This window comes from Gigantopelta aegis, chromosome 3, assembly GCF_016097555.1.
Source record: "Gigantopelta aegis isolate Gae_Host chromosome 3, Gae_host_genome, whole genome shotgun sequence".
NCBI lineage: Eukaryota > Metazoa > Mollusca > Gastropoda > Neomphalida > Peltospiridae > Gigantopelta > Gigantopelta aegis.
The window spans coordinates 91,291,874-91,354,755 of NC_054701.1; the positions used below are offsets into that span (position 1 = coordinate 91,291,874).

Consider the following 62,882-nt stretch of genomic DNA (forward strand, 5'->3'; position numbering starts at 1 on the left):
TCCAACTAGATATGGTAACAAGAAACAAATATTAGAAGAGAAAATTACACCAGGTTTGTTACGTGTTGATCATTTGTTTTTACACTAATAGTTTATATATGTTATATAAGTAAATTGTGTTTTACAGTTGAATGCATCAGATGACAGGGGTATTGGAATTGTTCGGAATCAAATTCTCAGCTTCGCTAGTACAAGAACTATATTTAAGTGGGTATATTTCTCATGTAGATTGATGTATTAGTCCCCTACAGGTCCAACCAGAGGGGACTATAGGGTTTACCATCACCTGTCTGTCTGTCTTTGTATCTGTCCCACATATACATTTTATAATATTCTTCTTCTTTTTTCACAATGCCAGAAGATTTTGAGCTGACATTTTGTATTGCTTTAAATATCATGTCCTGTTTCATGGCAATTTACTCATTTTTCAAAGCGTTATGGCCCTTGAACTTAGGAGATATGAAATGGTTTTGGGCCCAGTAGGGGACAGATAATTGCTTTAGCAGTACTCCTGGAATGCTTGTTTATCTGGAAATGTACAACTGTACGTACACACACGTCTGGTTGTCTGTCTGTCTTGCAGCTAATTAATGCCAGTGTCAATTTGTGTAAATGTTTCCCACTTTCATGATCGTAAGTGATCTTTTGTAGTAATAATTTGGGTATTTTTAATCTGAACTCATTAAACATTGGAGATCTCTTTAACGTAACAGATGTGTTTTACTTTTATTGTAAGTTATTGCTTATATGGCGTGGTAATTTGTGTGTTGTATTACAAACATCACAGATGTGTTTTATTTTTATTGTAAGTTATTGCTTATATGGCGTGGTAATTTGTGTGTTGTATTACAAACATCACAGATGTGTTTTATTTTTATTGCAAGTTATTGCTTATATGGCGTGGTAATTTGTGTGTTGTATTACAAACATCACAGATGTGTTTTATTTTTATTGTAAGTTATTGCTTATATGGCGTGGTAATTTGTGTGTTGTATTACAAACATCACAGACTGTTAGACAGGTTTATTTTTATTGTAAGTTATTGCTTATATGGCGTGGTAATGTGTGTGTTGTATTACAAACATCACATACTGTTAGACAGGTTTATTTCTCAGTATATTTATTCCAACTGGGTGGGTTTGTTTTGTGTTTCAGGTCTGGTTTCAAGATCGTGATACTCGATGAGGCTGATGCGATGACGCGCGATGCACAAAATGCTCTTCGCAGAGGTACACCTCTCTCTCTCCCTTCATCTTCCTCTCTCTCTTCTCTCTCACTGTTTCTCTCTCTTCTCTCCTTCCCTCCCTAGCTCTCTCTCTCTCTCCCTCTCCCTCTCCTTCTCCTTCTCTCTGTGTGTGTGTGCATTAGTAAATGATGTGATGATATGGTATGGTGAGATTATGGGTTTATAACAGTAGTAGTTGTACTTTGTCTTCAGAGTAAATGTTGTTATAATATTAGTGTTTCCCTATCTGTTTTAGCCTCAATAGTCTAGCACCATCTTGCCTTAATCAGCACCATACTGCCCTGATATTAAACAAACCTTTTTCAGTAATTAATTCCAAAATTGCCTTTATAAAACACAAAAAAGGTATTATTAATTAATAAAATATGCATTTTATATCTTGCCATTCATTTATTAAAGCAAGCACATAAATTACATTAATGTTTATTTCAGTTCATTTTTGTGTATTTTTAATGAAAAACAAGTGCCCTGAAAATGGTGAAAATGCCCCAAATTTTTGGTCTACCATGCCTTGCCTAATTTCTAGGAAAATCACTAAATATGGTGAAGTGAGACAATGGATTTATTAAAACTGTAATATTGTTTGTATTAGTGCAATTGTTTGAGTAAATATGGAGAATTGAGCATGGGACTTCAATATGATCAGTATTTGTATTTTTCAGTGATTGAAAAGTTTACCGAAAACACAAGATTTTGCATTATATGTAACTACCTCTCTAAGATCATCCCTGCCTTGCAGTCGAGGTGCACACGTTTCCGATTCGGACCGCTGGGAACAGAACAGATGGTACCGCGACTAGAATATGTTATACAGCAGGAGGGGTGTGTGGTAGTTTGTATTTTAATTGATCCTTTTTTTAAATACATTTTTCTGTTTAAAATTAGAAACTGTATGCTTTTAAAATTAATTTTCAAACCTTGCTATGAAAAATAATTGAGAAGAGCTATTAATTGCTCCTTTAATTTAGATTATTGTGAGTCTGTTAAGATATTCCCATATTGAGTATTAATATTTAATAATTTTGTGGTAGGGGGGTGGGTTTTTTTTTTTGGTGGGGGGGGTCAAGTTTAATGAGCTAAAATTACTCCTTGAACTAGGGAGTGATGGTCTGAACAGCAAGGTCTGAATTTTGAGTTTCTATCGGGTAACATTTATTTACAGAAGGCCGTAAGACTGTGACATAGAAGTCTAGGAAGTTCTGTTTGGGTTAGGGGATTTTCTTTTACCATTTTAAACCGATCTTGTACTATTATTGATACGTTAATATACACAGCTTCATGTGATCATTGTGCTACACTTTCCAAGTGGATCTCATACAAATTTGTCTTGCTAATTTTTGCAGGGTGAAGGTCACACCCGATGGAATGACAGCCTTAGTAACTCTTGCTTGTGGAGATATGAGGAAAGCTCTCAACATTCTACAGGTGCAGTCTTTAATGCACCTTCTTTTTTTTCTTCAGAAAAAACCATTGTTTATTGTAAATACCATTTTAGTTCAGGAGTCTATTTATTATGGTTAACTTTATAATTTAGTTACAGTGGACTCTGTCTATACCGGACTCACTTCGTACCGTCGAAATAGTCCGGTTTACATAGAGGACCGGTTCATCCAGAGTTATGGTTCTTGAATGATCAACAATGACATTTGAATCCATGGATGCTTGGAAAACACAGTCATACAAGCCAAACTTGCAATCGATTATTTCACAGACATAAAAAAAATATACTTAAAGGGACATTCCTGAGTTTGTTGCAATTTTTAAGATGTCATCGACTAACAGAGACATTTTAACTATTGTAATTAATATATTTTTCTGCATAAAATATTAGTGGCAGAACTTTAAACGTGTTTCTGGTCGTTCTAATATTTGTACTAGGTTAAATTTCATTTTATTTCCTAAAACATTGTTTATTCGTACGTACGAATTAAAAAATTTGGGCTAAATCTTTCTGTTTTTACTATGGATTTGAATCAAATTCTTGTATTAATTTGACTTTAGCTCCACCATTATAAATGAAATAAGACAACATAAAATACACACACACACACGAGTGCGATTACATTTTGTATTTGATCTTGCGACGGTGTCCTGTTTACTTGGCTATTGACTATCATTGTTCAACTAATTAAGCAGCCTGTCGTTCAGTCAAATCCCAATCCGGTGTAGACGGAGGTAATTAATATATGAATGGTTCTTTCATTCTTGATTTTTGATCCGGAGTCCGGAGTAGACAGAATACGGATTAGGCAGAGATTTATACCTAAGAGATAAACGGTAGTTGGACGGGGCTTTGGAAATGGACTGGTTTACGCAGAGATCCGGTTTAGACAGAGTCCACTGTACATCTTTTTCCCAGTTTGTGTAACAAAAATAGAATGACATGTTTACGTCCTAGTTCTATGCAGTCATAGTATTTACTCATTAAACTTAATTATTCAGGGCTAGCTATGCCACTCGTCAAATTCGCCAATTGCAAATTTTTACAAGAATTGGCAAATTTTATTTTAATTTGGCAAAAAAATATTTTGTTATAATTTATATTTTGTTGGAAAACAGCTCTAGGTTTTGCATTTTTTAGATAATTTGGTGAAATTTTCTGATTACCCAGAGCTAGCCCTGTTATTACTGCTGTCTGTTTAAAACAAATCTTTACAGACTGGGTTACCAACACATAGCGGACCACTGAAATGCCATATGCCATGACAGTATAATCCCAGTTGGAATCAGTTAAATATTAGCTTCACAGTGTTTGTTATTGCCTATGGCAGGGGTAATCTGTTGTTCGCCAAAAACAAAATTAAGTTGAATTTGCAAATATATTTCATTAACAATTTACCAAAAAGCTAATTAAATAAACATGGTTGTTTTTGTGTGGGGGGGGGCTTGTCGCACCTTTACAAAGTAAAAAGGTAAAATATAGGTATTATTTCTTCAACACCAGCAGCCACAATGATGTCAAATTTTGCATTAAAGTTTCGTCACACACCTGCCATTTCCCCATCGGCTTTAGCAGTGGGCTCAGTCTGACCACTTTAGAGAGGGTTCAGTAGTTACTTCTGGTATTGTTAAGATTTGTTGAAGATAAAGTTGATATATTTGCGCTGTGACTGGTTTAGTTCAGTAAGGAAAACACTGAGAGATGGATCTAGTAAATATTGGTGGGAGGTAGAGGTTAATGGGAAAAGGACATATGGACTAACTTGTCAAAAAGGCTTCCCAGTGGGAAACAAAATTAAGAGGAAAGAAAGGGGCACTTGATTATTTTTAGGGTTGGTCCCCTGGTTTTCCACCCCCCTCCCCCCTTGAATCTGTCTGGTATTTAGTTGTATTAATGCAATGACCTAGTTAAATTCTCCAATGCCCTGGAAATTAAACAGTGTCATGGCCAAACTGGCCCTGTCTTATTTTGCGTGTTAGTAATTTGTCATCATACATCAACACAATTCCTGAAAGTTGTTTTATTCCATAAATATGAATTAAATCGGTGCTGAAGATTGTGCTATATTAGTCCATGGCCCAGATACCGAAACCCTTTCCCCCCAGTGATTTTTGGAGACAAGTATTTTTAGATACCTCATTATATATGAATGTAATATCTGCTTGTCTGCAGCAAAAATGTTGGTGGATTAAAAAAAATATCGCCATTTGATTGGGGGTACCGTTGCACATTTTGTGTCCCAAAAACACTATATTGAAAAATTAAATATAGTGATAAAGTTGTCATCCATATAAATGTTTAACTGATATAAGGCCAAAATGAATGCTATTCATCCTATACTAGATGTTAAACCAAACCAAATAACAAGGCAATATGTGGTATGAATAATGTTATACTCATCGGCAAAAGTTAAGCAATGCCTGAAATGCATTATTTTCTATATTTACACATAATTTGTGCTGCTTGAACCTTTTACTATTAAAAACTGCACTGTATTTAATATATTGAGGCAGCATTATTCAAATATGGTTCAGTATATCTGCCTATACTATACTCAACAAAATTAATTAAGATCCAATAGATATTTTAGCATTTTCCTTTAAATATGGGGGAAAATACAACTTCTTCCGTTGAAAGTTGTCAGCATTGTGGCATGTTCTTAAACTTAATGACTTAAATAACAATTTTGAGGGAACACAATGACAAAAAACATTCTGAACAAATGTGTAACAAATATTTGCCTAATGCTCATTTCAATATTGCCTAATGCTCATATCAGTATGTGAAATCCCAGTGTTTTTTGCATGTATAACCAGTAAATGTTTACTGAAACAATGTATAGAAGCCATATATATGACCAAAACATGCTAAAATAATATGACAGTAACAAAGAATTATATTATAATATAAGAAAGTTTACTAGCCCTTAATTAATTTTGTTGAGTATACATGTATGTGCATCAATATTATGAATATGTCCCTCTTTACTAAACACCAGTGTTAAAAATTTAAAGCATCAGTTTTGTGTACCTACCATAATTTCTTTTGCATTACATGTACAAGTCATCTATCTCACAGATGTTCATCTTATACTAGTCTGTGTTTGTAATATTTTTAGATTTGCCTTTATATTTACATTGTGCTTAACTTATGCTCAAGTGTATAAATCCAATATTGTCTAGGAAAGTTTTGACTTCCTTTCATATTCCTTTGCATTTTCATGCAATTAAAATATGTCTGTCATGTTCACAATTTCTGGCATTCTCTTCTCCAGGCTCTGCTCTGGTTCCCCCATCAGTATGTCCATCAGCTCTCATGGTATCATATCACTATTTCATCTCTAGTGTGCCTTCTAAAATTTCTCAGCCATATGACCATTTGATTGGGGAATAGCCTGGTATGCGTGGCATGACTGATACCAAATGACAACTTGGCAATTTGTTCTCTTTATGTGCATTCTCAGAGCATTCTCAGTGAATACATACATGTAGAGTGGAGAAGGCTGATTTATACTCTACCGTAGTTCAATATTATCATCCTTGGTTTGGCAACAAACATTTCCAGATATTTCTCAAGTCATGATGTTTTTGTATGTTATTTGCACCTGCACTCCCATAGAGAAGGTATATGAAATGATCTGCTTCTTAAATATATGAATATCAATTTTTGCTGAACTTCCATGAGCTAACAACATTTCAAGGAAGTCTTGGTGTTGCTTGAGAATGTTCAAAACCTCCAGTTTTCCATTCTGCATAAAAGTACTGTTGGTATCATAGCCAATAATGGCAAGCACAGCTGGTATTGCTAGTTGGTGTCTTCCCTGCATCCTTAATGATGCTGTGCACATCTATAAGATGCCTCTTGTTGCCAAATTGAGTGTATACAAATGTCCGTATCTGGGATGGTGAACTGGCAGTAATGTACAGACATTGAAGTATAATCTTTGTTTCGGCATTTTCTTGTGCACTTTACAACACCCTCAGACATGGTTTGCGTTTGAAACATGTACTTTGTCTCACAAATAGAACCCTCTTCCCAAGAAGCTGAGGGCAGAGTTTTCTTTTTTTCATTTAAATGGTCTTCTAGTCTCTTAAGACTTTTGTAGGGATTCCTTATATCAAGTGTGGCTTGGAAGAACCCATTTCACATGAGAAATTTAGTGCCAAACCACGAATGCTGTTATTATGCTACTGTGGATTAGTTGCAAACCTTCCATCCAGTAGATATTCCCTGAAAATATGCTGTACCAAGAGAGCAAATTGCCATGGTCTCATATGGTATTAGTCATATCACGAAGTCCAGGGTATTCCTCAACCACATAGAAATGGCTGAGAAATGTCCAAAGAAATACTGAAGCTGAATTGGATGGTTTGTGATCTGATAACAAGAGCTGTTGACATACTGAGGGAGGAACAAGAGCAAAGGCCTAGAGGACAAAATAAGAAATTACAGATATTGTGAACATAATAGACATTATATTTGAGTCAGATGATAAGACTGAAATAAAAAGAAAGTCAAGTACTAGATATGCCTGATGACTATATCCGATGTCAATTATATAAACCAAAGCATAAATTAAGTACAATTTAAATACAAATATGTTTTTAAAAATAGTACAAGCTTCTGTGAGATAGATGAATTGTAAATATTTTAACACACATGCCGAGGAAAGGTACTTATAATTGGTTGGTACTAAGAACAGAGGGACATATTCATAAATTTGTGAACATAGTATATAAACTCCATATACTTAACCATATTTGAATAATGAAGCCTCAATATGCTATAGAAAAAAGCCAGGTCAATTTGTTTTTTTAATAATAAAAGCTTCAGGCAATCCTAAGTATGTGTATACATAGAAATTAATACATTTCTGGCATTGCTTACTAGTAACTTATTTTGAGAAGTATATAATTATTCATACCTCATATTATATTGTTTTGTAATTGTTATTAACATCTACTTAATAGAATAAAAGGAAGGATGTAGAAATAGAAAATTGTAAACTTCACATATATCATATTTGGGTCACATAAAATGATTGAGAATTGGGAATGAAAGTTAGATTTTTATAGTGCTAGATATTTGCCTGATGACAATATTCTATGTAGATATAAAATATATACAGCAAAACGTAAATTAAGCATAATATAAATAGAACTGCAATTCTAAAATATTACAAAAAGCAACAAAAAACCTAGCTATTGTAAGATGAACTGTTGTGAGACAGATAAATTGTATATGTAATGCAGACTTGCCTAGAATGGTATGTAAATTCACTTTTTATGTTTGTAAGACTTGTGTGTAATATAAAAATATTCAAAATATCCATGTAAATGGTTTATACAGCATGTACTGCACCATATTTAAGTAATGCTGCCTTCAGATATTAAATACAATACAATAATAAAAGGATCAGAATGTTTTAGGTACGGTATGTATATATACACATGTACATAGAGAATTACGTATATCTGGAACTGTGTAACTTTTGCTGGTGAGTATACCCCCGGTACTATATCCATACTGTATATTGCATTGCTTTGTGGTTTGTTGTTATGAAGATGTAATTTAGCATGAATAGCATTCATAATTTGGTCTTAAACCTGTTCAGAATATGTCTGGATGTTAACTTGAACATTGCCATGCAGTTTTTTCATATACTATGTTTGTAATACTCAGGACATTTCAAATTCTTTGACTCACTATGCTTAGTCAGATGCCAAAAATGTATTATTTTTTGGTGGAATACATTCACCAGTAACCCAGCTTTAAAGTAAAAGCAGTGATATAGTCCAGAATTATTTTCAAATATTTTTGAAAATTATGTGGAACATTCATTCACCTTGATCAGAAATTTGCCCTGTTAAAAATAAATAGGGTGCCTACACTCTAAAGTGCCCTACAGGCACACCCACCAACAGATAGCCTGCAGACAAGCTGATTTGAATATGTCTATGGATAGGCTTCAAAGATATACTCATCTTGAAAAATCCCTAGGGGAGGGGGGCAGGGGGTGTTATAGTGGGCCCACGGTCTATATTAAGATACTTGCTGGTGTCTATATTAAGATACTTGCTGGTGTCGTCTTGCATGGCTCCAATTTAAGAATTTGTCTCCCACAGCAATTTTAAAAGTGACATTTGCCGCGAATAAACACGACTGAATGGTTATTTTGCTGTATGGAGACATATTTCAAACATGCAAATATGTTAAATATTGGCAGATAATGTACACCTGGTTATTACATTTTGTCATTGTTGATGAGCTTTACTGACGGCACAAAAGTGATGCTCTCTTCCTACAGCAATTCCGAGCCCTACATCTTGCACTGCTGTGAATTATGATCTAAAAATCTTGTTTCATAAACTGTAAGACCAAATGTTTAACATGTTTTGTCTTTACTTGTGTTACTGTTTTGTGTAGAGCTTTTTTAAGTGTTTTGTTTTTCCCCAACAGAGTACAAGTATGGCATATGACCAAGTGAATGAGGAAAATGTGTACACATGTGTTGGTCACCCGCTGAGTCGAGACATCGAGAACATCGTCAACTGGGTCCTAAACGACAGCTTCTCAACGTCTTACAACAGTATCCTTACAGACAGGGTGCGAGAATTACACCCCGAATGTTTAAAAGATTAATTTTATAACACACATTCAGTACTTATCGTTTGATATGACAGTGTGATAGAATTAATTTTATACCACCTTATGGTTTGGTATCTGTAATTACTCTCATTCGTGTGCTTGTGCAAAACTATTTCCGTGTGAATGAAACACTGATTCCGTCATATGCCAGTGTTACTAATTTATTTTACTAAACTTACTGTGAATTTGTACACTGAGAGCAATTATCCTACATCATTATAGAAGGCAAGTTTCTAGCTCATCAGCAATTTTTAAACCATAAACACTGCCTAGTGCTATTTGCTAATATGGTGTTTCATTGTTGTTTTTCAATTCTTAATTGATTGGCTTAGCATAAGTTACAGTGCAGCCATTGACTATTCAGAATTTTTTTTGAAATACACAATTGCAAATTTAATATAAAATGGCAGGAATATTTGAAGTTTCTTGTTAATTAATTTTTGATACAAAGATATATATTAAGCTGAAATATTGGAATCTTTACTGCATGAAGCATGTCTTCTAGAATGGAGGTTTCCTTGACAACAAAGATATAATGCACCTGAAGTCTGCCAAGGGTTTAGCACTACAGGACATACTTACTGAGGTTCACCAGTTCGTCCACAGAGGTATGCAACAGAGAATCACATAGTTCAATAGCATAACGCACCCTACAGTAATAACGGCTCAGGCATAAAATAAATAAAGAATGTACATCAAAAGTGTTATATTTTTTGTTTATATAATAATTTTTATGTTGACATTATTTGCAGAATAAAAAACTATTTTATTATCTACCTTTAACAATAGATTTAATAACATAGCTATTCACACAGTTCCAACTATAATCCTTCACACAGGGAACGCTTGTTTATCATACCAGGGAATTTACTACAAGATACTTATTTAATAACATAGCTATTCACACAGTTCCAACTATAATCCTTCACACAGGGAACGCTTGTTTATCATACCAGGGAATTTACTACAAGATAGTTATTTAATAACATAGCTATTCACACAGTTCCAACTATAATCCTTCATACAGGGAACGCTTGTTTATCATACCAGGGAATTTACTACAAGATACTTATTTAATAACATAGCTATTCACACAGTTCCAACTATAATCCTTCATACAGGGAATGCTTGTTTATCATACCAGGGAATTTACTACAAGATAGTTATTTAATAACATAACTATTCACACAGTTCCAACTATAATCCTTCACACAGGGAACGCTTGTTTATCATACCAGGTAATTTACTACAAGATAATTATTTCTAAGCTGATTGTTTTCTAAATTCCACACAAAAATAGTTGGGGTTTTTTATATTTTCTTTCCATATAAAATTTAATTTTTCTTCTTAGTCTAGTCTAACCAAACCAAACATTTTTGTAGGAGGATGGGACGGATATATTTTTAATGTGTTCACAATAGAACATTTGGATATACCATTTGTCTTCATAACTTGCCCTGACTTTAAACGGTGCATTTCTTCCTTTCTTCCACTCCTATTTCAATGTTCCTTCTTTCTCTTTTTTTGTTGTTGGTTTGGGTGCATTTTGTTATTTCCAAATTGTATCGAAACCAATCTTGTTGGTGGCACTGCTGTCACTGTTGGTATGTAAGAACTTCAGCATTGTACAAAGCAATTTTTCACTGGATTCTAGACTTGGACAATAGCATCGCACAATGTGACATGGCAACAACCTATAAATTGTTCACTTTTGAGGAACTAATTTGTGAAGCCTTCCTGTTATTTAGGCTAGTTAGTACAGCACCAATTCAAGTTTGAACCAGGTACATTCCAGGATCACTGACTATTTGCAAAGATCTTGTCTTGAGCTGTAATCACCAAAAGCAATGGAGTGGATGACCAACCCTGATGTCTTCATGTCTGGATACTGTGCAGAAAAGAGAAAGCATAACCCTTTTTTCTTGATTGTTAACATTTATTAAAAAATGAATATTTGTGTTCACTCTGCATTTCTTTGTTTTCAGTGGATCTGCCAGTTCATGTGCGTATTCACTTACTGGAGAAGTTGGCAGATGTTGAGTAAGTGGGGGTTTAATCTATTAATCTATCAGAGTTGTACACAAAATAATTGTAATTTTTCTTTTTTCCAATATGATTAACATTTAACTTTTTGATAATTAGGTTACATTACTAATTATTTTATCACAATTTTTTAATAGCAGAGTGCTCTATTAAAATACATCTTGTACATTTTTTTATTTTTTTTAAATATATATAAATATGACAGTAACCTAGCTAGTCGTACATATGTTTAAGATTTTGACTGCCAAATATTTGTTTTATACCATGCACCAATGTGGTGTTATTTTTAATTATAAGGAAAATATTTGTTTTCGTTACCTATACTGACTGATGCAGTATTATTTTCAGATACCGTTTAGCGTCAGGTACGAGTGAGAAAATACAGCTGAGTTCAATGATTGCTGCATTTCAGCTAGCGAGGAACCTTATTACCAAGGAGTGATATGACATGTGTCACAGGACATAAATTGATAAAGTTAATATTGTGACAGGAATTCACAGATTAAGCTGGTCCTCCATGTGTATATACAGGCTTACAGCCTTACTTACAAATTAACAACTGAACTCGGACAGACCAGCTCGTCCTCCATGTGTATATACAGGCTTATGGCCTTACTTACAAATTAACAACTGAACTCGGGACAGACCAGTCAGGTCAACACTGGGAGTTGAACGACTTGTGTCATTACAACCAACAGTCAGGACAGGTTGAAATTAAAGCTTCTGGAGACCAATCAAACCATTTTCTGTGGATACCTTTGGTCAAATGCTGATGGAAATGAACAAAAACCATTTGCAACCTAAGAACATGGCATGGCATGTAGTATGTTCTGATGATCATGTTTGTTGAGCGTTGCTTGCTTGACAAAGTAATTTATTCAAGCTTCCAAGTTGAGTATAATATGGAGTTACTTCCCTTCCAGTTCCTTGATGTATGTATTAACTGTTGAATCCAATTACGTTTATTTGTTCAAAGGTTGGTATTCTGTCACAGACCAAAACACTGGCTATCCAGAGACCTGGCCTGCGACAGACATGCCCGAAACCGTAGTGATATAGGGGCATGTTAAAGGTGCGCTCGCTCTCTCTCTCTCTCTCTCTCTCTCTCTCTCTCTCTCTCTCTCTCTCTCAAAGGTTGGCCATGGTATATGCATTTCATGTCCAACTGATAGTGATACATCCTACATGTGTATTTAAGTAGAAAGCCACTTTTAATACAGTCGGCAACTATTACACTTTGATCAAGTAAATTGTATCTTGGTATCCAACTTACCAATGGATCTGGGAACATCTGTGAGAGTCTTATTTACTATATTTGTCAGAAAAGATTCATTGTAAACTCATAAAAATATTCCCAGTTCAAAACGTCTGAAGCAAGTTGAACCTCCATGTGTCTGGATGACAGCCTCTACCCTTCTCATCCCCCAGTGAGTTGTCCGATACATCAAGAGGTAACAGCTGACACTATCGATGTAATGCGGCTTCTAAAGCTGCCAGAACATTCTCTAGATGGACGGCCTTTCCAGGGATAAATCAAATAAAAACTTGCATTTATATCAAATGGTTAATTGGTGTTCTTTATTATTTCAGGGGTACAGGCTCCTATTTTTGTAGGTGGGCAGGCTGGCTCTTGCCCGAATTAAACAAAAATGCCCGAATCTGCATTACAACGTTTAATCATATTAGCATTACTACCAAACAGCTATATAGAGTTGCAAACAAATCTCTACGCATTTTCACATGGACTACAGCTAATTTGGAAGGTACAATGATGCAAATGCATGTTAAAAAGGTCTCCGGTTACCACATTTTACCAAACGGCAATATATGGTTGCAAACAAATCTTTACACATCTAGTCCATGGGCCAGAGTGACGATCGGTACCATCTGAGGTGGCAAATTTCAAGCCACATCACCTTGTTCGTATAGTTGTGGAGATATTATTTTGAGGTGATAACCTTTCCAAATGAGTAGCTTAATCAAGGTAGATGCAAATCCAAGATGGCCACCACAAAACCAATAAATATAATATCCCACATCTTTTTGACACATGCTAGTGTTATTCGAATGAGATTGGGGAATTATTTAACTCAATTGGTTGAATGCTCGCCTAGGAGCTTGGGTCACAGGATCGATCCTCATTGGTGGATTTTCGAATACTGGATTTTCCCCAACCTACTCGTGAGTGGTATGGTGTATTATATGGTCCTTAACAAAATGTCCAGCAGTAATATAACTAATTTTTTGGTGTCCGTTGAAGATGTTTCATATAATTTTAGCCTTCCAAATGTATCTAACTCTCTTTTGCTTCTTAGATATGTTTTAAAACCACTTGTTATAAGATAATATTAATCCACGTCTTTACCACATTGGTTTGGGATAAAATAGACAGACTTGGAGAAACATTAAGTGGGGGTGGCACGTCACACTGCATAAATGGTATTGCCATCCAGCCAGAGTTTATTGGTCCACAGTTACCAGTCTGCAGACATCAAATTTCTAAGACCAGGAAAAGACCTATCAATGTTCAGGAAGTGCACCGGGCATGGTATAATTCTGGAGAGTGGGTAGGTCCTCCACAGATATCAACATTAAATGTAGACACCAGAACTGCAGCAGACGTTGCTAGTAAAAACAAATCGCATTTGGATGGTTTGTCGTCTGCCTGACAGGACTGTTCCCAGTTGGACTGGTTTTAACATTCGTACTCGAGATAACATTACCATCAGACCAGATACTGTAGCATACTGTATTTACCAAGCATCAATGCCCCAGCCACTGAGATGTCAACTGTTTTTCAAGTACTCTGTGAGTCTGTAAAGATAATGCAACAGTTGCAGTTACCATGTATCGTCTGTGTGTTAGATCAAGCTTTGTATGCAAAAGCAGCTGAGATCATGTGGAAACGCACATCTACATTTCAAGGTAATGTTCTTAGAATGGGAGATTTCCACACACTAATGAATTTTCTATCCATTGTCGGCAAACACTTCCAGGATGCTGGTCTGAGACAACTGGCTGTAGAATCTTTTGTCATTGCCGAAGGATCTGTTCAAGCTGTTATGGAAGGACGACAGTATAATCGTGCAGTTAGACTGCACAAGTTAGTGTATGAGTCACTTTTTCGGTTGACGTAGAAGTTCATTCCATGGCTTAAAGTTACCCACCCAGAATACTTTGCGTGTTTGGAAGAAGCAATCCAGTGCATCAATACTGCATGTGAAAACTTCAGCAAAGCAAAGCTTAAATTCAGTATTGGAGAACCAAGTCGACAATTAGGTTCTAATACATTTTGAGATGTTCCTCAATAATCTACGAGCTGGTAGCAACGGTGATTTGGCCCTGTTCTGGATATCGTATGTGGACATGGTTGATATCATGTTAGGACTTTTGTGAGCTTCCAGGGAAGGAGACTGGATGTTGCACCTTAATTCGATTCATGCCATTGCCATGCTTTCTTGGGTCTTTGCACATGACAAGATCAATTATGCCCGCTATCTCCCTGTCTACTATGCACAGATGTCACAAATGGCCACCAACCTACCAACTGCTCGTGCCCATTTTCTAGACAGTGGCTTTTCAGTACAACGCAAGTCCCAAAATCCATTTGGTAAGATTTTGTCTGATCAAGCAATAGAGAAAACTATAAATAAGGATACACAAACATCTGGTGGTACGAACGGGTTCAGTCTAAAGCCTGCAACCATCATGCGGTACTATCGCACTGCTGAACATCGAAGTATGTGTCTGCGGCAATTGAGAGACGTAGTGCACCAAACCAGAAGTAAATTAACTCCTACTGATCTCCAGCAGAATTGAAAGGGATCATAGAGATATTGAGTCGTTAATTGGCATTCTTGAGTATGGGTTGATAAATCCAACGAGTGGAGATCAACCTGATCTTGTAAGCATCTCCACTGGGAGACTATCCCCACCCAGTGTTGCAAAAGATATCTAAATGGCACATGATGTAGGACAGAAAGCATACCAGGAGGTCATGAAAAATCGTCTGGACAGCAGTCTACCCGTAGTCAAATTCTTTGACAAGATTGCCAGGCTTGGCCTAAAAACATTTTCAGCAATGACAAAGAAGAAACAATTGGGGGAAAGCATCTGGTACTGAGATAATTCTACAAGCAGATAGAAACCTATTTGGTCATATGATACTGGCTGCTGAAAGCCGAAAACTGGACCTCAAGGATGTGATAGCACACCCACTTGGCCCTATTCCTTCCGCTTTGGCAACACCAGATGGATCTCTGCGAAAAAACAACAAAGCCAAGTTTGGAAAAGCAGTCATTCAAAAAGTACGTGCAGCAGAATTTGTCTCTACACCCTCTGCCTGTATCATCGATAACAGCAAATGAGAGGGGACATTTGCTGAACTTGCACGATATGCACTGTCGTTCGCTCTTCATGAAGGTGCAGACGGTCAAAGAATCGATATTGTTTTTGACGTATATTGAGAATTATCTATCAAGACTGCAGAGCGGTATAATCGAGGAGCATCACAGGGCCTGAAATTCAAGAATATCGTCACAGGTCACAAAATCCACCAATGGAGGAAGTTTCTATGCAATCCATTCAACAAAACCACTCATCAAATTTCTAGAAAAAGAATGGAAGAAGCCAAAATATAGAGACATGCTGGGTGAAAAGATTATATTCACGACATGTGAAGATAGTGCTACCTGATCACCAAAGACAACTGGGAACAAATTGCTGAGCTCAGGGCAACACAAAAGGAAGCTGACACACGTGTATTGTTGCATGCGGCTCATGCGACAAAAAAAAAAAACAAGTTACAAAGCTGTTATCATCATGGCTGAAGATCCAGACATCACTGTGCTTGCTCTTGCATTTAACCATATTATTCCGTGTTCATTGTATCAGAAGGCTGGTACACGGAATCGACAGACGTACATTGATATCCAATCTAATTAAAAAAAATAGCTCCACTATTACATGTGGATCTAACAGCAGCCCGTTGGAGCTCATGTCCAGTTGACTTTTCATTCGACCAATCAAAACCTTACTTGCAAAATCATGCCAGTGATTTAAAAAGAATTTGAAAACATTCGGGATTATGCCGAGGGTATACGAAGTGACCCAGTAGAGCTAATTTTAATGAGATTGATTGATATCAATAAAGTAGCAAGCAAAATTGGAAAAAATGTGTTCACAGTTCTAATTGGTCTCCATGCATTTACAAGATGTGGCACGGTCAGTGCTTTTGCTGGAAAAGGGAAGATAGGAGCCCTGAACATTACGATGAAGGACAATGCACACAGTGTTTCAGTAATCTTGGCCAAACATGGAACCTTTCTCTAAATCTTTAGAAGCTCCAGTCTTTCACCTGTGCTATGTATGTACCCAGGGGTTCAGTGGATGATATCAATGTATGTCACTATGAGATATTCTGTGCCAACAGGGGTGAAGTTAACTCGTCACAATTGCCTCCATGTTTGGATTGCTTGACTCAACATGCTTTGCGTACTAACTATCAAGCTGCGATATGACGAATCTGATATACCAAGTCCCACTGACCATGACTGGATTGTTGATGAAGAAGGAAATCTGTGAATCCGGTGGATGACTGGATCACCAGCTTCCACAGCTGTGTTGGAACTTATGAAATGCAATTGCTCACGTTCATGTGATATGAAAAGTTGTCCATGCATCGTCAGTGGTCTGAAATGTACTCGGATGTGTCGGCTTCAAATTTGCCTTAATCAGATGACTGAAACGGAAACTGATGATATGCAACCTGAGTTCGATACTGACGATGATAAAGATGACAATCAACTAAATGAGTTGGATGATACGGTGTTTCATACTGATGGTATTGACCGAATTTAAATTTAATTAATCACAATGGGATATTAATTTGCTAGTTAGCCAAAACATTGGTAGCACTTTTGAAGGATTTTTATTTTTTATTTTAATTTATATTAGAAATATTTATCAGCCAATCGAGTTACAAATATGTGTAAATCAGAAATGTATTCATGACTGCTGATTATGATTAATTAAGATTTTAAAATGAAGCCCAGTTAGTTTATGATTTATGATTTTTTAAGGCAATAACTCTTTATGAGATGTTATAACTGTGTACTGAATGACATTTTGCGTTTTTAGTGTTTTCTCAGAAAGTGTGTTAAAACTACACTTAAGCTACCCATCTGGAAATGTTATCACATATGAATAACATCTACATACATGTACCTCTTCAAAAGACATAACTAGAATTTGCCACCCCAGATGGTACCGGTTGGTCAAATTTTGGGTCCGGGCCCACGGACTAATATTTACATGGACTACAACTAATTTTAAGGGTACAATGATGGAAATAAACTTACATGTTAAAAAGGTGTCAGGTTACCACATAGAAAAAAAAAGAGATTTGACAGTAAAGGTGGTTGTTTGGTGACCTTGATTGACCTTTTAGACACGCTAACCGTAGAGTTACTGCTGAAATAACTTGTAGGCCTATGTATGGATTCCAAATTTTACTCTGCTCGGTCTTGGGATTGACTGCCCTTGGTGAATCTGTTATATATGCCGTCTTGCATGTTGGGGAGTGCATGAAAAAGATGGTACGAATAGCAAACATGGTACTGGGCTTATGGAATTTTTATAAAATTCACTAGCCATGGGATTAGTGTTTTCAAAAATGTACTAGCCACGATTAAAAGTTCACTCGCCCAACTTTACTTTAAAGTCGCCTAAAGAGGGAGATAGAACTTTAAAATACTAACACTGGGGGTCGGTGCAGAATATTCATATCTACAAAATAGACAATTGCAACATTTGACCCAAATATTTCACCAGCCGTCGGGCATGGCAATATTAGTTACTTACTAGCCCAACACTGATTATCACTAACTATGGGAGTTTGGTTGCCATAATCTAGAAGCCCTGATGGTAGCATATTTCCTCACCGTTTGGACCCAGTTTAACAACCATTTTGCTAGTGTCTTGTTAAACCAACCTAGTTCCAATCATAAACGGGGTATAGCTATTTAAAAATTTACCTGCGTATTTTATAATCGGCAATCAAAACGTTTGTAGAACTAGGTACTTGAAGCATGGACGGACCAAATGTTTGTATATTACTTTTCAGTATAATCATACTTGATGCCAGTGCATTTCGCTTCATTATTCTTCGAGCTACTGATGCCACCCACATATAACGCCAGGCCCATCGACCACCGTTTTTACAGACTACTTCTTCTTCTGCGTTCCCAAGGCCACGCTCAAACTTCCAGTTCCGTTCTCACCAGGAAGTCCGCTGTCCGTCGAAGGGACGACGTCTGTCCCCAAAGTTTCTCTTTTAGGTCCACCGAATACGGCCAGGCTTCTTGCATCAGACTTAGATATATAATATATATTCCGAGTACAAGTATTACGAAAATCGCCAGCAGTACACATCTATATTTACCAAAAACAGTTTGCTTTGATTAATGATTCCACTAGAGCACATTGATTTCTTAATCATCGGCTATTGGATGTCAAACATTTGGTAATTTTGACATGTAGTTTTAGAAATCCCGCTACAGGGTATTTTATATTCACCATCCCACAGACAGGATAGCACATACCACGGCCTTTGATATACCAGTTGTGGTGCATTGGCTGGAACGAGAAATCACCCACCGAAGGGGATCGATATACCCAGACCAACCCCGCATCACGGGAGTGCTTTGCAGTTTATTTTTATCAGCAGCGCGTGTATGGTTCTCCCAGTCACCCTGGCTGAAGGAAATTTTCATGGGTTTTTTTTTTTTTTTTTTTTTTTTTTTTTTTTTTTTTTTTTTGCATGTATATGTGTGTATATATATATATATATATATATATATATATATATATATATATATATATATGTTTTTGGCGGAGAGCATGACTACTCACCTATAAACCTCACTCGCCGCAGTCTAGATACACCCTCGCATACATTAATGCACACGCGCTTGTTTATTCAAGATAAAAGTATATTTTAATTATTTTACCGAATTAGTCATTATAGGCCTATAGGAACCTGGGGGGGGGGGGGGGGGGGGGGGGGCTCCCAACCCCCATGGCGAAAATGTACATTTTAAAATTGTCCAACTCTTTATAAATAAAGTTAAAGATATGGCTTATGCCCTCACTATGGAGCCTGTGTCCCGCCCAAGAGGTTGTGCCCCGTCCCCACTTCGCCACACAATTTCATAATGAAAGATCGTGGTTTGTGTTATCCTGTTTGTGAAGAAAAATACATGTGAATTTAATGAAGATCTCTTTCTGCTATTTGTACCGAGGTGTATATTTACTGTTATGTTAGACACTCGGAGGCCACGAATTAACCAATGAGCTTGGTGTATGTAAATGCTGAATTCGTAGTGTTGGGATGCTTCATTTGAACGATAAGCTTGGTTTTACAAACACACACACACACACACACACACACACACACACACACACACACACGCCTTAAAAGGTGAACTGTAAAAAAAACTATGTCTTGGTACCATACACGGTGAGTCCACAATAAAATTGTGGAAAATTCGACGTGTTGCTTCAGAAATAGATGAGCAAAACTCGTCTTGCGCTATTTAGGCCTATCGAACTTGCACAGGAAGACATCTTGTGAATGAGTAGTTAACACTGGTTACCTGGGAGTGTTATCAATCATGCATGGATCCTGAAAGGTCAAACATGGATTATTTGGGTGTCATGGTTGCAACTGTGACTTCATCGCCGTGACACTTGTGAACAAGTGTCATTTGACATCTCTGTGTGCTTGTGAATAAGTGTTCAGGTTTGTACATTGCTTGTTATAATATATATAATATATATATATATATATATATATATATACTACTCAAAAGAATTTAAGGGTCAGACGATATTTTCGACATTATTTTCTGAATGTCAATTATATTAGCTAGACCATAATGTCACGCATGGTATTGTTCCATTTTGACGAAAGTGGGTCTAAGCAACCCATAAATGAATTAAAATCCACTGTTATTGACACTGTCCACTAGTTCTAATGGCGAAAACATGCTTACATTTGCACGTAAATTAGGGCGAAAGCGAAAGGTCTGCTAAGTGCCCATAACTTGCTTTTTCACAAAGCGCTTCATTTGCACGCTTTGCACGTGTATTCCATGTTCCCAATGCTGAATTTCCGTATAATTGGAGCTTGCGTTCGTGTACGGTGCACACTCCAAATTCGACAATGGTTCGACTTCAACTGACTATCGAAGATCGAGGAAGGGCTATTGCTTGGCTTCAGGATGGCAATACGCAAAGAAATGTTGCTCTGAGACTTGGTGTCAGTCAGAGTGTCGTTGGCCGACTGTGGCAACGGTACCAAGCAACGAATTGTGTTCGAAATCGTCCACGTTCGGGAAGACCCCGAAGCACTACAAATAGAGAGGACCGCTACATCACCAATATGGCTCTACGTCAACGCACAACCACTGCACGCCGATTACGTGACAATCTGCTGACTGCGACTGGAACTCGAATGTCTGATCAAACCATACGCAATCGTCTGAGAGCCAATAATCTACGCTGCCGTCGCCAGGCTGTTCGACCACCACTCCTACCACGTCACAGAACGGCCAGACGTCACTGGTGCACGCTTCATCTGCGGTGGCAACGTGTTCAGTGGGGTCGAGTGATGTTCACTGATGAGTCCAGGTTTAGTCTCCAGTTCAACGACGGTCGGGTTCGTGTCTACAGACGTCCTGGGGAGCGCTTCGCTGACGTTAACGTTAGACAACGTCACCGGTTCGGTGGTGGCAGCGTCATGGTGTGGGGCGGCATCTCTATCCACCACAGGACCCCACTCTATGTGGTGGATGGCAATCTGAATGGAATCCGCTATCTGAATGAGATTATCCTGCCGTTGGTTCTCCCAGGCCTTCAGCAGATTGGCGGCGGGGCAGTTCTGCAGGATGACAATGCCAGATCCCACCGCGCCAGGGTGGTAACGGACTTTCTCAGACAACAAGGTATCGCCAGGATGGATTGGCCAGCATATTCGCCTGACTTGGCCCCAATAGAGCCCCAATAGAGCACGCCTGGGACGAATTAGGTAGGAGAGTTCGGGATAACCATGCCCCTCCGGCCAACCTTCATGATCTGGGTCAACTTCTTATGGCAGAGTGGCAGGCCATTCCCCAAGAGTTCTTCAGACGTCTGATCAACAGCATGAGGCAACGATGTGTCGAGTGTATTCGCGCCAGGGGTGGATTCACACACTATTAAACGAATGTTCTAATGTGTAAAATCCATGTTTGACAACCTTCAACTTTGACAGCATGTCATGTGACTTTCTTGTATACAGTGACGTTTATTTGTGGGTTTTTGTAAATATGGAACAATAAAAATAAAAATTCGTGTAGTTTACATCATCAATCTAATACACTCTGAAACTTATTTGGTTATAAATTTTTGACCCTTAAATTCTTTTGAGTAGTATATATATATATATATATATATATATATATATATATATATATATATATATATATATATATATATGTGTGTGTGGGGGGGGGGGAATGATTAATAAATCTGTGCATATGATATGTTGTTTTTAAATATTACATTAGTGGCCGTTGAATATCATTTATCTTACGAGTTTTAAAACGTATCTAACGAGCGGCACCTGATCATCTCTTAGAAAAAGGAAGAATAATATGTTTTATTCAGCACTCAGCACGTTTAAATTATGATTATATTGCGTCGGTAAATGTTAAAATACCAAAATACATCTACAATATTTATATCATAGCACATGGCTATTAATGATCGCCCAGAGGCCAAATGAGTCAACCCATGTTTCACACTGCTGTCAAAGGTTATTAATTATAACATATACTGTTTTTTGGAAAATATCCAAACAGGATCCCGCTAGAAAACCGTTATTTAACCTTTTACTTGCATCTGTGATGTTAGACAACAGATGACTAAACAGGATCCTGTTGGGAAAACCTTTTAAACCGTTGATTCGCACATATCTGTGACGAAAGACGATACGTTATGGATACAGCACTTCGCACTTTCTATTTCACTTCCTGACTGCGCATAAGTAGGAAAGTTCTGTAAACTGTTGCCGGATATCGTCTGCTGTTGTTTTGTTGGACGCTTGTGAGTCGCGCCTCCGATTGGATGTAAGACGGGCAGTATGAAATGTATTATGATTTTTAGCATCCTAATACCATAGACGTAAAAGAGAGAAGGGCGTGTGTCTGAAATTCTACATTCTCTGCAAGATTGGCTGCACGTAGGCCTAGTTAATGTATTGGAGTATGAATTGTGTCTTTGGGTAAGTGTGGTACACTTGAGTTTTAATATACGACAGTAGGTTTTAAATATAGACCCCCCTCCTGGACACGTGCCTAAAATAGTAGTTATTCATAAACACTGTTATATTGTTGATTTTAGTGTAATTTTGATTTACTGTATTATAAATTTAACCTGCATTCTGCATAAAAATCCCTACCATAGATATTCAAGACGACAAACAATAATAAGTTCTAGAATAACTATATAGTGTATTGTTATAGTCAGTCCTATTACAAAGTATCAGCTTGTAGACACTATTTCAGTAACATTTGTTTTGTTTTAATATTAAGATTATAGTAATTACACAATGTATGTCATTACTGTCACTGGTTAGATGCTTACCTGACACAACAACTATATATCTAATCTAACATTGCCACAGTGAGCTTGAAAAGCAAGATTGTATTATTGTTATTGTTTTGACTTCCCTTTAGCTGCATTGTTAATATTTGTTATATAAATGTATAATTTGTTATTGAACGACAGGACCTAAAATATATATATTGCATGCAATCTTTAGGGAAGAACCCTATTGGAGTGGATGTAAGTTCACATATACCTATTTTTTCTAACTACCAATTCGTAGTTTGTGTAATTATGATAGAGCCATTGTGGGTGTACTTTAGAACACATATACCTGAAGTCCTGGATTATATTTTTTAAAGGAAGATTTAGATTATATATACCTAAAATTATTACATTCCAGTGTAACCTCCATGTTGACATTGAAATAACAACATCTAACCAACTACGGACTTACCGTTGTTACTATTTGTGTTCACGATACGAGGTTAAATTCCGTACTTCATAAATATGACCAAGTATAAACAGGTGGTAGGTATTGGCAGGTCCAAACATTCTGGGTCTGCTAGATTAAACAATAATTACGTGAATGTGGATATTAAAAACATTCTCTTGACCACTTGCATGGGGTTAACCTGTAGCAGCCCACAGTGGTTTGAACAATAAACAAGAACGATACATGAATTATACCAGTCTACTGGTGTATATGCACTTGCATGGGGTTAACCTGTAGCAGCCCACAGTGGTTTGAACAATAAACAAGAACGATACATGAATTATACCACAGTCTACTGGTGTATATGCCCTTGAATGGGGTTAACCTGTAGCAACCCACAGTGGTTTGAACAATAAACAAGAACGATGCATGAATTATACCACAGTCTACTGGTGTATATGCATGTAAAATACATTTGCCTAAGGTAAGCAGATTTTCTTCATGAGATATCGATGTGTGTAGATTCAAACTTTGACTAAAAAGAATAAAAGAAGTAGTGTCGGAAATAGAATAAAACTGATTTACGTCGATTATGTCTTTTATATTAAATTGACAGGGAAATATTTTGTAAATATCTATTTAATGATAATCTACCTCATTTAGCATTTACTTGTTTGGGCTCTCACTGATGTACAAGGTGGTGTTTACTCTTGAAATGAAAAGAAAGATGTCAATAAAACAGGTAATTTGTGCACTTTATTGGAACAGATTATAACAAATTTCGATCGACATGTATAAATTTCATTGCCGTTGCAGTATGTGAGGGACCGTCTTTGATGATGACGGTTTACCCCTATCCCTTTCCAAAACAAAATATTTGTAGACATTTCTCAGTAACTTTTGAACAAACCTGTCAAGAACCATTCTGAGTGTGTGATCTATTGTACCGGTATTAAAGGTGCTATGTATTAAAGATGCTATCTCTAAGTTGCACAATAACAGCTATTGCAAATAATTTTTATTATTATTATAAAATTTTGTTTTAAAAGTTTTAAATTAAAAGTTTGTTTAAGGGTAAATGAAATTGACACGTAGATCAAAATGTGTTATAGTCTGTTCCAATAAAGTGCACAAATCACCTGTTTACTGATATTTCTTTTAATTTCAAGAGTAAACACCACTTTGTACATCAATGAGAGCCCAAACAAGTAAATGCTAAATTAGGTAGAGTATCATTAAATAGATATTTATAAAATATTTACTTGTCAGTTTAATATGAAAGAAATAATCGACGAAAATCAGTTTTATTCTATTTAATACACTACTTTTTTTTTTTAGTCATTACCTTTGTTTGACACCGAATAGCCGATATATTCTTTGTGCTGGGTTGTCGTTATACATTCAATGATTCGAACTGAATATTGGCCATATGCGTCGCAAAGGGGATGAGGGCATTTATTAATTCGCATTTCAAATGGGGTCATTCATATTACAAACGATCTCAGCTTCAAAGTTAGGGGTAATGTCTTCCGATATCAGCAACGGAGTAGGTGGAGGGAAGGACGTATTCTATTAAATGATCTTACAAATGGATGAAGCATATTATTTAACACACCCCTCTTCCTCTGCATCCGACTCCCACTGATGTGCTATGTCGGCATAACACCAAGTGAATCCGATATCTTAAATGGAATGGGTGCGGCAAAAGTAAGAGCATTAGTTATGTATACTGAATATCAAAGGTAACCCTTAGAAAATATATTTAAAAAAAAGAAAATTAAAATAAAACCAAAACAGCATACAATCCGTGACTGTTATTAAATATTATATTTATTATAAGGTTGTTTATTTTCAGGACCTCGGGCTACCTACGCAATGACGGAGACTTCTACAACTGTATTCTAAAAATAAGGAAAATGCATATTGGAGTGTACAACAGGACATCTTCAATCAGATTCTAGGGTGTGTTGGTAATAATAAAAGGTCCCCCGCCATCTCAACATGGATCTAATAAGTGCAACAGAATCCTTTAATGACACGGTGCCACCAGCTCCGTCTAACGGCAACACAACTGAACGCTTTATAAACATTTCTGCAGCAGTTTATGTTGGGATTTTATCAGTTACGGGAACGCTTGGAAATTTAATAGTTCTGTACGTGTATATCTTCAAATTTAAACAAAGCACATTCAACACGTTTATCATATTTCTAGCGGCATTTGACATAATATGCAGCGCCATCGAAATGCCACTGGATGTTGCCAACCTGGTCCATATGGAGGGATTTCCTGGATGTAAGCCCATAGTGTTGATAGCTACAACCACTGCACTAGCAACTGGTTTCATTCTTGTGGCCATCGCTGTCCTCCGGTACAAAGGCATCTGTAAGCCACTGAAGCCAAATATATCGGTTGTTCAAGCAAGAGTCATCTCTGTGGTGTCACTGGGAATAGCCGTGGTTGTATCCTGGCCGTCTGCTGTCATGGTAGCCAATATACCAGACGAACTCGTGGGCGGGATGGTAGTCACGAACTGTGCCACAGAAAATCGTTTCAAAGAAACCCAGTACCCGTTGCTATTTAACGGAATTTTGTTTTTAATATTTGGCGGCGCGTTTCTCACGTTGATAATACTGTACGGAATTATAGGCAGACAATTCTGGCTGAGGAAGAAATATGGCCCTACACAGTCACTTATACACAGAGATAAATCGTCTTCAACATCGCCAAATCATGCATTGAGTGAACGATGCCATTTGTCTATCCAAGGGTCATCACCGAATGCTTCAAAAGATATGGATAACAATAAGGGCATACCACATCCGTCTAGCAATGCATATTCTTCAAAGTCTGGTGCACAGAGTTCTGCAGCCAAAGGAAAGTCTTATTCTAATTGTGGAGAAGTTGCTATATCTCCTGGCACATCAGAAGTACAAGTAGTCGAGACGGAACCTGGAAGTAACAGCAGTACAGCTTCTAATCGGAGTGCTTCAAAACTTGTGCCAGTCCAAAAAAGTACGAAGCAACCTTCTCAAAACCAAAACACATTTAGAATTTTGTTCATCGTGACGATAACATTTCTGCTCAGCTATTTACCGCACCTGAGTTTGATGATTTATGAAGTGGCCGGTTCGGATTTGTATCTTACTCCCGTGGGAGAAAGTTTTGTCGGGGTCATTATTAGATCATATCTCATAAACAGTGCATCTAATCCAATCATATACGGATGTTGTAACAAAAAATTTAGAGAAGAAACTAGTGCTATATGTCATAGATTAAAAGTGTGTTTTCATATGGTCTGAGATACACACCGATCTAGTAGATCAAGATTAAAAGTGTGTTTTCATATGGTCTGAGATACACGCCGACCTAGAAGATCAATGGTGCTTCTTTGCAAACAGTAATGAAAAACTGTATTATACATATAGACAAGCTATGATTAATATTATAATCGAAAACTGAATGCTTATGTTCTAACAATGTGATGATCCATTATTGAAATGCATAAAAAAAAACCATAACACTTGTATGAAATATGTTGTTTTGTGTGTGTGTGTGGTGTGTGAGTGGGGGTGGGGGGTGGGGTGGGTGGGTAGGGGGTGTCATACATACGTAAAGAAAATATAATGTACTGATATTGAGGATAAAAATAGCGAAATCTGTAGGGTCTATCCAGGTGAGCATTACAACAGGTGGCACCGTTCATGGTCCCAATAACTCAGATCCTGAAATTCTAACCGATTACGTATGTAATCGACAGTTGTGCCCCATAACACAAGGCACTCCTAACACTTACCTGAGACGTACACCACACATTATGTATAGTGTACGTCCGACGTAAGTGTTACGAGTGCTTTGTGTTGCCGGGCCCTGATCTTTAGGTGCAAACCCATTACAAATGATGTCCGATCACATCTGTAAAACGCTCTCCTGCAGTTATGTGATTTCCCGATACACAGTGAAGTGATTTTCTTATACAATGATGAGGTACAAGAATCACGTTCTAGAAGAGTTCGTGCGTAGTCGGAGTGGGCCTTGTTTTCAGGGGATGGGGCGGCATTTATTGTTGTTTCTCTGGGTCTTTTGCTTGTTGTATGTGGGAATTTTTGGTGGGATATTTTGTCTTTTCCCCTTCTTCTTCTTCTTCTTCTTCTTCTTCACTGACATGAATAAATCAGTCGTGGAGCACTTGCTGGAATGCAATATAAATCAGTTGGTTCGTAATATTATAAAGCTAGGAATCCATGCATACGTATTATACCAGTGATGCGTAAATAAAAAATATCAATTGTGTTTTCGTGTATGCGTATATATTTATGTGCCCGAAGCTATACTTTATCGTTTTGGAGGTGGGGGAGGGGTTGGAAAAAAGAATAGGTGGATATCACCTACATTTTGTGAACATATACATCATGATTTGGTTTTTGACAGAGGGAGAATACTGAAGTTTGTTTTGTTTAACGACACCACTAGAGCACATTAATTTGTTAATAATGGGCTATTGGATGTCGAACATTTGGTTATTTTGACACATAGTCTTAGAGAGGAAACCAACTACATTTTTCCATTAGTAGCAAGGGATCTTTTATATGCACCATCCCACAGACAGGGTAGCACATACCACATCCTTTGATATACCAGTTGTGGTGCACTGGCTGGAACGAGAAATAACTCAATGGGCCCACCGACGGGGGTCGATCCTAGAATACTAAAATGCATGAAGTGCATCACAATTTACCCCAAGCTATATATTTACATTGCTTCTGCCCCTCTAAAAAATAAATAAACTGATTATATTCTGGGAACTTTAGGTGGAGTGGTGCGTACCCCCAACATCATCTCAAGTGGATTTAAGCCTCTGTGTGTGCGTGCGTGCATGCATGTGTGTTCATATTTATATTTTGCGTGTCTTTACTGCTTTTTTTTCTTGTTGTTGGCCTGACCACATTAATTAGTTCCAGAACATCGTTGGGAACACAAATATTATTACGTGGCATTTTAAGATCGTGAAAATCAACTCACAATACAAGTGCTTCTTGGGAAATCCCTAAGAATTTTCCTACTTCCTGTGTACGTATTGATTGCTTACTGTGTACTGGAACGATCACATCTGGTATTACGCAACAGGCGTCTCGTATTACGTACATGGACGCGCCTCAGTTAATTCCAATATAAACTGTTGTTTGTGCCTCACACAATACGCACTACGTACTCGTGCATGGATTCCTCGCTTAATTATATGGTTTCCTACTGACTGCCAAACGTCACTGAGACGTGTGTCTCCGATATGAGTATATGAAAAAACAAACCAATACAAAATATTTTTAAAAACACGACCGATCTTGATGCACTTGCATATATGGAGGGGGGGGGGGGGGGGGGACCAACACTATGCATGTATCATAATGTATGTATGTATGCTTTTATAAATGTTGTGTTGACCCATCGGTCTTAAGGCTGGATTGCAGTGTGTTCGAATCCAGTACCTAGCAACTTTAAATCTGAGGACAACTTCTATACAGTCAAGATCAGTATATAGGCCTGACTACAGCATACACCTATTATATACACCTCAGTGCACACAACAAAAGGTTATATTTGCTCGTTGCCCAATTGTTCTTCATACAATGCGCCTGTGTAGTCGTTTGAATACGCGAGAAATGGGAGTAAACCCGTTCAGTGAATCTTCGTTACTGTCACATTCACAGCTATACGGGAAGAGCGGTTAGCTTTTCTTTCTTTCAGAATAGCTGATGCAGGATCCACCTTGATGACGCTGTCCAATTGAAAACGACGATTGACTGTACTGGGTTGTTACCTAATCGTGCACTTCCTGATAGGGCTCCCTGTTATGAGAAATAGCTCACATAAGCCAGGACCGATATCACTAAGACGGAAAAAGAGAGAAAACCGTTTTGTTTTGGATTTATTCGAGGTGTGTTTCTTCTCATTTTTTGTATCGTTGTTGCTGATATCAGTTATAGTTTGAACACAGAAGGAAGGACAATGGTTTATTTAACGACGCTCTCAACACATTTCATTTACTGTTATATGGCGTCGGACTGAACACAGACGAAGCTTCTGCCGCTATTACATGGTTGTTTAGATGCCTGTTTGTAACTGTCAGTAAGGCCGCTAAGCCATGGACCAGACATATAAGCACGTAAAAAATGAAAGTATAACAAAAGGTACGCTCAGGTCACTCCTACGATGCGATGATTCAAGTCGGGATCGTGGAACATCGTCCACAGATTCCGTCGTACACAATTTGTTGAACTGAGTAATTGCTACTTCTGTTTACCATAGTGCTACGATTGTTTTAGAAGATCGCAGATTTAAAAAAAAAAAAAGAAGCCGAATAGAAATGTACGTCCGTCCGTAAACGTTTCGTTTCCGGAATACCGTATATCTTTCTTGTAAATTCATATAGGATTATCGAACCGTGCATGCAATTACAACTTGGAATGGCAGTGTGTCGCATACCATAACTAGGTCACCGCGACCTACCTTTCACGTATTACTACACATAAGAGGAAATCCTTGTCTCGGCCATACCTTCCTAATTCATAATCGATCATCAAACCTTCCATGCATGTATGTTCACCTTGGGATGTCTGTGCATTTCGTACCACAGCTAAATAATTTTTGAGGGGTGTATCATGTACCTCATTGGTACTTTTATTATTATTAATTATTCAATGTTGCATTTAAATTAAATTTTAAAAACGCAATTTCCATTTGCATTGTGCTTTCATTAAAAAAAAATCACCACAGTTTACCGCAACTGAACAAAGGCCGTGGTATTTGCTTTCCTGCTTTCCTGTAATTGGGAAAGTGCATATGAAAGATCCCTTTCTGCATTACGAAACATGTAGCGGGTTTCCTTTGATGACTACGTGTCAGAATTATCATAGAACATACAGAACACATCTTTATTTACACTCGGATCACATAATAAGTGATACATGAGCACATAGTTACAGTATGTGCAATATAATAATACAGCAGTTCTACATATATAATATAATAATACAAGATTAACGTGGGGGCATAAATGTTCTCATAATATTATCTAAAAATTTACAGGTATTATTTAATAAAGTAATATTCGTGCTACAGAATAGATCATGATATTTAATAGCATTTGGTTTTATACAGTAATATTTTGGTATGTACTTGCATCTTTCATTTCGGAAAAAATAGCATTCAAATAGAAAGTGATATTCATCACCAACAACATCATCGTGACATAAACAACATTTCCGTTCACACCTGGGAATATTTTCCCATCTACCAACTTCTACTGGGAGCCTGTGGTTAGCAGTGCAATAATTAGTGAAAGCAGACCTATATTTTGTATTTAAAAGTAATAAATATGGTTCCAAATTTATGATTTCTTTAAAGATCCTATAGTTAGTACCTTTGCTAGAATGGTAACTAATTAACCAAATTTTGAGATAACAATACGTAAGTAAATCCAGTTTCATTAAAAATATTTTCCACAAAATTAAACCATTTATATACATGTGTTCCATAAACATAATCAGATAAAAGGGCATTGTATATTCTAAAGGATAGCTTATTTTTGTTATCACTATTTAACATCCTACACCAATAGTTAATCATTCTACTTTTCACATAAACAACAAGTGGGAACCTTCCAAACTCACCATAAATCATATAAAGTGGTGTGCTACGTTTTACACCAAGAATACTTCGCAAAAATCGTATATGTACACTTCAATAATAGAACAATTTTTCAAAACTTCATATCTCACAGCCATAAAGTAAAATAGGTAAAATAGTCTGGTCGAAAAGTTTAAGCTGACAGTCAGTTGGTAAGTTGAGGTTACTTATTCGAGATTTAAGTAAAAACATAGCTTTAGTGGCTTGTTCTTTAATACAGTTCTTTGTTAGTGAGTATGTACAGTTATTTGAAAAACACAATCCTAGGTACTTATAACAATCAGTTACTTCTAGTATGCTATCGAATAGATTAAAAACTGGGTGTCTACGACCTTTAAATCCAAAAACAACAACTTTGGTCCTTGCCATATTTACAGTTAGTTTCCATCTAATACAATACTCACGAAATACATTTAAAAGACTTTTGCATATCATTAATATTTTCAGCTAATATCACAATATCATCAGCATAAAGGAGAATAAGTATTTTGAGAAATCTGTTAGAGCGTTGTCATCAATGTTAATACCATTGCACTGTTCAGTATTCAGACAATTTTCTAAATCATTAATGAATATAGCAAAGAAAAGAGGAGACAAAGTTTCTCCTTGTCGTACGCCAGATTGGTAGTAAAACGACTCTGATATATGCCCATTAAACTTTACACAGGATTTAATATTTTTCTACATGTTAAATATAACGGTAAAACATTTACCAGATATGCCTAGGTTTATAATTTTAAACCACAGTCCAGATCTCCAGATTACCAAATGTTTGACATCATAACAGCCGATGATTAATTAATCAAACTTTAACTTTTAACTTTTAATATTGATCTTACATTTCTCCACTGTCACTAACTCAAGATTATACCAATTTATGCATTATGATTTTAACAAAACGTCTAATAACAATCTAGCCCGGTAACGATCAAACCAGCCATTTTGTACAGTCACACGATACTTTCTATAAAGATATGATGTTTGACTGGTGTTGACATTAGCGCTAGCGCTCTTCAGATCACTTCCTAGAATTGTTAAAAGTTTGTTGTGTTTAACGACACAACTAGAGCAATTGGATGTCAAACATTTGATAATTTTGACATATAGTCTTAGAGAGGAAACCAGCTACATTTTGTTTTGTATCAAGGGATATTTTATAGGAATCATTCCACAGACAGGATAGCACATGCCACGGTCTTTGATATACCAGTCGTGGTGCACCGGCTGGAACGAGAAATAGCCTAATGGGCCCAGTCCTAGAACGGGGCGCTAGATCTAGATCTAGATCTTCTGTCGAGTATCTTCGTACCTGAGTGTAAAAATACTTCGAGTGTGACGATCGCGTCATGGATTTGCCCATCGTAGGGGTGATCTAAGCGCACCTTAACGAATAAATTGTTAGCTGAAGTAGTAGTTATTGAACGATAGTAGTATGTCTACAGTATCCACTGATTTATTGAGACAGTGTTACAATGTTCATACATTAAACAGATCTGACCGTAAGAAAATGAGGTGAGTGTTTAATTGCTCTCCTATCTTAAATTATGGAGTGCCATTTACAATTGATATACTGTATTACCAAACTGAGCATTGTTATTTAATCTCTTTATAATATTTTTAATTTAATTTACATGCTACGGGGAGCTGACAATTACTCTCATTGTAGCAGTCTCAGGGGAGTGAGAGGAAGCAGGAGTGATAGTTTAAACGGCAAGGTCACAGTGTCAAGTTGTATACTGATTCCAACATAGTATGTTCAGTGCAGTTGGCCGTGGTGTCGACCTAATCAGTGTTGTTTATAATTCGGTAAAATTATTCTTTACTTACATACTATTTGTATCCTTTTAGGGCAACACTGGTGCAAGTTACTGGAGTACTAACGATAAGCCAAACCAAGGACAGTGGATGCAAAGAACAGTTTTATTCCCATTTTGGACCTGGAAGGTTTTCTCCTTCGTATTGCAATGGAACTGACAGATGTAACACCATTCTTTAACACGACAGTTTCACCACTTCCAACAAACGACAACACAACAGAACGCTTTATAAATATTCCTGCAGCAGTTTATGGATCTATTTTGTCAGTTATTGGTACCACAGGAAATACAGCAGTTCTTTATGTGTATATCTTTAAATTCAAGCCGAACCCATTCAACATTTTCATAACTTTTCTAGCAGCATGCGACATTCTGAGCTGTGCCGTCCTAATGCCACTAGATGTCGTAAATGTTCTTCTTCCAGTGAGCTTCTCGGGATGCAGCCCCTTGGTGTTTATAGCTACAGCCACTGCACTAGCTACTAGTTTCATTCTTGTGGCTATCGCTGCTCTCAGATACAAGGGCATCTGTAAGCCATTGGAGCCAAATATTTCGGTCGTCCAAGCAAAGCGTATATGTCTCATATGTTCGACAATCGCGGTAAGCATATCTTGGCCGGCTGCTGTCATGGTAACCAAGATACCAGACGAACTGGAGGCAGGAACGTTTGTCATGAATTGTGCTACTGAACGTCGTTTCCAGGACACTGTCTACCCTTTGCTGTTTTATGGGTTTATGTTTCTTTTATTTGTCTCTGTTTTCGTAACGCTGGTCGCACTGTACGGAGTCATAGGCAGACGACTCCATTTGAGGATGAAATATGGTCCCTCACAAGATTATGGAACTAATGGACAAAATCTTTATATTTGCCAAGAAGGTTCGCAGAATGCTTCCAAAAACGCCACTGACAAAGGAGAAACCCAAAACGTCCGTACTACGTCGTGTTCTTCAAAGCCAGGTGTAGAGAGTTATGTTATGAAAGAGAAATACGAAGTAAATTCTCAAAACAATCTGGCGTTTTCTGTAGAATCAGAGATGCACTGTGAACCTCGAGGGAAAATGGTCGAACCTGGCCACGGAAGTGGCAGTGACAGCAGCAGTAGCAGCACCGTGTTAAACCACAGCAGTTCGAACCTCGTACCAATCAAGAATAAACCAAGACGATCTTCCATCAGCAAAACGACATTTAAAGTTCTTTTTATCGTGACGATCACGTTTCTCGTTAGCTATTTACCACACCTGAGTTTGATGCTTTACGAATCGGTCGGTTCGGATTTGGATGTCACTGCTCTTGGGGAAAGTTTTGTTGGCATTTTTATTAGATCCTATTTGATAAGCTGTGTAGCCAATCCAATCATATATGGATGTTGCAACAGAAAATTCCGCCATGAAACAAACGAAATATTACAAAAAGTAAGAAAAGGATGTGCGTATGGTTTCAAGTAAAGGTCAACTTGGTAACTGCAATCAGCACGTTACATGAGATGCGCGGTGGAAACAATTACTGGTTTTGCTGCTGAATACGGTGATTTAATTTGTAAATCTGAGCGTACGAGATGTGTGGTGGATATTCGAGCAAAATTAGCTGGCCTGAAACATTTTCACCAAGTATTTCCATCATTCATTACCCACAATATTAGTTGTAACCCATGTAAAGATGCATAGTGATTCGTTTGGAACCCTATATGGCAGTTTGGCAGTAATGTTAAACTTAATAGAAACTCAGGATAGGGTCTACCACATTCTGTTATCCAGATTCGGGCATTGTCGTTTAATTCAGGACAAAAATCACCCTGCCTACCTTGGGAGCCCGTACACCTATAAACGACAAAACAATTAATATTTTCAAAATCGTATCTCCTGAGTCGAAAGGACGTTTTGGCAATATAACGACTGCTCTGTTTTTGTCAGGTGGTTCGCCATCAGGAGGATTTCCACTTTTCAGAATGGTACATCCTTATTTCGTTTGTAGGAGAATTGCCACACCTAGACTGGCCAGATAAATGTGTACAAGACAGAGTTTGTTGGAAATGTATCAAATATGTTAACACACACTTGGTGGATCTGTGTCTAAACAGTGAAAATATTAGGTGTAAAGTGATAGCAGCTACAAGAAAAATTATACAGGTGTAAGTTTTACACTGCATGCTTGACTTAACATTTACAGGCCCGTTAGAACGGTATCGTAAGTGAGAAGAGGTGGGGGTGGGGGGTGGGGGGGGTGGGGGGTACATGCCGTAGAACATGCTGTAATGAGCTTGTGAGCACAAGTTTATTTCCAAGTTACATAATATATATTATATACATGAATAGAAAATCCTGTGTTGCTGGCACCTCTCCTTTAAAGTAGCAAGGGGGCTTGAGATAATATATTTTAAAAAGAAAAAGTCAGAAGCCTCCTTTAAAAGTCATATATCCCTCTTTAATTCAAATGTTCGCCTGTTCAGGCTTCATCAAGGAAATTTTAAAACTAAGCTAAAAGAAGTCAAACCATACTGCATGAAAACATGTTTTTTGTAGCCTAGTTTAATATGGCCCATAGGAACGGTCTTTAAGGGAGGGACACAACCTACTTAGGGTGGGGAGGGCATGCTTCCCCGTTATATTTCTATCTTTAAACGATTACTTTATTTAGATGTCCCCTGATCACATTCACCCCATCCCGAGTTTATATTGGCCTGCCTAGCTTACGACTGCTTTTAACATTGTACATATTTCAAAAGATATAATCAGTACATGCAACCGAAAGGAATTTACAGCGAACAGCAATATCATAAAACCAGTGTTATCTCCAAATAAGCGGACGCAGTTATTTTAATTGTATGTTTATTTAGGTCAGAAAGGATATGTTATCCTATATACTTGAGCTATAGAGTCGCAAATGAACTGTTTTAAAGGTGCAGTGTCACAGTTAGAAGTGTCATTTTTCGCTAGTTTTATACTTTTATGTGTGATCAATAACTACAAACTAACCGATCACATGAATGCGGTTTACATAATTTAAATAACTCGGGAATATCGAAGTTGTAATGAGCTTGAGCGTGGTTTAAACAGCTCTGGTTGCGTTCAGTACGACCAGATACCTATATCTTACAACATTCAAACAGGTCTTATGAAATTGGCGAATCCACAATATATATAGCACGTTGACAGTCGGCAGCTACATAGGGTCGACAGATGAGTTCGCATCAGTTGAACACGCCCAGTTTTGGTCCTCTAAAGATTTCCAAATAAGTTTTTCTTAGTAGTAAATTAAATTATTTGGTTATAGTTTTTATAGACCTATAGTTCAAAATAAAATGTTTATTTGAAAGCAAATAAAAAAATTAAAAAATAATATATTTTTTTATAAGCCGCCAATTCGCAACTTTGGTATAAGGCTTAATTTATTAATTGTTTAATTTTTTTTATTATTTTTTTATACTCTCCTCTCTCTCTCTTTTTTTTTTTTTTTTTTTTAGTTTCCCTCTTTTGTTTTTTATCTCTCTCTCTCTCTCTCTCTCTCTCTCTCTCTCTCTCTCTCTCCTCCTCTCTCTCTCTCTCTCGTGTGTGTGTATGTGTTTGCGTGTAATTCTTGTAGGTAACGCAGGTCCTCCGCCCAGATTCCTACGGGCCTGTTGTATCCTGTATTGTTAAAATGGTGATTTTCTTTTAATTTAGTCATTAAAGTTTTGAAATTTATGTTGTTTGTTTTTTAATTGTTTTTTGTTTTGTATTTCAACTGGTAAATAGTTTTATTCCATTCAAAACTATCTTAGATTGTTTACTTTTTGCTAATTTCAGTATATATTCAGATACGTATCTAGGATTTGACAAACGAGGAAAGGAGGTTATGTTAGGTTTCTTAAAATAATGCATTGCTGAACGGTATGTTCAAAAGTCCAAATCACGCACATTACAGGCCCGTAGGAACGACTTTGGGAGTGTGTGTATGTGTGTGGGTGTGTGTGTGTGGGGGGGGGGGGTTGCAATGGCAAACATTAATGTCATAAAAAGGCTCACAAGTGGCTGGTGGCACGTGCCCTCTCCCCCCCCCCCCACCCCGGCCCCACGGTTTCTACGGGCCTGCATTAGATGGAATACTTTTGACGTTGTAGACTATAATATATATTTAATTAATGTCACGCACATTGAATGCAGGGCAGATAGTATCATAGCAGCGAAAATAGGTCAATGCTAGGAAGTACTGCATTGTCTACTTTCATTTTCTCAACATCCCCAGTACATTAATAGGTAAGAAAACATTTTGTTTTCTCGACAAACTAAAGACAAACTGTATATACTAGTATATATATATATATATATATATATATATATATATATATATATATATATATATATATATATATATTATATTCAGTAAAATATCTACTTATATTAAGATAATGAACTATATAAGATCTTTATCTAGCTTGAGTGTTCTCTAAGCTTACCTAGTTTAAAATATGATATATAAACAGGGTAGAGTTAGAGGTTGCTCGAGCTAGCTAGGTGAAGTCATGCGATACTAGTAGCTAAAGATTTATAACCGGGGTGTAAACATGCCATTTTATAGGATAGGAAAGATGTAATAGGTTGTGTATTTGTCCACAAGGTATGAGGTATACGTAATTTGATAAATATCCGTGGTCTAGTCAACGACAGCATTATACATAACGTATTAGTTATACGACTAGACTGTTTTGTTGATACATATTTGGATGTCGACACACATTACATTTCAAGAATTCTCGGGATTTTTTAAATAGGATTGTTTAAGCTTGAGCTCAGCCTCTTGGAATATCTATTATCTAACTATTTAGAATAAACCATCAGAATTAATTTTCTTACCGCTGAGCGTCATTCTTCAATATCGCATGGCTCAGTTTGCTGTTTACGTCTCACGAAAATGTATTACTCTCTAGTAAGTAGCGGGCTACTATATCACTGATTTGTGTTACCAACAACGAAAAACAAAGACAATGAAGAAATACTTGTATTTAGTATGAAGGTTGATATCGATAACAGATCTTTGTTTAAAACTTGTAAATTTGTATTAGTAAATGATGTTGTTTCAATTCATCTTGGTATCTTAATAGTTGCTATTCATGCGTTGTTTGTACCATGTGCTTGTATTGTTATAAGAACAAAACGTGGTGAGCAGTAAAACATGGTTCATTGTAATAATCTTCAAACTTCGGTCACAATTTTAAAACTACAATGGGTACCAGTAGCGTAATCAATCAGAGTACGATTTTCTAGTTATATCATACTATGTATCTTCTTTTTATTTCAACATTAAAGTCAGAACGTTCTTTTCACAAATCTACGTGTCTGCCTTACAATGGTTAACTTTTGTTGTGCATTGTTGTCTGTATCAGTTCTCATGATCGATTCCCGTCGGTGGGCCCACTGGGCTATTTCTATTTACAGCCAGTGCACCACGACTGGTATATCAAAGGCCGTGGTATGTACTATCCTGTCTATGGGATGGTGCATATAAAAGATCCCTTGCTACTAATGAAAAAACGTAGCGTGTTTCCTCCGTTTCCAAATGTTTGACATCCAATAGCCGATGATTAATAAATCAGTGTGTTCTAGTAGTGTCGTTAAACAAAACAAACTTTAAACTTTAACAGTTCTCGTGTTTATTTTTGCATAATTTTATGTTTCATGATTAAATAGCAACGTTAACTCTGCCACCCAATATGGGAAACAGCAACTCCAAGGATAGCGACGAGGACTACCAGTTTGAAGATGGCGGCTATTGCTACCACGAGAAGGTGTTACAGGAGGCCCTGGAACCTCTAACAGATACACCCACACAGGAAGAAACTAATGCTGGTAACATGGTGAACGATCTTACAACAAACAATGGGAATGATGAAAACGAAAAACTAGAACATACGGGAGTATATAACCTCATGCAGGAAGAAACCAGTGCTGGTAACATGCTGATCGATCTTACAACAAACAATGGGAATGATGAAAACCAAAAACTAGAACATACGGGAGTATATAACCTCATGCAGGAAGAAACCAGTGCTGGTAACATGCTGATCGATCTTACAACAAACAATGGGAATGATGAAAACCAAAAACTAGAACATACGGGAGTATATAACCTCATGCAGGAAGAAACCAGTGCTGGTAACATGCTGATCGATCTTACAACAAACAATGGGAATGATGAAAACGAAAAACTAGAACATACGGGAGTATATAACCTCATGCAGGAAGAAACCAGTGCTGGTAACAAGCTGATCAATCTTACAACAAACAATGGGAATGATGAAAACGAAAAACTAGAACATACGGGAGTATATAACCTCATGCAGGAAGAAACCAGTGCTGGTAACATGCTGATCAATCTTACAACAAACAATGGGAATGATGAAAACGAAAAACTAGAACATACAGGAGTATATAACCTCATGCAGGAAGAAAGAAACCAGTGCTGGTAACATGCTGATCAATCTTACAACAAACAATGGGAATGATGAAAACGAAAAACTAGAACATACGGGAGTATATAACCTCATGCAGGAAGAAACCAGTGCTGGTAACATGCTGATCAATCTTACAACAAACAATGGGAATGATGAAAACGAAAAACTAGAACATACGGGAGTATATAACCTCATGCAGGAAGAAACCAGTGCTGGTAACATGCTGATCAATCTTACAACAAACAATGGGAATGATGAAAACGAAAAACTAGAATATACGGGAGTATATAACCTCATGCAGGAAGAAACCAGTGCTGGTAACATGCTGATCGATCTTACAACAAACAATGGGTATGATGAAAACGAAAAACTAGAACATACAGGAGTATATAACCTCATGCAGGAAGAAAGAAACAAGTGCTGGTAACAAGCTGATCAATCTTACAACAAACAATGGGAATGATGAAAACGAAAAACTAGAACATACGGGAGTATATAACCTCATGCAGGAAGAAACCAGTGCTGGTAACATGCTGATCGATCTTACAACAAACAATGGGAATGATGAAAACGAAAAACTAGAACATACGGGAGTATATAACCTCATGCAGGAAGAAACCAGTGCTGGTAACATGCTGATCAATCTTACAACAAACAATGGGAATGATGAAAACGAAAAACTAGAACATACAGGAGTATATAACCTCATGCAGGAAGAAAGAAACCAGTGCTGGTAACAAGCTGATCAATCTTACAACAAACAATGGGAATGATGAAAACGAAAAAACTAGAACATACAGGAGTATATAACCTCATGCAGGAAGAAAGAAACCAGTGCTGGTAACAAGCTGATCAATCTTACAACAAACAATGGGAATGATGAAAACGAAAAACTAGAACATACGGGAGTATATAACCTCATGCAGGAAGAAACCAGTGCTGGTAACATGCTGATCAATCTTACAACAAACAATGGGAATGATGAAAACGAAAAACTAGAACATACAGGAGTATATAACCTCATGCAGGAAGAAAGAAACCAGTGCTGGTAACATGCTGATCAATCTTACAACAAACAATGGGAATGATGAAAACGAAAAACTAGAACATACGGGAGTATATAACCTCATGCAGGAAGAAACCAGTGCTGGTAACAAGCTGATCAATCTTACAACAAACAATGGGAATGATGAAAACGAAAAACTAGAACATACAGGAGTATATAACCTCATGCAGGAAGAAAGAAACCAGTGCTGGTAACATGCTGATCGATCTTACAACAAACAATGGGAATGATGAAAACGAAAAACTAGAACATACAGGAGTATATAACCTCATGCAGGAAGAAAGAAACCAGTGCTGGTAACAAGCTGATCAATCTTACAACAAACAATGGGAATGATGAAAACGAAAAACTAGAACATACGGGAGTATATAACCTCATGCAGGAAGAAACCAGTGCTGGTAACATGCTGATCGATCTTACAACAAACAATGGGAATGATGAAAACGAAAAACTGGAACATACAGGAGTATATAACCTCATGCAGGAAGAAAGAAACCAGTGCTGGTAACAAGCTGATCAATCTTACAACAAACAATGGGAATGATGAAAACGAAAAACTAGAACATACAGGAGTATATAACCTCATGCAGGAAGAAAGAAACCAGTGCTGGTAACAAGCTGATCAATCTTACAACAAACAATGGGAATGATGAAAACGAAAAACTAGAACATACGGGAGTATATAACCTCATGCAGGAAGAAACCAGTGCTGGTAACATGCTGATCAATCTTACAACAAACAATGGGAATGATGAAAACGAAAAACTAGAACATACAGGAGTATATAACCTCATGAAGGAAGAAAGAAACCAGTGCTGGTAACATGCTGATCAATCTTACAACAAACAATGGGAATGATGAAAACGAAAAACTAGAACATACGGGAGTATATAACCTCATGCAGGAAGAAACCAGTGCTGGTAACAAGCTGATCAATCTTACAACAAACAATGGGAATGATGAAAACGAAAAACTAGAACATACAGGAGTATATAACCTCATGCAGGAAGAAAGAAACCAGTGCTGGTAACAAGCTGATCAATCTTACAACAAACAATGGGAATGATGAAAACGAAAAACTAGAACATACGGGAGTATATAACCTCATGCAGGAAGAAACCAGTGCTGGTAACATGCTGATCAATCTTACAACAAACAATGGGAATGATGAAAACGAAAAACTAGAACATACGGGAGTATATAACCTCATGCAGGAAGAAACCAGTGCTGGTAACATGCTGATCAATCTTACAACAAACAATGGGAAAGATGAAAACGATAAACTAGAACATACGGGAGTATATAACCTCATGCAGGAAGAAACCAGTGCTGGTAACATGCTGATCGATCTTACAACAAACAATGGGAAAGATGAAAACGATAAACTAGAACATACGGGAGTATATAACCTCATGCAGGAAGAAACCAGTGCTGGTAACAAGCTGATCAATCTTACAACAAACAAAGGGAAAGATGAAAACGATAAACTAGAACATACGGGAGTATACAACCTCATGCAGGAAGAAACCAGTGCTGGTAACAAGCTGATCAACCTTACAACAAACAATGGGAATGATGAAAACGAAAAACTAGAACATACAGGAGTATATAACCTCATGCAGGAAGAAACCAGTGCTGGTAACATGCTGATCAATCTTACAACAAACAATGGGAATGATGAAAACGAAAAACTAGAACATACGGGAGTATATAACCTCATGCAGGAAGAAACCAGTGCTGGTAACATGCTGATCGATCTTACAACAAACAATGGGAAAGATGAAAACGATAAACTAGAACATACGGGAGTATATAACCTCATGCAGGAAGAAACCAGTGCTGGTAACAAGCTGATCAATCTTACAACAAACAATGGGAAAGATGAAAACGATAAACTAGAACATACGGGAGTATATAACCTCATGCAGGAAGAAACCAGTGCTGGTAACAAGCTGATCAATCTTACAACAAACAATGGGAATGATGAAAACGAAAAACTAGAACATACAGGAGTATATAACCTCATGCAGGAAGAAACCAGTGCTGGTAACATGCTGATCAATCTTACAACAAACAATGGGAATGATGAAAACGAAAAACTAGAACATACGGGAGTATATAACCTCATGCAGGAAAAAACCAGTGCTGGTAACATGCTGATCAATCTTACAACAAACGATGGGAATGATGAAAACGAAAAACTAGAACATACGGGAGTATATAACCTCATGCAGGAAGAAACCAATGCTGGTAACATGCTGATCGATCTTACAACAAACAATGGGAATGATGAAAACGAAAAACTAGAACATACAGGAGTATATAACCTCATGCAGGAAGAAAGAAACAAGTGCTGGTAACAAGCTGATCAATCTTACAACAAACAATGGGAATGATGAAAACGAAAAACTAGAACATACGGGAGTATATAACCACATGCAGGAAGAAACCAGTGCTGGTAACATGCTGATCAATCTTACAACAAACAATGGGAAAGATGAAAACGATAAACTAGAACATACGGGAGTATATAACCTCATGCAGGAAGAAACCAGTGCTGGTAACATGCTGATCGATCTTACAACAAACAATGGGAAAGATGAAAACGATAAACTAGAACATACGGGAGTATATAACCTCATGCAGGAAGAAACCAGTGCTGGTAACAAGCTGATCGATCTTACAACAAACAATGGGAATGATGAAAACGAAAAACTAGAACATACGGGAGTATATAACCTCATGCAGGAAGAAACCAGTGCTGGTAACATGCTGATCAATCTTACAACAAACAATGGGAATGATGAAAACGAAAAACTAGAACATACAGGAGTATATAACCTCATGCAGGAAGAAATCAGTGCTGGTAACAAGCTGATCGATCTTACAACAAACAATGGGAAAGATGAAAACGATAAACTAGAACATACGGGAGTATATAACCTCATGCAGGAGAAAAACAATTCAAGAGTGTACGACGTGGAATCAAATAATACGGTGACTGATAATGAAACAAATGTACGTAATAAAAATGATGGAAATGGTTATGCAAATAAACTGAAATCGCAGAGTGATTCAAAATCGTTAGGTGATTCGAGTAGAAAACAAATAAAAAGGCAGATAACAGATGTAGAAACGAAAGTTATTGTTAAAAATAAAAAACCTAAACTGTCAGTGTTGAAACAAAAGTCGGGTGAGAGGTTGATTGTAAAGTTTCCAATAATGGACAGACACCGACAAAAGCGCGTCAATGACTCCCGAAAACCAAACAAGAATGATTCTTCTTCAGGAATGGATACTGGTATGTCGGCCAGTGGAGGCACTTCCACATCCTTGGTATGGACAGCTGTAAAAATACCAGCTCACTTGCAGGATGGCAAAGATGGTGAAAGAAATCCAGTGACTCTGTCATGTCCAATAAATGTTCCCAAACAACTGATACGAAGAAAACTGCTTCAAGATAAGTGAATCAACACTGAGCACAGATTATCAAGTTCTTCCAATGATTAAACATTAGAAATCACATTGTGTGTGTGTATGTGTGTGTGCGTGCGTGCGTGTGTGCGTCTGTGTGTCTGTTCGTGGTATGTGGGCCTATGGTAAATGGATAAAAATGGAAGCTTTGTGATATTTCAGGTAGAAATAAAAAAGGGAGATTGATCCTGTGATCATCATTTCAGTTAGGCAGTTCCGCAGTCTTATAAAAATCGGCTCACCTGGTCTAACTGAGCCGATTTAATCAGATTGAGTTTCAAAACTTAGCTAGTGTGGTGAAAAATACTGCAGGACGACCAAGCAGAATGGTTCAATAAATCTGAACAAAAAAACTATTATCCATGATCAAAGAAAGAAAGAAAGAAATATTTAATTTAACGACGCACTTTACGGTTATATGGCGTCAGACATATGGTTAAGGACCACACAGATATTGAGAGAGGAAAAGATAGGGTAGTACATACCACGGCCTTTGATATACCAGTCGTGGTGCACTGACTGAAACATAAAATAGCCCACTGGGCCCACCGACGGGGATCGATCCCACACCGACCGCGCATCGAGCGAGTGCTGTACCACTGGGCTACGTCCCGCCCCTCCGTGATCAAGACCCCCATCTCTGCAAAATGCAGCCGAATCGGCATTTGTCAAAATAGTGGTCGCTGAATCTCTATCTAGTGCCTCGTCTGTAGAAGGACAGCCACTTCCGTGGAGATACTTTACTGGAGAATATATCCTTTTGACTAGTTTACTGATGAAAAACAATATTTAATCTTACAACACCAATCAACATGGAGTCTGATAACGTCCTTGTTCACAATACAAAGGAAAAAAGTTAATAATCCGATACTAGTATTTCATTAAAAAAATTAACCTTCAAGACTACGAACTGGTCACTGTCATTTCCTGTCTGAAGCTGGTAGACAACAATCGTCCATGCCAAACAAAGCTAGGTTAAAGCACTGACCGAACGAAGCAACATTGACCGAGACAGACTTGATTATGTAGTAGTCCTTTTCAACACAACCAGACTCCCAAGTCTAAAGCGTGATCAAATATGTATCATGAATGCAGAACATGCTATGCAATTAAAATAAAAATCATCTATATTGTTTGTAACCGTGAATCTTGTTTGCAGTTAGCAATAGACTATAGTGGTGACCAACATGTTCAGTGTTTAACAGTTTGCAGCTTTTTTGCTCTTACAAAAATAACCAGAACAATTGTGTTGTTCAGATCATTCCGTACGTTTATTAGAATTATTATGTACAGACATATTTACAATTAAATATACACAAAAAGAAAAACGAGAGTAATAATGTGATTTTCATGTTACATCTACTTGCCTTATCTCAGATAAATGGCCCTGCTTATACAATGTACTTCAATTAGCAGCAAGGGATCTTTTATATGCACCATCCCAAAGACAAGGTAGCACATACCACGGCCTTTGTTATACCAGTCATGGTGCACTGGCTGGAACGAGTCTGTGATGACATGTCAGGATTGACATTTAGCAATAGCAATGCTACTACATGTGTCTGGATAGTTTACCTACTCTTCGGTTCACACCAAGTAAAGACTCCAGGTTCCATATCTACAGGTCCAAACAGACTGATTATCCAGGAGTCCTCTATAAGCAAAATTCTCACGTTACTGGTGATAAACAATAATCAGATATGATATATCAGATAATTAGAGAATATCATTTGTATCAAAGAACAAAGGTTTGAACAAGCACTATACAATGTTGTTAGAGGATCATGTTCCTTATTTATCATGAATCAATAGGTGGTAAATTATCATCAATCAATGGGTATACTTACCTTTGTTTGACATCCAATAGCTGGATGAGTATTTTTGTGTTAGGGTGTCATTAAACATTCCTTCGAATTAAACAGGTGGTACATTATCATCAATCAATGAATATGAGCCAGTGAAACCATTTAGCACCGACATTTTTACATTTGCGGTCCATATCACAGAATCAATCTATGTTAACTTTTTAGTTTAACAATACAGACCTGTGTCGTGTGTGTGTGTGTGTGTGTGTGTGTGTGCGAGTGTGTGTGTATGTGTATGTGCGTGTGTGTGGTGTATGTGTATGTGCGTGTGTGTGTGTGGTGTGTGTGTATGTGCGTGTGTGTGTGTGTGTGCGTGTGTGTGTGTTTGTAATCCTTGTAGGGGACGCAGGTCCTCCGCTCAGATTCCTACGGGCCTCTTGTATCGTGTATTGTTAAAATGGAGATTTTCTTTTAATTTAGTCATTAAAGTTTTGAGATTTATGTCGTTTGGTTTTTAATTGTTTTTTATTTTGTATTTCAACTGGTAAATAGTTTTATTCCATTCAAAACTATCTTAGATGTTTTACTTTTTGCTCATACTAGTTTCAGTATATATTCAGATACGTATCTAGGATTTGACAAACGAGGAAAGGAGGTTATGTTAAAATTCTTAAAATAATGCATTGCTGAACGGTATGCAGTCTCCAAAAGTCCAAATCCACGGCTTTCTAGACGGTTCGTCCTCTGGACAATTCGTCCACAGACAATTTGTCCACCTGGTTCGAACAGTTTGTTCACTATATTTTCAGAGAACTTGACGATTTGTCCACGGTACCTATTCAAAGGGAATTTCAAACAATTTTGTCATTTTATCACATTGAATTCAAAGCCAGTCATCAATACTTTTTATTATATTATTTCAAAGCAAATAAAAATCAACACCGTTTGAGTCAATTAATTCAATCACACACACACACACACACACACACACACACACACATATATATATATATATATATATATATATATATATATATATATATATATATAATGTTTTAAATTTAATTTTGAATAAACATTTGTTGATAAAGTAGAGACTAAAAGAAGAATGTTAGCGTTTAAAATGTTACTAAAATTCTCGTCACATTTTTCGATAATCCTACGTCATATTTTAAGAAGATCTTAGTTGAAGTCTCCTAATACGATAATGTTATTACCCGTATTTCAATATTTCTATCTAGGCGTGTTTCTGTTATACATATAATATCACAGTCACAAAGTTCAATATGTATAAAATCAACTTTGTTTCGTTTATTTTGTGCGTGATCAAAATATACGACAAAGTAATGGGGGAACGAAGTGTCCAGAAGTAATGTTTGGTAGTGGACGAATTTATTGTTTGTAGACGAATTGTCCAGACAACGAACCAGCCGCATTGGTCGTGGACGAATTGTCTCCATTGCATCGGTGGACACATTTCCGGTGGACGAATTGTCTCCAGTGCATCGGTGGACAAATTTCCGGTGGACGAATTGTCCAGAGGACAAACCAGCCGCATTCCAATCCACGCACTAGGGTGCATACTACCAAATCAAATCCCATAGACGACAATAGTAACATAGTGTTTTCCCTAGCTTGTTTTAGCATGGTGCAGCATCATGCCTCAATAGTCTAGCACCATCTTGCCTTAATTCTCACCATGCTGCCCTGAGATTAAACAAGCCTTTTTCACTAATTAATTCTAAAATTGCCTTTATAAAACACCCCAAAAAGATATTATTAATTAATAACATATGACTTTTATATCTTTTGCCATTCATTTATTAAAGCAAGCACAAATTACATTAATGTTTATTTCAATTAATTTTTGTGTATTTTTAATGAAAAACAAGTGTCCCGAAAATGTTGAAAATGCCCCAAAAGTGGTCTACCATGCCTTGCCTAATTTCTAGGGAAATCACTATAACATATGTGGTTAAAACTCCTACCTACAGCGTATCAATCGACATAAACGCCACGGATATAAATACTACCACCCCTCATCCTTAATGTGAATCAGAAAAAATGGGTGGGAAGGGGGGGGGGGGGGTCCAGCTGCTCATTTCTGAGATAACGGGTAGCGTCTATGACTACACTAGTTCTACATAAAATTCGAGTACTTTTTTTTTTACAGATACCCCATACAGTGGTACTAGATGAAATACAATTGCATAAATTTTTTGCCCAGATGAAACAATTATTTTTACAACCAACACACTCACATTTATCACCAATCACAGGACTTGTGGTGTTCACTTCTCTATCAATTGACCCAGCCGGAAGTTATTTGCTTTAGCACTACCATTAGATGGAATAGTTTTGACGTTGTAGGCTATAATAATATATATACATGTATTTAATTAATATCACGCACATTGAACGCAGGCAGATAGCAGCGAAAATAGGTCAATATATACATTACTAGGAAGTACTGCGTTGTCTACTTTCATTTTCTCAACATTCCCCGAATTGATTAGTAGGTAAGAAAACATTTCATTTTTTCGACAAACTATATATACTAGTAAATATTATATTCAGTAAAATTAAGATAATGAACTAAATATGATCTTTGAGTGTTCTTTAATCTTACCTAGTTTAAAATAGGCATGTAAACAGGGTAGAGTTAGAGGTCGCTCAATACTCAGTCATGCGATACTAGTAGCTAAAGATTTATAACCGGGGTATAAACATGCCATTTTATAGTGTATGAAAGATGTAATATATTTGTCGACAGGGTATGAGGTATACATAATTTGACAAATATCCGTGGTTTAGTCAACGACAGCATTATACTAACGTATTAGTTATACGACTGGACTGTTTCGTTGATACATATTTGGATGTCCACACACATTACATTTCAAGAATTCTCGGGAGTTTTTAAACAGGCTAGATTTGTTTAGGCTGCAGTTCCGCCTGTTTACGTTTCACGAAAATGTATTACTCTCTAATAAGTAGCAGGCTACTATATCATTGATTTGTGGTACCAACAACGAAAAACAAAGACAATGAAGAAATACTTGTATTTAGTATGAAGGTTGATATCGATAACAGATCACAGATCATTGTTTAAAACTTGTAAATTTGTATTAGTAAATGATGTTATAGTATGCTAAGACAAGCTTGTTACTTTTAATAATGTTTGAATCCATCTTGGTATCTTAATAGTTGCTATTCATGCGTTGTTTGTACCATGTGCTTGTATTGTTATAAGAACAAAACGTGGTGAGCAGTAAAACATGGTTCATTGTAATAATCTTCAAACTTCGGTCACAATTTTAAAACTACAATGAGTACCAGTAGCGTAATCAATCAGAGTACGATTTTATATCTTTTTATATCAACATTAAAGTCAGAACGTTCTTTTCACAAATCTACGTGTCTGCCTTACATTGGTTAACTTTTGTTCTGCATTGTTGTCTGTATCAGTTCTCGTGATCGATTCCTGTCGGTGGGCCCATTGGGCTATTTCTATTTACAGCCAGTGCACCACGACTGGTATATCAAAGGCCGTAGCATGTGCTATCCTGTCTATGGGATGGTGCATATAAAAGATCCCTTGCTACTAATGAAAAAAACGTAGCGTGTTTCCTCTGTTTACAAATTTTGACATTCAACAGCCGATGATTAATAAATCAGTGTGTTCTAGTGGTGTCGTTAAACAAAACACACTTTAAACTTTAACTGTTCTCGTGTTTGTTTGCATAATTTCATGTTTCGTTCAGTTGATCTTCTGTCATATTTGTTTCTTTTAGACGATTAAATAGCAACGTTAACTCTGCCACCCAATATGGGAAACAGCAACTCCAAGGATAGCGACGAGGACTGCCAGTTTGAAGATGGCGGCTATTGCTACCACGAGAAGGTGTTACAGGAGGCTCTGGAACCTCTAACAGATACACCCACACAGGAAGAAACTAATGCTGGTAACATGGTGAACGATCTTACAACAAACAATGGGAATGATGAAAACGAAAAACTAGAACATACGGGAGTATATAACCTCATGCAGGAAGAAACCAGTGCTGGTAACAAGCTGATCGATCTTACAACAAACAATGGGAAAGATGAAAACGATAAACTAGAACATACGGGAGTATATAACCTCATGCAGGAAGAAATCAGTGCTGGTAACATGCTGATCGATCTTACAACAAACAATGGGAATGATGAAAACGAAAAACTAGAACATACATTAGTAGGTAACCTTATGCAGGAGAAAACCAATTCAAGAGACATAGTGTACGACGCGGAATCAAATATTACTGTGACTAATAATGAAACAAATGTGCGTAATAAAAATGATGGAAATGGTTATGCAAATAAACTGAAAACGCAGAGTGATTCAAAATCGTTAGGTGATTCGAATAGAAAACAAATAAGAAGGCAGATAACTCATGTAGAAACGAAAGCTATTGTTAAAAATAAAAAACCTAAACTGTCAGTGTCGAAACAAAAGTCGGGTGAGAGATTGATTGTAAAGTTTCCAATAATGGACAGACACCGACAAAAACACGCCAATGACTCCCGAAAACCAAACAAGAATGATTCTTCTTCAAGAATGGATACTGGTATGTCGGCCGGTGGAGGCACTTCCACATCCTTGGTATGGACAGCTGTAAAAATACCAGCTCATTTGCAGGATGGCAAAGATGGTGAAAGAAATCCAGTGACTGTGTCACGTCCAATAAATGTTCCCAAACAACTGATACGAAGAAAACTGCTTCAAGATAAGTGAATCAACACTGAGCACCGATTATCAAGTTCTTCCAATGAGTAAACATTAGAAATCACATTGTGTGTGTATGCGTGTGTGTGAGTTCGTGGTGTGTAGGCCTACGGTAAATGCCTAAAAATGGAAGCTTTGTGATATTTCAGGTAGAAATAAAAAAGAAGAAAAAAGTCCATTTAGGGAGGTTGATCCTGTGACCAACAACACCTTAGGTGAGCATGCTACAACTGAACTACGTCGACTTTAATTCTGCCTAGGAATATTCAGCTTTTAAAAATGCTAATGGATTTGTCATTCCGTTTTGGCAGGAGAAAACTAACCAAAGAAGAACGCAATATGGGAAAGCCTGTAATTTTTAAAATATCCAAGAAAAAAAATGTATATCATCATTTCAGTTAGGTAATTCTGCAGTCTCATTATAATCGGCTCACCTGGTCTAACTGAGCCGATTTAATCAGATCGAGTTTCAAAACTGAGCTAGTGTGGTGAAAAATATCGCAGGACTACCAAGCAGAATGGTTTCATAAATCCGAACACAAAAAAAACTATTATCCGTGATAAAGACCCCCCCCCCCCACACACACACACACACACACACACAAAACATCTATGTACAATGCAGCCGAATCGGTATTTGTTAAAATAGTGGTCGCTTCCGTGAATCTCTATCTAGTGCCTCGTCTGTAGGACAGCCACTTCCGTGGAGATACTCTACTGAAAAATACATCCTTTTAACTTTACTGATGAAAACCAATATTTAATCTTACAACACCAATCAACTGATAACGTCCTTGTTCACAATACAAAGGAAAAAAGTTAATAATCCGATACTAGTATTTCATTTTAAAAAAATTAACCTTCAAGACTACGAACTGGTCACTGCCATTTCCTGTCTTAAGCTGGTAGACAACAATCGTCCATGCCAAACGAAGCTAGGTTAAAGCACTGACCGAACGAAGCAACATTTCCTGTCTGAAGCTGGTAGACAACAATCGTCCATGCCAAACGAAGCTAGGTTAAAGCACTGACCGAACGAAGCAACATTTCCTGTCTGGAGCTGGTAGACAACAATCGTCCATGCCAAACGAAGCTAGGTTAAAGCACTGGCCGAACGAAGCAACATTTCCTGTCTGGAGCTGGTAGACAACAATCGTCCATGCCAAACGAAGCTAGGTTAAAGCACTGGCCAAACGAAGCAACATTGGCCGAGACAGACTTGATTATGTAGTAGTCCTTTTCAACACAACCAGACTCCCAAGTCTAAAGCGTGATCAACCATGTATCATGAACGCAGAACATGCTATACAATTAAAATAAAAATCATCTATATTGTTTGTAACCGTGAATCTTGTTTGCAGTTAGCAATAGACTATAGTGGTGACCAGCATGTTCAGTGTTTAACACTATGCAGCTTTTCTGCTCTTACATAAATAACCAGAACAATTGTGTCGTTCAAATCATTCCTTACGTTTATTAGCATTATTATGTACAGACATATTTACAAATAAATATACACAAAAAGAAAAACGAGAGTAATAATGTGATTTTCATGTTACATCTACTTGCCTTATCTCAGATAAATGGCCCTGCTTATACAATGTACTACATGTATATCGAATAGATCTAATACACTCGTCTAGTTGCATGTCTTACTAAATATGTGGTTTTTATTATTATTATTATTATTATTATATATATATATATATATATATATATATATATATATATATATATTATTGTCCAATCATAATCGTAATACCACATAAACATTAAAAACAATTATTGTACCTATAATCCACTCTGTTATTTTTCTCATCAAGTTGTCCACAATTTAAACGGATCACCCACATATAACACACGACATTGGACTGTATTCCATGATTGGCAAACACTCTGCACTTCCAACTGCTGTATAAATTAGTCAACTCCCGATACTTATTTACGGTTATATGGCATCAGACATATGATTAAGGACCACACAGATACTGAGAGAGGAAACCCGCTGTCACTACTTCATGGGCTACTCTTTTTAATTAGCAGCAAGGGATCTTTTATATGCACCATCCCAAAGACAAGGTAGTACATACCACGGCCTTTGGTATACCAGTCATGGTGCACTGGCTGGAACGAGTCTGTGATGACATGTCAGGATTGACATTTAGCAATAGCAATGCTACTACATGTGTCTGGATAGTTTACCTACTCTTCGGTTCACACCAAGTAAAGACTCCAGGTTCCACATCTACAGGTCCAAACAGACTGATTATCCAGGAGTCCTCTATAAGCAAAATTCTCACATTACTGGTGATAAACAATAATCAGATATGATATATCAGATAATGAGAGAATATCATTTGTATCAAAGAATAAAGGTTTAAACAAGCACTATACAATGTTGTTAGAGGATCATGTTCCTTATTTATCATGAATCAACAGGTGGTAAATTATCATCAATCAATGGGTATACTTACCTTTGTTTGACATCCAATAGCTAGATGAGTATTTTTGTGTTAGGGTGTCATTAAACATTCCTTCGAATTAAACAGGTGGTACATTATCATCAATCAATCAATCTGAGCCAGTGAAACCATTTAGCACCGACATTTTTACATTTGGTCTATATATCACAGAATCAATCTATGTTAACTCTTTAGTTTCACAATACAGAAGTCACAAAGAAAGACCGAATTATTGCTCAAGCACTACTTGTCAGAAAAGAAATATCACTCAACATTCTGACACTACTTGTAAAACAGAGACAGCATTGGTGATTAGCATGTCAATTTTAGATGTACATTACACAGAAGATGACTGATAAGTTACAAAATGAGCATGTGTTCATTATCTGAAGAAAGGCTGCGGCATCCCACCCATGGATGTAGGGTAGGGTGCAGTGCTAGCTCCCATCCACTGGCTAGCAGGTTGTGTCGCCGACTGGGTTTGGACGTTTCTCATATTCCTCACTAACTCTGTCATTTTCTCCACTTTGATTCGACGGGCGTGTGCTAGTGACCTCAAAGGGAGATAATCTGTCATGAAGGTATCCACAGACACTTCCTTTTTACAGAAACTATCAGCCAAATTCTGCAAAACAAAAAGTTTAGAAATAAATCATTTTTGACACGCATTTTGAGAGTATTACTAAAACAATATACAACCCATACCGGCCCCACAAATCTCCTAAGTTTGGGAGCCATAAATCTCCATTAAAGTCAAACTTGATCTTTGACAGTTGGGAAACAGTTCAGTATTGCATCACAATTTGCTATGCAAGTTTCAGAGATGGCTACACAATATTAAAACATAAAACAGTAGTTGCTGAACAATTTTCAACTGATTTTAGACATATCGCTAATCAAGAGTTTGAAAACAAAAAGTTCCCTGATGTCAGTACATGATAAAGTTAGACAAAAAATTTCAGCTCAATATCTAGAGGCATTCCGAAAAAAAAAGTCTGAAAACAATATGTTCATATCTTAAGTTCAAGGGCCATAACTCTGTGAAAATAGGTAAATCACCAGGAAAGTCAAACCAGGGGCCTAATTCACTAAACTCTCGCACCTTTGCGATCTCGCAGTGCAATGCTAAAAGACTTTGCAAAGAGGATGCTTTGTTGTCTAGCAGAGCCTAAGAGAGCTTTGTGAATTAGGACCCTGATTTGTAACATGATAAAGCTATACACAAAATGTCAGATCAATATCTTGAGGCATTATATAAAAAAAAAGATTTGAAAACCTATATGCAATACAGACGAACATGAAACCTATAGTCTCCTCTGGTTGGATCGGTAAGAGAGTAATAAATGCAATTCCTAACTGTTTTTATCAGCTGTGAAGTATTCACAATTAAAGTTTAAATCATACGAGTTAATAGGACAGCATTGCGCCAGTTTACTTGTACGTCTGATGGAAAACTGCAAGAAAACTGTAGAAGCTTAAAATATCATGTCCCCTGCATCTGTGACACCTGGAGATATAATGGGGCATTGTATTCCACCTTCTTGTTTAAACATTTGCTTGAATTTGGTTATTATGATCTTAGAATTGACAAGCTGGTATTATCTGCCTCAACCTCTCAACTAAGCATCATCTTTGGCCGAGTACAAGTAGCATGGTATAACATGTTTTACTTTCTCACCTCAGACTTTTCTTCTGCTACAGCTGATTCTGTCTGCAGTAGAGCCAAAGTGGTGTCCAACGACTGCGCACTGAAGTGTGTATCTGGAAAACAGGGTTATATTACAGGACATACTACTTTCTAGTCAACACGAGCAACAGGGGCTCCCCGACAATCATATAGCATAGTGGTCCAATACATCTTAAGGATATAAAGGCTCATATAGATTGGATGCAGCACACGTACGTCGGGTGCATCTGCAGCTTGCATTTTGGGCAAATATACTACATACAATTTTTTCACTGAGGCTGGCCACATGTATTTTGCAATCACATGCATAGTCTAGACACTCTTATTCAAACTAATGTATTTTGTTTTCTTCTTAGCAAACAAACGCATGTATGCGCTGCATCCAATGGTGAAAGTACCTGATATCAATTGACCATGGGTGTCTCGCCCAATTTTATCGATGGCTGAATAAAGTTATGCCTACATGCAACATACAGTGCAGCAGGAAGTAAAACACTTAATAATACTGATGCTTATTAAATAACAATACAGATTAACGACCTGTAAAGAAATACTACAAGCACTGGTTAACATGGTTACCTAGTTGGGCAGAGTCCTTGGCAAGGTTCATCTTGAGCGTGTTTACATCCTCATTTAACGTGGCTACCTCCCGTTTTAACTGAGTGAACTGTGGCTCCAGAGAAAGATTGTGTTCAGCAAGACTCTTGTTACTGGCAAACACTGTGTCTCGCTCAACTTGAAGTCGCTTCACCTGACACAAACAACAACAATATTACTTCAAGGTATGTTTCAAGTTTTAATATCACCATCACCAATTTTACACTATACGGGAAAGTAGGAAGGCTTTCTGACAGAAACTAATTTCAGAATATATATCTTCAGGCATTCAAAAAGTCAGGAAAATAAATTTTCAAGGGCCATAACTCTGTACAAAAAAAAGGGTAAATCGTCATGAAAGTCAAACTTAATTCATAACAGAATATGATAAAGCTATTCACAAAATTTGAAGTCAATATCATGAGGTGTTGCCAAAACAAAAGTTGTGGAAAATGGGGTTTTTGCCAACTCTGTCAAATATGGAAAATCATCCTGAAAGTCGGACATGATCTGTAACAGTACATGATAAAGCTATGTACACAAAATTTCAGCTCAATACTGTGAGGCTTTGTAAAAAGTAAGTCTGAAAAACTAATTTTCAAATCTCCGTTCAACTCTGTCAGAAATGGGTAAACCATCATAAAAGTCAAACTTGATCTATAATAGTACATTATAAATCCATGCACAAAATTTCTTTCAGCTCAATATTTTGAAACAACAGAAAAATGTTTAGGAAAATAAATGTCCATATCTCATTAGTACAAGCGCTATATTGCTGTCAAAAATGGGTAAATCATCACGAAAGTCCAACTTGATCTGTAATAGTATATATATATACAAAGCTATACACAAACTTTCAACTCAATATTTCAAGGCATTGTCAAAAAAATATCTGGAAAACTATAAGTGGGACAGATGGATGGACAGACAGAATAATAATTTTCAAGGAAATTCTCTACAAATCTAAAAATTGGCTAAACTAAAATTTGTTCTGGTGTCAGCCCTGATACAATTCAGTTTACTTCATTGTTTACTTATGTAATTTATCTGTAAACTATTTACTGTGGGGCAGGATGTAGCCCAGTGGTAAGGCGCTCGCTTGATGTGTGGTCAGTTTGGGATCGATCCCTGTCAGTGGGCCCACTGACCTATTTCTCATTCCAGCCAGTGCACCACGTCTGGTATATCAAAGGATGTGGTATGTGCTATCCTGTCTGTGGGATGGTGCACATATAACATGACTTGCTACTAATGGAATAATGTAGTGGGTTTCCTCTCTCAGACTATATGTCATAATTACCAAACGTTTGACATCAGATGATTAATAAATCAATGCGCTCTAATGGCATTGTTAAACAAAACAAACCGTAATTTTGTATTTACTATGCAATATACCTGATTAACATCTGTTATGAGTTCATTCAGCTTCGTATCATCATTAACCAGTTTCTCCAGATCGTCTTTCTCGAGAAATCTCACAAGTGCCAGTGCTTCTTCCTCGTCATAGTGCAGGGACTGTGAGGAGCCACCTCCGCCACCACGATGCTGCAGTGAATACCCACTATACATCTTGTAGATATACAGCTGAAAATTACACACAATAATCAAAACAATTAAAATTTAGTTTTTAATAATGCACTAATTAAATAATGGTGATTACAGAGTGGACGATCATCTGACATTACGTCACGATATAGGTCAGCAACCATAAAAAACTTCTGTCAAAGTTTGCTTCAAAGCTTAGCGGAATGTGGGTGTTGTCAGGTTTCTTTCTGTAGTGTGTATTTATGATTAATATTTGGATTCTCTTTGAAAAGTTGAAAATTATCAATGTAAAGGTATTTGATGTCAAACACAGCATTGTTGTGGTATTAGAGTGGGAATCTTTGACTACTCTTTTGTGGGAAGCAATTGCGAAAATATTACATAGCTTGGTCTCTGAATGTAATGAGAGCATCATAACCATCCAAATGTCAGTCTATATAGTCCGTCCCACAGAGAATACCTTTTTTTCATGCTATGAAATTACTACAAATTATTTATTTATGAGCCAATTGATTTGAAAATTCTAAAATTGCACACAAAAATTGTATTTTATGTTATTTCCAAAACACTTTTACTTTTCATCTTATGTCAAACCAAACTGAAATTATTTAAAAAAAAAAAATCATAGAATGATGGGATGGACTATAGTTATTTTACAGCAGGACTTCTAGATTATGGTTAGTAAATAACTACTATTGCCATCCCCGACGGGTATTGTAAAAAAAGTGTCAAATGTTGCAGTTAAGTCTATTTTGTAAATATGAATATCCTTCCCACAAGCCAAATGTTAGTGTTTTTAAGCTCTTTAGGTGACATATCTGATTATTATTATTATTTAGTAAAATTGTATTAACTTAATGTAAAGTAGGGCTAGTGAATTTTTAATCGTGGCTAGTACATTTTTTAAATCACTGATCCCATGGCTAGTGGATTTTGTAAAAATTCTAGAAGCCCTGCTTACAGTCCGAGTTCTCGGCCTACGGTCGACGACAGTCACTTTTCGCACCCTTGTTTTGGGTTCGTACACAATAAATATAGCATATCTTACTGTAATTTCACTTGAAATCCATATTTCGTAAAAAGTACAATTGTTTAATAACAAGATTTTCTTCAAACACATTCAGATGTATTAGTAATGTTCAAACAAAAAAATTTCAATAGAAAGTTTGCATTGGAATTTTTCCAGCATTCTTAAAACGGAAACGTCATGTACCAATCCTTGGCTTTTGAAAAACAAAGGTGAGTGGAAAATCGCACACCTCAAAATGCTTAGGCGAGTGAAAAATTGCACTCATCAAAATGCTAAGGCGAGTGAAAATCAAGCATTATTAATTTATGAAGTAATAGGTACATGTAAATGCAGAGACATATGTTGCAAAAATTAACCAATAAACCAATGTTTTCTTCTAAGTTCTAATTTTATGTTGTTTTGTTCATTAGTCTAAGCTGTCTTCTTTTCTCTTTCAGGAATGGAGTTATAATTTATTAAAAAGTTACAGGAGTAGTAAGTACTATAGAAATATAATTATGACATGTATACACTGATGCAGACTATTTAATTTTTTAAATTACAATATGTGCTATTCAGATAATTTGATGCACACAATTATATATATATATATACCTATTCAGTGTTAGATGGTTTGATAAACGTGCAGCTAAACATATATAGGAATCAACTTGTCTTGAATTTCATTATTATGTACAACAAACATGATTAGGATAGTTGGGATGGGGAAAAAACCCACTGGTTCTGAGGTCGTGGTTCATGAACTACGACCCAAGCATCTCAGGTGTGCACTACTGACTCATATTATTAAAACATTTTTTTAAATAACTTGTGAAACGTAGGCCTACAATTACTTCAATTAATAGTGTTGGTTGGGACATTGACATTCACGTGGCATTTTTAATTCAACAATTACGCAACCAGTCTCCCTCCCTTAACATTTTGTAACACGTCATTTGACATACCCCTACAAGTTACGAACAGCTCTGACAGCGTTACGTCATTGATCAAGAACGGCCTCAATGTTGTTGATAAATACATAAATACAAACTCTGACAAAATCTGTCATTATAAAGGATTTTATTCCAAACATGGAATTCCATAATAAAGACAATAAAAAAAACCCATAATTTTAGACACCATCATCAATGTGTAATAAGTTATCGAGTAGACCAGCGTGTGTGTTGAGAATTCCAAGAGTAAAAATAATCTGACCGCAATAGCTCTGATTGGTCAATATACCACAGAGTACTGCGCATCAAATCATGTTCCAGTCACATGGTCTGTGACTTTCTAACAAACGAAACAAAAATCAAATAGTCGGCAATGATCATTGATTACTGTTACTATAGTGTGTACATATATGCATATATAAATAACATATGCGCATTCATTAACCTCTGGCTGAAATCAAATATTTAAATGAAGCTTTATTTGATTTTTTTTTTTAAGATGAAAAAGAAAAATAATAGATGTAAACAAATACCTAGGCTTATTTCTACATACCTATTATCATTTCTTTTCCTTTTATTTATTATTCCGTCTAAATTACATTTCTTTCTTTTTTTAAAGAAAGTATAAAATTACACTATTGCCATTTTCGGGACCTCAAGTAACGTTTATAGGCTAACAGTTATGAACTAATCGAGACAATTTTACCGACTTCGCTGATTTCCGTAATGAGTTCATTTGTGTAGGCTATAGAAGCCACTATTTAATTCAATCCCTTTTCTCTTTTTGTCATAATTATATGAACAGTATAAATGAGTTATCCTTATCAGACGTTGTGATGTATTAGCTTACAAAAGTGGACTGTTTCTAATTAATAATAAATTAAATAGGCAAAGAAGTTTTGATCGGATTGGTATGTCTTCGAAGATGTCTTATTAAAGCTGTGTTTTCAGATTTGTATTACAAAGATAAGTACCAGTCATAGTTTAAAATCTTGCATGAACACTACCGTTCTCGTAACATTTGTTTCTGGTATTATTAAACGGATCTTTCTATCAGCTACATAGTTGCAATCAATATACAAAATTATTTTACGTGCACTGTTTGTTAAGTGTAACTTGCATTATTTTTCACACCTGCCAGAATGAAATTATGTGCGCTGTACGAGCGCGATCGCACCCGCGCACCTTAAAAAGCAAGGTCTGATGTACCCAGTGTATGGTTATTGTAAGCAGTAAGGCGATTCAAAGTGACGTCATTGGAATACTGACGTCATTCAAATTCAAAATTAGCTGTATTATTACAATGCTTTGCCACATTAAAATAAAAACTGGTCTACTAACCTTGACCCCTGTCAAATTTCTATAACAAGTGGACAATGTTGTTAACAGGTTGGTATTTCTTTATTTTTCATAATTCTGGACAAAATATTAATTTTAAGTGTCAAAAGATGAAAGAAATAAAAAGTACCTTTTGTCAAATATATCATATCAAAAAATTACCGTTGGATATGTTTTATTTACTGTGTACGAAGCCAAAACAAGGGTGCAAAAAGTGACTGTTGTCACCTTAGTACAGACTTTAAACAAATTCTAATATAATAAATATTTTTTTAATTTGTTAGGTGGAAAATAAGGATGGCTTCCCTTTTTTTTTTAAACATAATGGCTAATTGTTAATGTGGTTAAAAACATATTTAGTATGGCAAAATGAATAAGAATATGAGCGGGAAATAGATCACGAAAACTAAATACTAACGAAATTAGATTAAGAGACAATACTATTAGGTCACGTAGACATGTTTAGACGTTTTGTTGCAAAATAATAATATCTGAAACTACAAGAACAAATTGTAATCATACACGTACATTACCAATTTAAATTAGTATTCGATGTTTTGTAATCGCTGAAATGAATCATTGTTCCATTAATAAATCTTCCGCCATATACCCCTCTTTTGGTGTAATTTCGTCCGCTGGATGGCGCTCCAATAAAACACGTCTGAGGGTTTTGTTTTATTTGCAAAGCCGAATATAATATTTCCGTTTTAAACACTTTGATTTACTAATAATAAACCAGTGGAATGCAATCCAAACCTAGGTGTTCTGACTAATAAACTTTTTTTAACGATTAAAATCACATAGTAGATATATATATATTTTTTAGAATATCAGTGTGTATATTCAATGCGTTTCTGGTTGGCCTAATTAAGCTAATACAAATAAAATGAAGTTTGACCTAATACAAACACTATGGCAATCAAAAACACATCTTAGTCATCTATGCAACAACAAAAAACCCCAAAAATTACATTTAATATTTAATTTTAGTCATTAGTTGACATCTCAACAATGGCAACAAACTCAGGACAGTCCCTTTAAACATACATAGTTAGATATTAACTACATAATCATTTCATTTATCCCTTCATATCGGATTTTGAACATATTTTGATTAATTACCATTAAATTTGTAAAAAAAAAAATTGTCTTTTTGGTTCTGTTCTTTGTAAACATTTAAAATATACTAACAGTATAACGTAAAAATCTCGATTGATACGCGGTCGGTCTAGGAGCGATCCTCGTCTGCGAGTCCATTGGGTTATTTCTGGTTCCAGCCAGTTCCCCACGACTGGTTTATCAAATGCCGTGGTATATGCCATCTTGTCTGTGGAATGGTGCATATAAAAGATCTCTTGCTACTAATGGTAAAATGTAGCGGGTTTCCTCTCTAAGACTATATGTGAAATTATCAAATGTTTGACATCCAATAGCCGATGACTAATAAATCAATGTGCTCTGTTGGTGTCGTTAAACAAAACAAACTTTAACGTTGTCATCTTGACATAAACAAACACGGGCCGAAAGTTTTGGCTGGACGTCGTTGCGTGGTGCACGTTCCTATACTGCTGACATTTCATTTCATTTCAACTTATTTTCATTCTTATATCCAATTAAGGTTCAAGCACGCTGTTCTGGGCACACACCTCAGCTATCTGGGCTGTCTGTCCAGGACAGTGGGTTAGTGGTTAGTGAGAGAGAAGAGGATGTAGTGGCCTTACACCTACCCATTGAGCCCTTAAAGGTAGGGTCAACTCATACAAGAGCCTTATGTGTTGGAAAGATGCATACCCGGACCACCAACACATACTGACACTTTAGCAAATGAAAAACGCGTAATTTTAGAGTTAATAAAAAAAACCATGATTATCCCTGCTAACTGGGGGCAGCCATTTTGTTTCGTTTTTGTTACGTCCGGTGGGATAGCTTGGGGCGAAGTGACGTCAGCTCCTGACCATCTCCTGTATGCACAGTGTAAACAAAAGCAGTAATTTTCGACAAGGCGCTTCTCTTTGATCAACCTGACTTGTAAAACAGCATAAATGACGTACTAATATAATAAACTATTTAACTAAATATATTTCAAGTTGCATTAACGGAACAAAATGGGGTTATAGTATTTTTCTCTGTTAAATAATCCAAAGGAAACATGTACACTATTAGGCCAGTTGATGTGCTACGTTGGAGCAAAAACGACAATCCACGATACCCAAGTGATAATTTTCTTTTCTTTGGAACTACGTAATTGGTCAGTTCTGTGGTTTTAGATGGTAAAAGTCTACTTAATCAATAGTTTTACAGAATTATTTACATTATGTCCATTACCATTTTAGGGGCGACAGGTAATATTCCACAATACCGGTATGTATTTTTGTTTCTAGACAGCGTCAATTAATTGGCTTGTCTGGTTACCAATCAAATACACACCTGCCAATCACGAATCACAGGTAGAAGCAACTAACAGCATAGACCAATTAACTAAGAAAACATTCCGTGTATCATTTCAGTACGTAGGTTAATGCATGGACAAAACATAGTTAATTATTTCGACTTGTTGCGTAGCCACTTTGACAATGGTATTTTATTTTGTATTGAACAATAATATATATAGTGCTGAATATACTTATTGCTGGCTTACTGGGATGTGTATTATTAGAGAACATTGCAATGTATGACTATTTATCATCCCGCAAAAGCCAGGTAGATTGTGTTTCTCTAGTTCTAAGGCTCATTCCTGACGTTACGCGTTAAGTATTACGTAACCAGCAACTCGCCAGAGGGCGTACCCA

General features: G+C 36.7%; 6 protein-coding genes across 9 annotated transcripts in view; 5 read left to right on the forward strand and 1 right to left on the reverse strand.

Moving 5' to 3' along the window:
- LOC121369324 (replication factor C subunit 5-like) overlaps positions 1-12,939 on the forward strand; it is an 18,822-nt gene extending 5,883 nt beyond the window's left edge. Inside the window, exons 4-11 of the mRNA XM_041494310.1 lie at positions 128-207; positions 1,156-1,229; positions 1,909-2,068; positions 2,590-2,671; positions 9,147-9,276; positions 9,866-9,943; positions 11,321-11,375; positions 11,727-12,939. Of these exons, the coding sequence (XP_041350244.1) occupies positions 128-207; positions 1,156-1,229; positions 1,909-2,068; positions 2,590-2,671; positions 9,147-9,276; positions 9,866-9,943; positions 11,321-11,375; positions 11,727-11,820 (753 nt within the window). The 3' untranslated portion in view covers positions 11,821-12,939. The remainder of the gene's footprint in view (positions 1-127; positions 208-1,155; positions 1,230-1,908; positions 2,069-2,589; positions 2,672-9,146; positions 9,277-9,865; positions 9,944-11,320; positions 11,376-11,726) is intronic.
- Positions 12,940-19,814: 6,875 nt separating this feature from the next.
- Positions 19,815-27,751, forward strand: LOC121369325 (G-protein coupled receptor 84-like). Of its 2 annotated transcripts, none has more exons than XM_041494312.1 (2): positions 19,815-20,178; positions 25,316-27,751. In XM_041494312.1, exon 2 carries the CDS (start codon positions 25,462-25,464, stop codon positions 26,758-26,760), a length of 1,299 nt encoding a protein of 432 aa, XP_041350246.1. In that variant the 5' UTR covers positions 19,815-20,178; positions 25,316-25,461; the 3' UTR covers positions 26,761-27,751. The 2 variants fall into 2 exon arrangements, with proteins under 2 accessions (XP_041350246.1, XP_041350245.1); XM_041494311.1 differs by lacking the exon at positions 19,815-20,178 and adding an exon at positions 22,233-22,701.
- Positions 27,752-29,238: 1,487 nt separating this feature from the next.
- Positions 29,239-36,349, forward strand: LOC121369327 (probable G-protein coupled receptor No9). 3 transcript variants are annotated; one of them, XM_041494313.1, is made up of 2 exons: positions 29,239-29,393; positions 32,993-36,349. In XM_041494313.1, exon 2 carries the CDS (start codon positions 33,109-33,111, stop codon positions 34,405-34,407), a length of 1,299 nt encoding a protein of 432 aa, XP_041350247.1. In that variant the 5' UTR covers positions 29,239-29,393; positions 32,993-33,108; the 3' UTR covers positions 34,408-36,349. The 3 variants fall into 3 exon arrangements, with proteins under 3 accessions (XP_041350247.1, XP_041350248.1, XP_041350249.1); XM_041494314.1 differs by lacking the exon at positions 29,239-29,393 and adding an exon at positions 29,400-29,646; XM_041494315.1 differs by lacking the exon at positions 29,239-29,393 and adding an exon at positions 32,482-32,656.
- Positions 36,350-41,561: 5,212 nt separating this feature from the next.
- LOC121368932 (putative uncharacterized protein DDB_G0286901) lies at positions 41,562-42,815 on the forward strand. The gene has a single exon (XM_041493696.1). It carries the CDS (start codon positions 41,562-41,564, stop codon positions 42,813-42,815), a length of 1,254 nt encoding a protein of 417 aa, XP_041349630.1.
- A 5,242-nt stretch (positions 42,816-48,057) lies between these two features.
- On the forward strand, positions 48,058-52,226 carry LOC121369328. The gene is made up of 2 exons (XM_041494317.1): positions 48,058-48,253; positions 49,529-52,226. The coding sequence occupies exon 2, from the start codon at positions 49,564-49,566 to the stop codon at positions 50,509-50,511; it is 948 nt and encodes a 315-aa protein (XP_041350251.1). The 5' UTR covers positions 48,058-48,253; positions 49,529-49,563; the 3' UTR covers positions 50,512-52,226.
- On the reverse strand, positions 51,961-60,724 carry LOC121369329 (vacuolar protein sorting-associated protein 37B-like). Its single transcript, XM_041494318.1, has 5 exons — positions 60,622-60,724; positions 56,644-56,832; positions 55,231-55,402; positions 54,643-54,725; positions 51,961-53,589 (listed from the first exon to the last, which is right to left on the reverse strand). Exons 2-5 carry the CDS (start codon positions 56,815-56,817, stop codon positions 53,347-53,349), a joined length of 672 nt encoding a protein of 223 aa, XP_041350252.1. The 5' UTR covers positions 56,818-56,832; positions 60,622-60,724; the 3' UTR covers positions 51,961-53,346.
- Between the last annotated feature and the right edge of the window lie 2,158 nt (positions 60,725-62,882).

Coding starts and splice junctions, on each gene's coding strand:
- LOC121369329 (XM_041494318.1), bottom strand. CDS start 56,817: ATGTATAGTGGGTATTCACTGCAGCATCGTGGTGGCGGAGGTGGCTCC. Junction 54,726..55,230: donor CAAGGACTCTGCCCAACTAG/GTAACCATGTTA, acceptor CCTGTTTTCCAG/ATACACACTTCAGTGCGCAG. Junction 53,590..54,642: donor TAGCAGAAGAAAAGTCTGAG/GTGAGAAAGTAA, acceptor TTTGTTTTGCAG/AATTTGGCTGATAGTTTCTG.
- LOC121368932 (XM_041493696.1), top strand. CDS start 41,562: ATGCAGGAAGAAACCAGTGCTGGTAACATGCTGATCAATCTTACAACA.
- LOC121369325 (XM_041494312.1), top strand. CDS start 25,462: ATGGATCTAATAAGTGCAACAGAATCCTTTAATGACACGGTGCCACCA.
- LOC121369327 (XM_041494313.1), top strand. CDS start 33,109: ATGGAACTGACAGATGTAACACCATTCTTTAACACGACAGTTTCACCA.
- LOC121369328 (XM_041494317.1), top strand. CDS start 49,564: ATGGGAAACAGCAACTCCAAGGATAGCGACGAGGACTGCCAGTTTGAA.